Here is a 72,089-nt window from a genome sequence, read left to right as displayed (position 1 = left end):
CTCCAACAGGTTCATATGGAAATACACCACACTAAAGAGGCAGTCACCATTTAGAAGAGTAAGGGGGCATAAGTCAAGAAAATTAGATTGGCCACATAAATCCCTATTGATCATAATGTGGTCATAACAGCATCTAATGTGATCCCTATTAACACAAAAAGTAATAATGTAAGCATCATGTGAATTAAACTTTGACATGCCAAGTGTAAGGTTAGAAGACAATATTGGGTATTCCCTAGCTAATTTTATGCCTAGTGCAGTCTGGCAGTGCTCTCAAGGGATAGAAGTTCGAAAAAATTGGTCATTTGTGGGGTCCTAGAACAGTGAGGCAGAGGTGGATGTCATATCTTTCAGGATTTTTAATCAGTAAGGGAATGTGAAGTTCCATGCCTGACATGCGTTATATTACTGTGAACATGCCACATGACCATATTGTGTAGTTGAATACAAGGACTGATGGATGAGACATTGGTGGTAAAGCAGAGAATTTCCTCAGAGGACCAGGTGCCTTCTAATCACTATGTAGTAGTGACAAGTCCAAGAAAGGCAAACACATTGAAAAAGAATAAACAGGGTAAGTTAGGGAGTTAACAGCCATAGGAAAATAATGAGGTCTGGGAGAAGCACAGCCATCCAAAGCCCAGAGCTGATCAGCCTTCCCAGGCGAAAAAAAAAATAATAATAATACCAGCATTATGATATGTCTCCGCATTCAGTCTTCTTCTGGCTTCTTAAATGCCCCCTAGTCTGGGGCTGGACAAACTTATCTTGAGGGTATCATATTGTACACTTGCATTCTGGGGGAAACACAAACATAACTTTGCCCCCCCTGACATAAAAAGTGTGGGTCTTTGTCTAAAGACTATTGAGTCCCTTCATCTAACCAACGGGTGGGGAGTGCTCCATTGCAAAATCACCCAATGTTTGTAAGCAAGGCCCATTCTTTTCTCTTCAAAATGGAGAAAGTTCACATTGAACATGGCCTCCGCTAATGATAGATGCGGATTTTTTTTTTTTTTTTAGGCTTCTGTGGTAGTGACACAAGCAAGTGTTTCCTTCAATGATTCACTCTTTCTTTTTTTTTCCATTTTTATTAGGTATTTAGCTCATTTACATTTCCAATGCTAAACCAAAAGTCCCCCATACACCCCCCCTACTACCCTACCCACCCACTCCCCCTTTTTGGCCCTGGCATTCCCCTGTACTGGGGCATATAAAGTTTGCAAGTCCAATGGGCCTCTCTTTGCAGTGATGGCCGACTAGGCCATCTTTTGATACATATGCAGCTAGAGACAAGAGCTCCAGGGTACTGCTTAGTTCATATTGTTGTTCCACCTATAGGGCTGCAGTTCCCTTTAGTTCCTTGGGTGCTTTCTCTAGTTCCTCCATTGGGGGCCCTGTGGTCCATTCAATAGCTGACTGTGAGCATCCACTTCTGTGTTTGCTAGGCCTGGCATAGTCTCACAAGAGACAGCTATATCTGGGTCCTTTCAGCAAAATCTTGCTAGTGTATGCAATGGTGTCAGCGTTTGGAAGCTGATCATGGGATGGATCTCTGGATATGGCAATCACTAGATGGTCCATCCTTTGGTCACACTTCCAGATTTTTCTCTGTAACTCTTTCCATGGGTGTTTTGTTTCCGATTCTAAGAAGGGGCAAAGTGTCCACACTTTGGTCTTCGTTCTCTTGAGTTTAATGTTTTTAGCAAATTATATCTTATATCTTGGGTATCCTAAGTTTCTGGGCTAATATCCACTTATCAGTGAGTACATATTGTGAGAGGTCCTTTGTGATTGGGTTACCTCACTCAGGATGATGCCCTCCAGGTGCATCCATTTGGCTAGGAATTTCATAGATTCACTCTTTCTAAGATTGCTTTGACTTGATGATTATAGGCTATCCCAAAGAAGTGAATGAGCCTCTATAAGAATAAGAAGGTGATAAACAGCTGATATGAGTAAGCAGCCCCATTGTCAGTCTTGAGTGCCCAAGGCACTCCCATTACCAATATTAACTATTTCATGGCCTTAATAGCATGAGAAATCTTTTCACCTGCCATGGCCACAGTGTATATGAAGGCAGAGTAAGTAACTATCATCACATGTATTTACCTAAAATTACCAAAGGCTGGAAAATGGGTGATATCCATTTGCCAGATTACATTGGTGAGTAGACCTGTATGGTTATCTCCTGATCTGCCAGGGGGCCACAATCGTGCAAGAGGGGGGCACATTCCAGAGGAACTTGCAAGATATTTATACTGTTATGTGAGGAGCGGGTGTGGTGGCAGTCCCAAAGGCGCCAGGGACTGCAGCTAAGTCATATGACTTGCACCTGACTTCCTCATATAAGCAGCAAACATCTTGAGAGCTGCTCAGGTGTACCAGGATACCAGTGAATCCATTTTGATGGAGATATGCCCCTGCTGCCCTGATTAGCTGAAGCTGCGTGCCTGGTGAGGAGGCGTGGCCTGCTGTGCATGGATGGGAACAGAGAGTATATAAGAGTAAGAGGCCCGGGTCAGAGGGAGGATTATTATTCAAGGGAGATAGAAACAAGGGAGATATAAACAAAGGAGATATAAACAAGAAGAAACAGGACTGAATAAACGTGTGCAGAAGGATCCTGTTGCAGCATCATTCTTCCTGGCCAGTTGGGCACGCACAAGACTGTTACATAAGCAATTCTAACAAGAGGTTATGTAAATTCTGAGAGGAAAGTTTAAATTGCTGGTTTAAGTTAATATTATGGCTTGTTCTAGCAATTCCATGTATACAGCCCAATTTGCCATAACACTGCTAAGACCCCTCATGGGAATACAGATTCATGGCCTGAAGGGAGTTCCTTGGATCATGCCTTTCTAGTGTTGATAAAGAAAGAAGCATCATAACTTTCTATAGAAGGTTGCTAGATTCAGATGTTAGTTAATTACTGACATTGGGGCTAATAGGCTTCTCCAAGAGAGAAAACATGTGTCTCATGTCCTTGTCCAAAATAGATAGGAAAGGTTTTAGCCAGTTAATAGTTCCACACAATTGTTATAGTTCTACAAGGGAATGGGAATTTTTTACCATGGTGGATAAGACCAGGGACTTAATCTTGTCAGAAGTAGAAAAACTCAAGAAGGCATATGGAAGCACTCTCTGAATCTTTTCAGGAGCAATCTTTAAGTTGAATTTTCCCAAGTTAAGCAACAATTGAGAGAATATCTGTACTGACCAGTTTTGTGTCAACTCGACATAGCTGGAGTTATCACAGAGAAAGGAGCTACAGTTGAGGAAATGTCTTCATTAAGATACAACTGTAAGGCACTTTCTCAGTTAGTAATCAAGGGGGAAAGGCCCTTTGTGGGTGGGACCATCCCTGGGCTGAGTTCTATAAGAATTCTATAAGTCTTTAGTTCTATAAGAGAGCAGGCTGAGCAAGCCAGGGGAAGCAAGCCAGTAAAGAACATCCCTCCATGGCCTCTGCATCAGTTCCTGCTTCCTGAGCTGTTTGAGTTTCAGTCCTGACTTCGTTTGTGATAAACAACAGTTTGGAATTATAAGCTGAATAAACACTTTCCTCTCCAACTTGCTTCTTGGTCATGATGTTTGTGCAGGAATCAAAACCCTGACTAAGACAATACTTTTTCAAGATCTGATAGGCTAAGGTGTGCAAGCATAATATCATCCATATAATGGATACAGAGAAATCCCTGGGGACTCCTGTATGGCTTTAGCCTGACAAATTGCTGGGCTATTTTCACACCTGTGGCAGAACTGCTCACTGATATATTTTAGCTGGTTAGTTCATATTAGGTTCTCATCTATTCTGAAGAAAAATGACATCTATTCTGGGAAACCAGAGGGATTTGGATAAAAGCAATCCTTAATATCTAAGTACATGGTACTTGGGTGGAATAGCACTAGAGAGAAGCAGTCCCACTTAAGTGTTCATCACTTTTTCTATATGTTCATTAACATCTCTCAGATCCTGGAGAAGCCTATGTTTCCCTGATTTCTTCTGAATGACAAAAAAATATGTTGTTGATGATGATGATGATGATAAAAAGTATTATGTATGCTGCTCAAGGATTCCAAATTACTAAAAGATAATTGTTCCAAGACGAGTTCCTTGGAAACAAAAAGCCTAGGTTCCAAAATGGGCCACTGATCAACCCAGATGTCAGCTTCACACTACCGGACCAAATTTATAAGTTCAGGTACCTTGATGTCAATTGGGGTTGGGTGGAGAGTCGCCAGTATATTTGGGGGGGTAATCCCTGACTTTGTGACCTGTGCAGTCCAGTTTGTCATGTTGCATAACATCGTCAAAAAAAAAAAAAAAAAAAAAAAAAGCCTAGTAAGTATGGCATCCCTGTCTTCTAGAATATCTTTTTCCCAAAGTGTGTGGGGAACATCACAGGTCAGGTAGTCATTTTGGTGGCTTGGTAGCTTCCAAATTCTGTATTGAAGGGACCAGACCAGAATCTCCAATGGGGGAACCTTATTGCTTAATTTTATATATTTATAGTGACATCTGCACCTGTGTCAAGTAACCCTTTAATGGGTATACCATCTAAATGTAAAGTCATCCTCAGGGTGTATAGAAATAGCAAGTTTGAAAGGACTACTGACCAAGCAGGTCTCACTCTTACTGGCATGGCCTAGGGGTGAACTTTTTGAAGTTTAAATTGTCTTCCTGCTTTTGGGAGAGCTTTAGCCAGTGTAAATTTAAGCTTTGACAAGGGTCAGTTTGCTCTCATGTTCAATACCATACTAAGCATAGGAAGGGCAGTATTTTGTGATTGGGTTACCTCACTCAGGATGATATCCTCCAGATCCACCCATTTGCCTAAGTATCTCATAAATTTATTGTTTTTAATAGCTGAGTAGTACTCCATTGTGTAAATGTGCCACATTTTCTGTATCCCTTCCTCTGTTGAGGAAACATCTGGGTTCTTTCCAGCTTCTGGCTATTATAAATAAGGCTGTTGGAACATCTTCTGGGTATATGCCAAGGAGAGGTTTTGCTGGTCATCATTGGGAGGAGAGGCCCTTGGTCTTGCAACTATTATATGCCCCAGTACTGGGTAATACCAGGGCCAGGAAGCAGGAGTGGGTGGGTTGGGGAGCAGTGGGAGGAGTGTATAGGGCACTTTTGGGATAGCATCTGAAATGTAAATGAAAAAATATCTAATAATAATAAAAAGAACATCTTTTTAAGAAGATGGTATTAATAAGTTCTATGCCAAAAAAAAGAGAAATATTTTTTATCAAGCTTAATTGATTAATGCTTTGAAGCTCGCAATATTATCTGAAGAAACCAATCTGACCAAAAATTGTTATTCTTCAGGAATGGATGGTTGCAAATTAATGCATTTCTATTAAGTCCAAAACCAATGGAGTAGGCACAATCAATTCTAAATGACAAGGACTACTTTTAAGAGGTGGATGTTGGTCACTTTGCTGGATAAGGCAAATGGTAACTCCAGGTTTTAGAATATGATTTTTTCAAATACAATGGTCTATCATAGTGTAAGTGACTAATAACAAGGGGTCAAAAAGCCTCTTAATATTGTCCCACACTGTTCCCAAGATTACTACATCTAGAGATAGCATAGATACTCTGGTTATATTGAGGTTAGCTATGTTCTCCCTTAATAGCACAGATAGTTAAGGAATTTGTCTGACCAGGTGCCTTCAAGATATTGAGGCAACTGTTGTCAGGCTTCAGTGGTGTTATGTACCAGATTAAGGAATTAGGCAGATTGGTGAAACCTGGGGTATAAATAGAGTCCTATCCCAACCAAGGGCCAACCTTTCTGCTAGTATGTCAATCTGTTGTTGTAAAATGTGGGGGCCTTGTTAAAGATGTTAATTTAGTACCTCCTATCCCTGTAGTACCTCAGCTAACTTAGAGACAAAAGCATTAACAGTTTCAGCTCTAGTGGCTGTCCAGGTCAAGTCAAGAATAGCTATTGTTTCCCTGGCAATTCCTTCAGTGAATGCCACAGTGGTGGCAGCTGTAAAACCAAAATCCCCCTTTTTACTGAAATAGGGGTTGTACGTGAGTCTGCGCCATCTGCGCCAGTGAGTGTCAGCTTGTATGTTGGTGATATTTACCAAAGGCATCCAAATGCTATTCCCCATCAGAATAGCCATTTTTCAATACTGTTCAGGAGATAAACAGGAAACATTGTTCATTAAAACAGTTAAGGCTATCTCTGACAATGGAGGTAATGGTGGCTAGAAAGAAGAAGGGACATCAGACACAGACTGAAGTGGCTTTCCAGCCAACCTGGATGCCAATGGTCACATTCATGCAGTCACCCCAGTGCACACTTTCTCCAACAGGTTCATATGGAAATACACCACACTAAAGAGGCAGTCACCATTTAGAAGAGTAAGGGGGCATAAGTCAAGACAATTAGAAGGGCCACATAAATCCCTATTGATCATAATGTGGTCATAACAGCATATAATGTGATACCTATTAACACAGAAAATAATATTTGAAGCATCATGTGAGGTTAACTTTGACATGCCAAGTGTAAGGTTAGACAATTTTGGGTATTCCCTTGCTAATTTTATGCCTAGTGCAGTCTGGCAGTGCACTCAAGGGATAGTAAGCTCCAAAAAAGTGGTCATTTGAGGGGTTAGGACAGTGAGGCACAGGTGGATGTGATATCTTTCAGGATTTTTAATCAGTAAGGGAATGTGAAGTTCCATGCCTGACATGGGTTATATTACTGTGAACGTCCCACACATCCATATTGTGTAATTGGATACAAGGATCGATGGATGAGACATTGGTGGTAAATCAGAGAATTTCCTCAAAGGGCCAGGTGCCTTCTAATCACTGTGTAGTAGTGAAAAGTCCAAGAAAGGCAAACACATTGAAAGAGAATTAACAGGGTTAGTTAGAAAGTTAACAGACATAGGCAAATACTGGGTTATTGCGGGCGGGGGGTGCGGGGAGAGCAGGTCCACCAAAGCCCAGAGCTAGTTAGCCTTCCCAGGCTAAAGAAAAATTAATATCAGCATTATGATATGTCTCCTCATTCGGTCTTCTTCTGGCTTCTTAAATGCCTCCGGGTCTGTGGCTGGACAAACATATCTTGAGGGTACCATGTTGTCACACTTGCATTCTGGGGGAAACACAAACATAACTTTGCCCCCTTGACATAAAAAGAGTGGTTCATTGTCTTTGAAAGGCTATTGAGTCCCTTCACCTAACCAATGGGTGGGGAGTGCTCCATTGCAAAAACACCCAATGTTTGTAAGCAGGGCCCATTCCTTTCTCTTCAAAATGCAGAAAGTTCACATTGAACATGACCTCCACTAATGATAGATGTGGATTTTTTAGGGTAACGTGGAGGTGACGCAAGCAAGTGCTTCCTTCAAGGATTCACTCTTTCTAAGATTGCTTGTCCTTGAGGATTATAGGCTATCCCAAAGAAGTGAATGATCCTCCATAAAAATAAGAAGGTGATGAACAGCTGATATGAGTAAGCAGCCCAATTGTCAGTCTTGAGTGCCCAAGGCACTCCCATTACCAATATTTCCAATTTCGTGGCCTTAATAGCTTGAGAAGTCTTTTCGCCTGCCATGGCCACAGTGTATATGAAGGCAGAGTAAGTATCTATCATCACATGTATTTACCTAAAATTACCAAAGCCTGGATAATGGGTGATATCCATTTGCCAGATTGCATTGGTGAGTAGACCTGTATGGTTAACTCCATATCTGCCATGGGGCCACAATGGTGCAAGAGGGGGGACATATTCCAGAGGAACTTGCAAGATATTTATAGTGTTACATAAGCAATTCTGACAAGAGCTCACGTAAATTCTGAGAAGAAAATTTAAATTGCTGGTTTAAATTAATATTATGGCTTGTTCAAGCAATTCCATGTATACAGCCCATTTTGTCATAATACTGCTTAGACTCCTCATGGGAATACAGAATCATGGCCTGAAGGGAGTTCCCTGGATCCTGCCTTTCTAGTGCTGATAAAGAAAGAAGCATCATAACTTTCTATAGAAGGTTGCTAGCTTCAGATGTTAGTTAATCCCTGACATTGGGGCTAATAGGCTTCTCCAAGAGAGAAAAGACGTGCCTCATGTCCTTGTCCAAAATATATAGGAAAGGTCTTAGCCAGTTAATAGTTCCACACAATTGTTATAGTTCTACAAGGGAGTAGGATTTTTTACCATGGTGGATAAGGCCAGGAACTTAATCTTGTCAGAAGTAGAAAAGCTCAGGAAGGCATATGGAAGTACTCTCTGAATCATTTCAGGAGCAATCTTCAAGTTGAATTTTCCCAAGTTAAGCAACAATTGAAAGAATATCTGTACTGACCAGTTTTGTGTCAACCTGACATAGCTGGAGTTATCACAGAGAAAGGAGCTACAGTTGAGGAAATGTCTTCCTTAAGATACAACTTTAAGGCACTTTCTCAGTTAGTAATCAAGGGGGAAAGGCCCTTTGTAGGTGGGACCATCCCTGGGCTGAGTTCTATAAGAATTCTATAAGTCTTGAGTTCTATAAGAGAGCAGGCTGAGCAAGCCAGGGGAAGCAAGCCAGTAAAGAGCATCCCTCAATGGCCTCTACATCAGCTCCTGCTTCCTGAGCTGTTTGAGTTTCAGTCCTGACTTCGTTGGTGATAAACAGCAGTTTGGAATTGTAAGCTGAAAAAACACTTTCCTCTCCAACTTGCTTCTTGGTCATGATGTTTGTGCAGGAAACAAAACCCTGATTAAGACAATACTTTTTCAAGATCTGGTAGGCTAAGGTATGCAAGCATAATATCATCCATGAAATGGACTGCAAAGACATCCCTGGGGACTCCTGTATGGCTTTAGCCTGACAAATTGCTGGACTATTTTCACACCTGTGGCAGAACTGCTCACTGATATATTTTAGCTGGTTAGTTCATATTAGGCTCTCATCTATTCTGAAGAAAAATGGCATCTATTCTGGGAAACGAGAGGGATTTGGATAAAAGCAATCCTTAATATCTAAGTATGTGGTACTTGGGTGGAATAGCACTAGAGAGAGGCAGTCCCACTTGAGTGTTCATCACTTTTTCCATATGTTCATTAACAGCTCTCAGATCCTCGAGAAGCCTACATTTCCCTGATTTCTTCTGAATTACAAAAAATATTTATGATGATGATGATAATGATGATGATGATGATGATGATGATGATAAAAAGTATTATGTATGCTGCTCAAGGATTCCAAAAGGCTCTAAGATATTTGCTCCAAGACTAGTTCTCTGGAAACAAAAAGCCTAGGTTCCAAAATGGGCCACTGATCCACCCGGATGTCAGCTTCACACTGCCAGGCCAAAGGTATAAGGTCAGGTACCTTGATGTCAATTGAGGTTGGGTGGAGAGCCGCCATTATATTTGGGGGGTAATCCCTGACTTTGTGACCTGTACAGTCCAGTTTGTCTTGTTGCATAATCTCATCAAAAAAAAAAAAAAAAAAAGCCTAGTAAGTATGGCATCCCTGTCTTCTAGAATATCTTTTTCCCAAAGTGTGTGGGGAACATCAGCCACAACAGGTGTCAAAGATTCCTAATTGCTGTTCAAGTACTGCCGACAGACAGGTCAGGTAGTCATTTTGGTGGCTTGGTAGCTTCCAAATTCTGTATTGAAGGGACTAGACCAGAATCTCCAATGGGGGAACCTTATTGCTTAATTTTATATATTTATAGTGACATCTGCACCTGTGTCAAGTAACCCTTTAATCGGTATACCATCTAAATATACAGTCATCATCAGGGTGTGTAGAAATAGCAAGTTTCAAAGAACTATTGGCCAAGCAGGGCTCACTCTTACTGGCATGGCTGAAGGGTGAACTTTTTGAAGTTTAAATTGTCTTCCTGCTTTTGGGAGAGCTTTAGCCAGTGTAAATTTAAGCTTTGACAAGGGTCAGTTTGCTCTCATGTTCAATATCATACTAAGCATAAGGAGAGTATTTTGTGATTGTGTTACCTCACTCATGATGATATCCTGCAGATCCACCCATTTGCCTAAGTATCTCATAAATTTATTTTTTTAATAGATGAGTAGTACTCCATTGTGTAAATGTGCCACATTTTCTGTATCCTTTCCTCTGTTGAGGAAACATCTGAGTTCTTTCCAGCTTCTGGCTATTATAAATAAGGCTGATATGAACATAGTGGAGCATGTGTACTTATTACATGTTGGAACATCTTCTGGGTATATGCCCAGGAGTGGTTTTGCTGGTCATCATTGGGAGGAGAGACCCTTGGTCTTGCGACTATTATATGCCCCAGTACTGGGGAATACCAGGGCCAGGAAGCAGGGATTGGTGAGTTGGGGGAGCACAGGGAGGAGGGTATAGGGGACTTTTGGCATAGCATCTGAAATGTAAATGAGAAAATATTTAATAATAATAAAAAGAACATCTTATTTAAAATGATGGTATTAATAAGTTCTATGCCAAAAAAAAAAAAAAAAAAAAAACAAGAGAAGTATTTTTATCAAGTTTAAGTGATTAATGCTTTGAAGCTCAGAATATTACCTGTAGAAACCAATCTGGTCACAAAATTGTTATTCATCGGGAATGGATGGTTGCAAATTAAGGAATTTCTGTTAAGTCCAAAAACAATAGAGTAGGCACAATCAATTCTAAATGACAAGGACTACTTTTCAGAGGTGGAAGTTGGTCACTTTGCAGAATAAGGCAAATGGTAACTCCAGGTTTTAGAATATGATTTTTCAAATACAATGGTCTATTATATTGACAGGATTTAGAACAGTGTGACTGACCTCGGGATGAAAAAGATAAGCATGACAACCTTCTCTCCTCACATATTCAGCTGCAGAGATACAAATACAGGTTCACCAGAGTAGAATGCATGTTGATCAATATTTTCTGAGTCTATGCACTTATTTCATCTTTCCTCCTGCTTTGTCAATTTGAGTATATCTTCATCATCACGCAGACTACATACTTTATTCATCCCAGCAATAGTAGTATCAAACAGATCTTTCCATTTTCTTGAGCACTAAAGCTGCTATTGTGAGAAAGCACTTGTCCAACTTTCTCTTTGACCTGGTGGATCCTGCTGAGACTCAGAAATGTTGGGCATTTTCCCCACACACTACCAACACCCAAGCATGAAGTAGAGGAATTGTTTCTCATCCATCTCAATTTTACCCTATCACAAATGTTTTACTTTTTTTTTTCTGATGGGTTTATTATATGGACCTTGATATAGCCATTCTCATGTATACAACATGCATATCATATCACCTCTCTGTTCACACAAACACACTCAGTGATTATTTTACTCCCCACAACTATCCTTTCTGCTTTGACATTGACTGCTCCTGAATTCTTATTTGAACTGTTTAATCCTATGCTTTCCCCTTAAACATGAGGATTATCTGTGTCAATAAAGGGTAGCATGAAACAGGAGATGTAACAGCCCTTTTTCCATTTTTGAAAATCCATTCCATGAAAAAATTCTGTGTGATAAATTGGCCTCATCCAGTAACCTTAAGCTTATAAACGCTTACATCAATAGGGTGTGTTGACAATACCTTTGCTATTTCTAGGATCATAGACATTTATCACTATGAGCATCCACTGCTGCCATCTGACTTATACCTGTGCAAAATCTGTGTATTATGCCAGTCTGTGTGAATTCAAATGTGGATCAGTTTTTGTTGTATTTTGAAGTATTTGCTTCCCAGGTGTTTTCTATTTTCATTGGATATTATTACTTTTCTGTCTCCTTTTCTACAAAATTCGTTGATGACTCAAGGAAGATATTAAATGGAGATATTGTATTAAGGATTGAGTGGTCCAAGTTTTCTAACTCTGTACACTGTCCAGATGTGAGTCCATGTATTCATCCTCATCTACAACAGGAGTTAGCTTCTCTGAAAATAGCCAAGCAACTCTTTCATCAATGACTATAGAAGAATGTCACTAGGAGTCATTTTACAGTTTTTTCCTTGGTATAGTAATAACATTTGATTTTTCCATAGATTTATCATGTCTAAAATCCATATATCCACAGTTAACAATATTGTAAATTATTGATGACATGAGAGAAAACTTATTCACAGATTGTAGATGAGTAAAAATTCTCATTAGTAGCATATACACTAGCATTCAGTGCTTCACCTGGAGTGAAAAAATATTACCAGTCTTTTAGTATTGCTGTGAAGACTTACATCCTAATAGATCTTGTAAATCTCAAGCCATAATCAGCATACATCTTGTTTTATGAGTGTATTTTTCAGTTAATTATTTAACATTGAGAAACATTCTAAAGCCTAAACTTATCCTCCTATTTATGTAAAATGAGCTACTGTATAAATGTACAGATCTCACAATTAAATCGTGTTACTGATAAAGTTTTTTTCTTTTTGTGATCTTGAGGTGAGATCTCCCAGTTCTGCCCAAGAACTTAGGACGTGCTCCTCGCCTATTTAATAAGAAGATTACACAGACACACAGAAGCATGACTAGACAGTAATAATTTAGAAAAAGGTGCTTGCTTGATTTCTTGGTTGCTTGCTTGCTTTCAGCTTTCCTTATTAGTTTCTTTTGTGTTTGTTATATTCACTTTTTATTGTTTCATATCATTGCATATTCATTGGCCATATTTTTAAATCTAGATATTTTGTGAATATCTTTTCTTTCAGGAGAAATGCAATATTTCTTAAATTAGATGTTATTTATCTTTCTTGCCACAGATGAAAACTATGTATTTCATTTTCCTAATGTATTGTCCTGAGGACAATATCTAGTAAGTGTTCAAAGATCTGAAATCAGCTTGTGTCCCTTTAATTCTAACCTTAAAAAAAGTACCAAGCATGTCAGGTATTTTCTTCCATATATATTAATGAAATCCCTCTTACGTACATTACATAATTTGTTGTGTGTTTCCCCCATGGCTGCATGTTTTTAATAAAAATGATAGTTTCATGTATTTATATAGGTATCTGTAAAGTCACTTTCACCACATTCTACATCATTATTACTCTTTGTTCTACTTAAACCCTATATTCTAAATCCTCTTACTACTGTATTTTCTTTTTGAAAGAATTTTTGACAATTTTTTAAAAATTATTCTACAATAATACTAAATTTACCTAATTTCTATATTTCAATTCTGTATATTCTTCACTCCTCTTTAAAAGTCATTAATTCCTTTTTAAAAATTATTGTTACATGTGAACACACATAAAACATGTATACATTTGATTATGGACACAACTCTACAGTTGGTGGAACCTAGGATATAGAACTAATAAACTAGGCATGCGAATGTCCCAGACTGCAGCAGTTTATACTCTGAGGGTTAACAAGTGTTACTGGAGTAAAGGCCTCATGAATTCAAGCTGTATACAACACAAGAATAAGCTATCTGTGGCAAAACTTGTTTTTTAAAGGCATGTGGGTAGTTTAAACATTTAATTAAATACTGACAGCAAGGAAGAAAAAAGAGAAATCTCAGTAAATACACTACTATGCACTACACCTATGACAAGCATGAAAACATATTCTACAGTTCTGTCTTCTGAAAAAATCTAATTCTCAAAACTCATGGTTTGTTTTTTTATTGTAATGTTTTGTTCTGTTTTTCTTTATCCTGGCCTATTCTCATGAGCATTCAGAATATTGCTAAATGTCTCCATTTCTTGATCCTCTTCCCCCCTTTTTTGAACATTGAAAAAAATGATTAATTTTTAGGAAACATGCATGAATACAACATGAAATTAGATTCTTATTATTTATCCACAGTGATGCCGTACAAAATATTGTGTAAAAGCTAATTTTTATCCATATTTCATGAAGAAAACTATTCCAGGCAGTCCAGTGACTAAGTAAGGTAAGACAGTGACAAGGACATAGCTAGTTAGGTCTACCATTTAACTCAAGCACAATCTGGGAATCAGCACAAGTTCAGGGAGAGCCTTAAAAATATGATAAAAACTTTGATTGTTTTTTCTTGATTTCTTTCTTTTATATTTATTGTCTTTGCACTCCCATTACTGCTTCTCTTCCATAATCACTCCTCCATGCCCCCTCCCTTTCTCTTTTAAGAGGGTGGAGTCCTTCACTTGGTATCCATCCACCTCAGCACATCAAGTCTATGCCAGTCTAGGCACATCTACTCTGCCTTAGGCCAGACAAGATAACCCACATAGTAGAACATATCCCCCACAGGAAACAGCTTTTGGGATAACCACCAGTCCAGTTGTTCAGGACCCACATGACAACCTATCTACACATCTGCTACACATCATCAGAGGGGAGGGGAAAGGCTAGGTCCAGCCCATGTATGTTCTTTGGTTGTTGGTTCAGTCTCTGAGAGCTACAGTGTTCATGTTAGATGATGGCAATAGCTGGTTAATAAAAAAAAAAAAAAAAAAAAAACTTTCCATTGACTTTTACTTGTTTTTAAGTAGACTTCTCTTGTAGATACTTCAAAACACCTCCAAATCCTGTAATACTATATTGCACTAGCCTTATGCCTGGCAGGTTTTATATTTATATGATTTAACAAGGGCTTATACTTAGGTCTCCATATGAAAAATGTCCAATATATGAACTGAGCCATACCTATAGCTCATTTGATTTTTTTTTACATTTTATTAATATATGTATAAAGTCATATATTTCTGTCCTTATCAGCTGTTTGACTAGTTTCATTATCAAAACCATCATGCAAAATTGTGGGGAAAAATAATTTAAAATGCATGTTTACCATAGTTTGCATTAATTATTTAAATATTTCATTTATTAACCAGGGAATTAATCCTGAATGCTCATGAGTAGAACCTGAAGAGCAACCACATGAACTTGGAAGGGGACACTGTTCTGCTGACTCATGAGTTCTGATTTCACCCTCAGACCTGATCTACATCTACTTGTTTGACTAGAAGACTGTAAGTAAAGGCATAACACAGCAGGATGTGTTCATTGGTTTAATGTTGACAACAATCCATAAAAATAATAACACTAGAAAAATTTAAAAATAAATGGATAATTATTTCATTAGTATTTTGGGGAGAGTATTCACTGCAATTTCCACAACCAAATGCACTATATTACTCAGGGTTCTCTATAGGAACCTTGAGCTTTCAGATTGCAGCCTGAGAAATATTTTACATTGTGTCAATAGCAAAGGAAAATATAAATACTCCTATATAGTTCAAGTTTTTCTTTCTTTCATTTTATCATGTTTTGTATTATTCAAAGTTTATACCAAAGATAGATAGATATATATATATACAGAGTGTTCATGTTAGATGATGCCACTAGCTGGTTAATAAAAAACTTCCCATTGGCTTTTACTTGTTTTTAAGTAGACTTCTCTTGTAGATACCTCAAAACACCTCCAAATCCTGTAATACTATATTGCACACACACACACATATCTTGTATATCATGATGATAAAAACCTCAACACACCAACCTAGCATTTTTATTTTTAATGTTGAATTAATCATGTTGTCTCACATATGCTAAGCCACCACTCTTTAATGAGTGTATATGTACAACCCCTTCCTAATCTGTCCTAGAGTCACCATCCATATTACTTTTCCTCAAAAGTCAAGTTAACATTTATCTGTTTGTATGCTTTAAACTCCCTGATTTTAATTATTGCTTTCTATATGCATACTGGTTTTGGGTCATTTATTGTTACATTAGCATCCTACTGCAGTTGTATACATCCCCATGTACATCTGGCTTTCCCTCCCTTGTACCTAGCCAATGTAAATATTTTCACATGTAACAGGAACTCTATGTACCCTCCTCTTCATTGCTTGAATGTTTCCTTACTTGATTTTAATCACCTCCCGTTTGGTAACTAATTTTGCTCTGTTCTGTTTAATAGTCATGTCAAAAAAAAATCAATATTTTCTACATCTCTTTGACATTTTCCTGTTCATATATTCTTTACATGTTTATGTTCATATTTTTTCTCCCTCTCTTCTTCAAGTTGATATAAATATTCCAGAAATGGTAAAGTGAAGAAAATCTGTGTGTGTGTGTGTGTGTGTATATATATATATATATATATATATGTGTATATATATATATATATATATATATATATATATATATATATATGAATTCATCCCTATGGCATTTTGGCATGGGGGAATCTAAGTCCTTAAATTTGTAGGAAAAAATAAGACTCAGCACTGATATCTCAAGAAGAATAATACAGGACATTTGAGAACTGATTGTTTTTTCAAAATATCTAATCCAAAGGTCAATTATCAGAATGCTATCCTTTAGACTATTTCATCTCTAACTACTACTAAAAAATCTTGTTAATATGGCTTTATTCAAAACTCAAACTTTATTCTCTCTAAAAGAATAAACTAAACAATATTCCAGATAACAGCATCCTCTAAGATACTTTTCTTTCTTTTTTTGTAAACTGTCATCCAGGATTTTATGCCTGTTTGACAATTGTGGAGGAAGTTTTGATATAGTCATCATTATCATGTCATGCCTATACCCCTTTATGACTGAGAGGCGTAATATCACTATCTAGTAAACGTGAAACATCAATTCATTTTATAATTCTAGTAATAGCAAGGAGAGTAGCAGGTTTCTGCTCTAATAAAGCAGTAAGGTTTTACCTTGCTTTGTGGATTGTTTTTATATATAATCCACAGAAAAAGCATATTCCTAGTAATTGGAGCTCAATAATTCATTCATTTTCTGGTGTTGTTGGAAGATTTTCCAGTAATAGAAGAATTTAAAGAGGGATTACAAGATAGGATAAACAGAGAAAGAACTACTGAAGTATTGGAATTTAATTGTCAAAATATGTTAGTTTAGATTTAGTTCATTTAAAAAAAGAAATGATAGGATAGGAAAGCCAATTTCTGCACTAATGAAATTGTGGAAGTCTCTGAAGATTTTCAAGAAGTTCACAAAGGCACCCATGGAAAGTCAAGTAAATGAAACCAAGTCTACCTGATATGGGCAGTTATCCATTTTTCATGATACTTTTCTTTATAAACATAAACTGTCTAATAGGATATACGTTCCTAATTAAAGTTCAATATACCATCATGAGTTCACTACTTCAACTTTTGCACATGTAGTAATTGTACATATAATAGTCATATAAAGGAGTAATCTTCAGAAGGAGAGGTCTATAGATGTGCCTTATCTTGTTGGGCATCGAATTGGGGAAGAAAGTGATAATGGTATTCAAAATGTAAATTAGTATTAAGTGATCTCTTGAACTATGTGTAGACTTTGCACGGACTCTCTTCACAAGTACAATAATCACTCCACACCTCTGGAGTTATTGAACTGCATAAACATCCCTAGATATAAGCTGAGGGGTGATATTTAAATTACAAATATAGTGTAATGAACAGGATAGCAGCAGAGACCAGATACATCATTTCAGACATTAGTGGAATCAATTCAGATACTGAAGGAGAGGATAATTTAAGAAATCAAAATGACATAAGTGGAAAGATTCTGGGAGATTGAGTAAAGTTGATGAACACAAACAGTGTTAGTGTCTCACGTGCATTCTGATATATACAACACTAATATATGTGTTAAAGACCAACTATGACACTGCAGGGAAAACTGAGGAAGACTGCAAGTGGCGATGGTAGGGGTTGGTGGTAAGAGAAGCTGAAGGATGTTGGTCCGGATACCAACAGGAGCTGCTGCCTGTGGCAGGCAATGATAAGATAGGGAGAAGAACAAACATACACACACACAGAATGTTGAAACAAGAGCTGAGCTTCAACAATTTACTTTTTTCCCTCAACAGCTATTTAGATCGCTTAAGAAAAGGTTTTCTTTTCTTTGTTATTTTTATTAGGTATTTTCCTCATTTACATTTCTAATGCTATCCCAAAAGTCCCCCATACTCACTCCCACTTTTTGCCCTGGCATTCCCCTGTACTGGGACATATAAAGCTGGCATGTCCATTGGGCCTCTCTTTCCAGTGATGGCTGACTAGGCCATTTTTGATACATATGCAGCTGAGTCAAGAGATCTGGGGTACTGGTTAGTTCATAATGTTGTTCCACCTATAGGGTTGCAGATCCCTTTAGCTCCTTGGGTACTTTCTCTAGCTCCTCCATTGGGGGTCCTGTGATCCATCCAATAGCTGACTGTGAGCATCCACTTATGTGTTTGCTAGCCCCCGGCATGGTCTCACAAGAGATAGATATTTTCTTTTTTTTTTTTTTTTTTTTTTTTTTCCATTTTTTATTAGGTATTTAGCTCATTTACATTTCCAATGCTATACCAAAAGTCCCCCTTACCCACCCACCCCCACTCCCCTACCCACCCACTCCCCCCCTTTGGCCCTGGCGTTCCCCTGTACCGGGGCACACAAAGTCTGCGTGTCCAATGGGCCTCTCTTTCCAGTGATGGCCGACTAGGCCATCTTTTGATACATATGCAGCTAGAGTCAAGAGCTCAGGGGTACTGGTTAGTTCATAATGTTGTTCCACCTATAGGGTTGAAGATCCCTTTAGCTCCTTGGGTACTTTCTCTAGCTCCTCCATTGGGAGCCCTGTGATCCATCCATTAGCTGACTGTGAGCATCCACTTCTGTGTTTGCTAGGCCCCGGCATAGTCTCACAAGAGACAGCTACATCTGGGTCCTTTCGATAAAATCTTGCTAGTATATGCAATGGTGTCAGCGTTTGGATGCTGATTATGGGGTGGATCCCTGGATATGGCAGTCTCTACATGGTCCATCCTTTCATCTCAGCTCCAAACTTTGTTTCTGTAACTCCTTCCATGGGTGTTTTGTTCCCACTTCTAAGGAGGGGCATAGTGTCCACACTTCAGTCTTCATTTTTCTTGAGTTTCATGTGTTTAGGAAATTGTATCTTATATCGTGGGTATCCTAGGTTTTGGGCTAGTATCCACTTATCAGTGAGTACATATTGTGTGAGTTCCTTTGTGATTGTGTTACCTCACTCAGGATGATGCTCTCCAGGTCCATCCATTTGGCTAGGAATTTCATAAATTCATTCTTTTTAATAGCTGAGTAGTACTCCATTGTGTAGATGTACCACATTTTCTGTATCCATTCCTCTGTTGAGGGGCATCTGGGTTCTTTCCAGTTTCTGGCTATTATAAATAAGGCTGCTATGAACATAGTGGAGCATGTGTCCTTCTTACCAGTTGGGGCTTCTTCTGGATATATGCCCAGGAGAGGTATTGCTGGATCCTCCGGTAGTACTATGTCCAATTTTCTGAGGAACCGCCAGACTGATTTCCAGAGTGGTTGTACAAGCCTGCAATCCCACCAACAATGGAGGAGTGTTCCTCTTTCTCCACATCCTCGCCAGCATCTGCTGTCACCTGAATTTTTGATCTTAGCCATTCTCACTGGTGTGAGGTGGAATCTCAGGGTTGTTTTGATTTGCATTTCCCTGATGATTAAGGATGTTGAACATTTTTTCAGGTGCTTCTCTGCCATTCGGTATTCCTCAGGTGAGAATTCTTTGTTCAGTTCTGAGCCCCATTTTTTAAGGGGGTTATTTGATTTTCTGAGGTCCACCTTCTTGAGTTCTTTATATATGTTGGATATTAGTCCCCTATCTGATTTAGGATAGGTAAAGATCCTTTCCCAGTCTGTTGGTGGTCTTTTTGTCTTATAGACAGTGTCTTTTGCCTTGCAGAAACTTTGGAGTTTCATTAGGTCCCATTTGTCAATTCTCGATCTTACAGCACAAGCCATTGCTGTTCTGTTCAGGAATTTTTCCCCTGTGCCCATATCTTCAAGGCTTTTCCCCACTTTCTCCTCTATAAGTTTCAGTGTCTCTGGTTTTATGTGAAGTTCCTTGATCCACTTAGATTTGACCTTAGTACAAGGAGATAAGTATGGATCGATTCGCATTCTTCTACATGATAACAACCAGTTGTGCCAGCACCAATTGTTGAAAATGCTGTCTTTCTTCCACTGGATGGTTTTGGCTCCCTTGTCGAAGATCAAGTGACCATAGGTGTGTGGGTTCATTTCTGGGTCTTCAATTCTATTCCATTGGTCCACTTGTCTGTCTCTATACCAGTACCATGCAGTTTTTATCACAATTGCTCTGTAGTAAAGCTTTAGGTCAGGCATGGTGATTCCACCAGAGGTTCTTTTATCCTTGAGAAGAGTTTTTGCTATCCTCGGTTTTTTGTTATTCCAGATGAATTTGCAAATTGCTCCTTCTAATTCGTTGAAGAATTGAGTTGGAATTTTAATGGGGATTGCATTGAATCTGTAGATTGCTTTTGGCAAGATAGCCATTTTTACAATGTTGGTCCTGCCAATCCATGAGCATGGGAGATCTTTCCATCTTCTGAGATCTTCTTTAATTTCTTTCTTCAGGGACTTGAAGTTTTTATCATACAGATCTTTCACTTCCTTCGTTAGAGTCACGCCGAGATATTTTATATTATTTGTGGCTATTGAGAAGGGTGTTGTTTCCCTAATTTCTTTCTCAGCCTGTTTATTCTTTGTGTAGAGAAAGGCCATTGACTTGTTTGAGTTAATTTTATATCCAGCTACTTCACCGAAGCTGTTTATCAGGTTTAGGAGTTCTCTGTTGGAATTTTTAGGGTCACTTATATATACTATCATATCATCTGCAAAAAGTGATATTTTGACTTCCTCTTTTCCAATTTGTATCCCCTTGATCTCCTTTTGTTGTCGAATTGCTCTGGCTAATACTTCAAGTACTATGTTGAAAAGGTAGGGAGAAAGTGGGCAGCCTTGTCTAGTCCCTGATTTTAGTGGGATTGCTTCCAGCTTCTCTCCATTTACTTTGATGTTGGCTACTGGTTTGCTATAGATTGCTTTTATCATGTTTAGGTATTGGCCTTGAATTCCTGATCTTTCCAGAACTTTTATCATGAATGGGTGTTGGATCTTGTCAAATGCTTTTTCTGCATCTAACGAGATGATCATGTGGTTTTTGTCTTTGAGTTTGTTTATATAATGGATTACATTGATGGATTTTCGTATATTAAACCATCCCTGCATCCCTGGAATAAAACCTACTTGGTCAGGATGGATGATTGCTTTAATGTGTTCTTGGATTCGGTTAGCGAGAATTTTATTAAGGATTTTTGCATCGATGTTCATAAGAGAAATTGGTCTGAAGTTCTCTATCTTTGTTGGATCTTTCTGTGGTTTAGGTATCAGAGTAATAGTGGCTTCATAAAATGAGTTGGGTAGAATACCTTCTACTTCTATCTTGTGAAAAAGTTTGTGCAGAACTGGAGTTAGATCTTCTTTGAAGGTCTGATAGAACTCTGCACTAAACCCGTCTGGTCCTGGGCTTTTTTTGGCTGGGAGACTATTAATAACTGCTTCTATTTCTTTAGGGGATATGGGACTGTTTAGAAGGTCAACTTGATCCTGATTCAACTTTGGTACCTGGTATCTGTCCAGAAATTTGTCCATTTCGTCCAGGTTTTCCAGTTTTGTTGAGTATAGCCTTTTGTAGAAGGATCTGATGGTGTTTTGGATTTCTTCAGGATCTGTTGTTATGTCTCCCTTTTCAGTTCTGATTTTGTTAATTAGGATTTTGTCCCTGTGCCCTTTAGTGAGTCTAGCTAAGGGTTTATCTATCTTGTTGATTTTCTCAAAGAACCAACTCCTCGTTTGGTTAATTCTTTGAATAGTTCTTCTTGTTTCCACTTGGTTGATTTCACCCCTGAGTTTATTTCCTGCCGTCTACTCCTCTTGGGTGAATTTGCTTCCTTTTTTTCTAGAGCTTTTAGATGTGTTGTCAAGCTGCTAGTATGTGCTCTCTCCCGTTTTTTCTTGAAGGCACTCATAGCTATGAGTTTCCCTCTTAGAAATGCTTTCATTGTGTCCCAAAGGTTTGGGTACGTTGTGGCTTCATTTTCATTAAACTCTAAAAAGTCTTTAATTTCTTTCTTTATTCCTTCCTTGACCAAGGTATCATTGAGAAGAGTGTTGTTCAGTTTCCATGTGAATGTTGGCTTTCTGTTATTTATTTTGTTATTGAAGATCAGCCTTAGTGCATGGTGGTCTGATAGGATACATGGGACAATTTCAATATTTTTGAATCTGTTGAGGCCTGATTTGTGACCTATTATGTGGTCAATTTTGGAGAAGGTACCATGAGGTGCTGAGAAGAAGGTATATCCTTTTGTTTTAGGGTAAAATGTTCTGTAGATATCTGTCAGATCCATTTGTTTCATCACTTCTGTTAGTTTCAGTGTGTCCCTGTTTAGTTTCTGTTTCCATGATCTGTCCATTGGTGAAAGTGGTGTGTTGAAGTCTCCCACTATTATTGTGTGAGGTGCAATGTGTGCTTTGAGCTTTACTAAAGTTTCTTTAGTGAATGTGGCTGCTCTTGTATTTGGAGCATAGATATTCAGAATTGAGAGTTCCTCTTGGAGGATTTTACCTTTGATGAGAATGAAGTGTCCCTCCTTGTCTTTTTTGATGACTTTGGGTTGGAAGTCAATCTTATCAGATATTAGGATGGCTACTCCTGCTTGTTTCTTCATACCATTTGCTTGGAAAATTGTTTTCCAGCCTTTCATTCTGAGGTAGTGTCTATCTTTTTCTCTGAGATGAGTTTCCTGTAAGCAGCAAAATGTTGGGTCTTGTTTGTGTAGCCAGTTTGTTAGTCTATGTCTTTTTATTGGCGAGTTGAGACCATTGATGTTAAGAGATATTAAGGAAAAGTAATTGTTGCTTCCTGTTATTTTAGTTGTTAAAGGTGGCATTCTGTTCTTGTGGCTGTCTTCTTTTAGGTTTGTTGAGGGATTACCTTCTTGTTTTTTCTAGGGCGTTGTTCCCGTTCTTGTATTGGTTTTTTTCTGTTATTATCCTTTGAAGGGCTGGATTCGTGGAGAGATAATGCGTGAATTTGGTTTTGTCGTGGAATACTTTGGTTTCTCCCTCTATGATAATTGAGAGTTTGGCTGGGTATAGTAGCCTGGGCTGCAGTTTGTGTTCTCTTAGTGTCTGTATAACATCTGTCCAGGCTCTTTTGGCTTTCATAGTCTCTGGTGAAAAATCTGGTGTAATTCTGATAGGCTTGCCTTTATATGTTACTTGACCTTTTTCCCTTACTGCTTTTAGTATTCTATCTTTATTTAGTGCATTTGATGTTCTGATTATTATGTGTCGGGAGGAATTTCTTTTCTGGTCCAGTCTATTTGGAGTTCTGTAGGCTTCTTGTATGTTCATATGCATCTCATTCTTTAGATTTGGGAAGTTTTCTTCAATAATTTTGTTGAAGATGTTTGCTGGACCTTTGAGTTGAAAATCTTCATTCTCATCCACTCCTATTATCCGTACGTTTGGTCTTCTTATTGTGTCCTGGATTTCCTGGATATTTTGAGTTAGGATCTTTTTGCATTTTCCATTTTCTTTGATTGTTGTGCCGATGTTCTCTATGGAATCTTCTGCACCTGAGATTCTCTCTTCCATCTCTTGTATTCTGTTGCTGATGCTCAAATCTATGGTTCCAGATTTCTTTCCTAGGGTTTCTATCTCTAGTGTTGCCTCGCTTTGAGTTTTCTTTATTGTGTCTACTTCCCTTTTTAGGTCTAGTATGGTTTTGTTCATTTCCATCACCTGTTTGTATGTTTTTTCCTCTTTTTCTGTAAGGACTTCTACCTGTTTGATTGTGTTTTCCTGTTTTTCTTTAAGGACTTGTAACTCTTTAGCAGTGTTCTCCTGTATTTCTTTAAGTGATTTATTAAAGTCCTTCTTGATGTCCTCTACCATCATCATGAGATATGCTTTTAAATCTAGGTCTAGGTTCTCAGGTGTGTTGGGGTTCCCTGGACTGGGCGAAGTGGGTGTGCTGGGTTCTGGTGATGGTGAGTGGTCTTGGTTCCTGTTAGTAAGATTCCTCCGTTTACCTTTCGCCATCTGGTAATCTCTGGAGTTAGTAGTTATAGTTGACTCTGTTTAGAGATTGTTCTTCTGGTGATTCTGTTACCGTCTATCAGCAGACCTGGGAGACAGATTCTCTCCTCTGAGTTTCAGTGCTCAGAGCACTCTCTGCTGGCAAGCTCTCTTACAGGGAAGGTGCGCAGATATCTTGTATTTGGACCTCCTCCTGGCCGAAGAAGAAGGCCCAAAACAGGACCTTTCTCAGACACTGTGTTGCTTTGGCAGTTCCCAGGTGGTACAGACTCTCACCTAAGCAGACTAAATTCCTAAGTTCCTTGGAGTCCCGGGACCAAGATGGCGACCGCTGCTGCTGTGGCTTAGGTCGCCTCCCCAGCCGGGCGGGCACCTGTCCTCTGGTCCGGAAGGTGGCCGGCTGTCCCCGGCCCACACAGGGTGCTGCCTCAGCGCCTCTGTGCTTCTGCCTGTTCCAGAAGCTGTCAGGTTCTCTGGCGCACCCTCTCACCTGTTCAGACTAATTTCCTAAGTTCGGCGGGTCCCGGACCAAGATGGCGACCGCTGCTGCTGTGGCTTAGGCCGCCTCCCCAGCCGGGTGGGCACCTGTCCTCTGGTCCAGAAGGTGGCCGGCTGTCCCCGGCCCACACAGGGTGCTGCCTCAGCGCCTCTGTGCTTCCGCCTGTTCCAGAAGCTGTCAGGTTCTCTGGCGCACCCTCTCACCTGTTCAGACTAATTTCCTAAGTTCGGCGGGTCCCGGACCAAGATGGCGACCGCTGCTGCTGTGGCTTAGGTTGCCTCCCCAGCCGGGCGGGCACCTGTCCTCTGGTCCGGAAGGTGGCCGGCTGTCCCCGGCCCACACAGGGTGCTGCCTCAGCGCCTCTGTGCTTCTGCCTGTTCCAGAAGCTGTCAGGTTCTCTGGCGCACCCTCTCACCTGTTCAGACTAATTTCCTAAGTTCGGCGGGTCCCGGACCAAGATGGCGACCGCTGCTGCTGTGGCTTAGGCCGCCTCCCCAGCCGGGTGGGCACCTGTCCTCTGGTCCGGAAGGTGGCCGGCTGTCCCCGGCCCACACAGGGTGCTGCCTCAGCGCCTCTGTGCTTCCGCCTGTTCCAGAAGCTGTCAGGTTCTCTGGCGCCGATATTTTCTATTGGAAAGAAAATAACCTCCCAGCCATGAGTTGCACATGTTATAGAGACAGTCACTAGCAAAATATACTTTCCAAATATACATTAAAATGTTTACACAAATGTAAATTATGTTATATTTTTCAATGTTTTTATATGAAAAGTATAACTAATGAAACGATTGGATTCTATCTTCAATTGCAAAATCCCATTTTGATCTTAAACCAGTAATTATTTAGTCATTGATTAACAAAGTTTGAGCAGTCAAAGGTATCAAGTTACTGTATGTGCTTGGATAACAACTATCTGTACTTATTCAGGAGCATTTCATGTCTTACATCTTATTTTTGAAGTTTAGATCAGCTAAGCTGGCTAATCATCTGTTCTCTCTTCTTATACTCATAATAAAAATGTTTGTTCTTTATTATGAGCTTACTCTTTTCGTGGTACACTTAGAAAATCTGCTACTTTATCCCTAGATCACAAGATCAGCGAACTCAGGCACAACTTATTTCACATGTTTTCTTTGAACAAATTACAGGCTTGTAATGTATGTTGAATTCTCACTGTGTGCCTTTTTTGTAACTCATTTTTTCCCATTCTAACAGGAATGGTCACATTTAAAAAAAAATTCTAACTTAAAACTTTCTCTCAACAGTCCTAACTTCCTACCTTTATATTTTTTACCCTAACTACACTTTTATAGAATTACCCTAATCCCCCTAAATATTTTAAATCAAGCTAATTTCCTAAAATAAGAAGAAGAAGAAAATTCCATAAAATCACTAGTTCTTCTCACTACCTTTATGCCAAGTACTTTCATCTTCATGCTGAACTGCAAGAAACTTGTGCAACAAGGTAGGTTATCACCCAGGAAGTAATAACAAAAGTTTTAAATATTATGCTTCTCCCAGGGTCCAGTTACACCAAGGCAAATAAATGACTATGGCAAAGAGAATGAGAAATATGGGAAAGCACCACTGTATCCACAAGCAATCAGGGGACAAATCTCCAGAACTCACCCAGTGCAGCTGAATAGAAAGTTGGATATCATGAGGAAGCTCATTTTCACACTGTAACTCTGCCTGCTTAATGCCTGCCATATGCACATGAAACAATTGATGATAATATATCAGATATACCCGTGCTCAAAATCACCTGGCTTACTGAAATTTGTTTCTCATTAGATGTGAAAACACACTGAATTGTGCTTTGAACAAGTGACAATGCAATTTCAAAAGGTATCATGTTTATAGTCTCAGCAGCCCTCCAATTAACTGCAGAATAATTGATGGGTAATTTTTATTAGTTATTTTATTCATTGCCATTTTATATGGTAACCTCCTTCTGGGGGAGAGCTCCACAAATATCCATCAAAACTCCCCTTTCCCCTCTTTTCTTTGCCATCTCAAAAAGCCCACTTTCTGCTCTAACATATCCCTACACTGGGTATCAATCCTCCACAGAAGATGGGCCTACTCTTCTGTTGATGTCAAATAAGGTCATCTCTGTGTTGGAATGGTGTCCTGCTTCTGTCACAGGAGCCCTCATGTGGGTCCCTGCGTTACACAGAGGCCAGTGATAGCAAGTTCACAATCTCTAGGACCCCAGACCCAGAAGAGCTGAGAACACTCTAGGGGCCCATGTGGCTGGCTGTAGCCTAGTGCTGAAGGGAAAACCATGGAAAGGGAAGAAGGACCTCTGGTTAGTTCTCCATAATATCATAGGTTTAGTCACAAGGGTGGCTTGGCTTGGAGGTGACCTGGCCGAGAGAGCAGGGAGCCCTCATGTGGGAGATTAGTCAGGGCTCTTTAGAGGAAGATCTACTCAATTTTCACCACCACACGTCCCGATAAGAAAAGGCAGTCCATATTTAAAATATATTTAGGTATACTTAATTAGTAGCAGTATACTCATAGGTTCTTTTTTTTTAATCTATTCTTTCATTAGCCTGGATGATGTGATAATTTCTGAGTAAGGAATGCTTTCCTTCTTGTTAATTAACTCTAATTGTAGAACTATTGGTTAAGAAGAGCATTAATACAACTACTGTACCCTCAGGTTTATTGCTGGGCATTATGTTTCATAGGAATCACAAATGCAAAGGGTTGTTCCTTGCTTCCCTTTTTTCAAATCTCATATGGTGTTATCTGGTAACATAGATTTATTTCTCAGGGAGGTAGTTTTCATGTGAGTAAGTAGAGTATATCTTAGGACAAGGTTTCTCCCCAACCGACTCATTCCCCTATGCTGAGGTAGCAAGTTTTCACAGGACCATGTGCTTCTAATCCCTTTGTTGCCAGAAAAGGCCATCCTCTGCTACATAAGGAGCGCTGGAGCCATGGATTGTTTCATGTGTATTCTCAGGTTGGTGGTTTAGTCCCTGGGAGCTCTGAGTGATCTGGATAGTTGATATTGTTATTCTTCCAATGAGGTTGCAAACTCCTTCAGCTTTTTTAATCTCTTCTCTACCTCTTCCATCTGAGTCCCAGTACTCAGATATATGATTGTCACTGGGCATCTGCATCTGTATTTGTCAGGCTCTGGGAGAGCCTCTTCAGAGACAGCGATATCAGGAAGAAGTTAGAAAGCACTTCTTGGCATCAGCAATAATGTTTGGTTTTACTGTCTGTATATGGGATGGATCTCCAGGCCAGTGTTCTCTGGATAGCCTTTCCTTCAATCCCTGCTAAATACTTTAGAGAGGAGCAATTCTGGGTTAAACATTGGAGATGAATAGGTGGCCCCATCCCTCAACCAGAAGACTTGCCCAACCTCTGGATCCAGTCTCTACAGGTTCTCTATCCCTGTTTTGGGTGTTGTGTCAGCTGACCTTGTTGTCATATATCTAACAGTATTTAATTCTAAATAACCACTTATTTACATTTTTATCTATGCATGCCCTGTTCCTATATAAACTAAAAATGATGCTAGCAAGTGTTCCCTAAGGACATGAACATCTTCGGTACCAAAATGAATGAGCTAACACTTAATTTTCCATAAACATGAACAATTACTTAAGAAATATGACCATGTTCATAACACTACACTACACATTTAAACACATGCTATACTGAATTTTCACAAATTTTGAAAACAAAATATGTGTGAAGTTTTCCATATTCACATTTGTTTTTCTGTTTTCAAGAAAGTACATTCAGGCCTTGAATGAGAAAACCAGGTGCAATGTCCTCTAATAGGTACAATGAACATATGACCTAGAGTAACTTCCTTATTTCTCCTAGCAGTAAAAGATATTATATGCTTCTATGTGGAAATTTTAAGTATTAGAAATTCTGTCATTCCTCTAGTCTCATAGAAACAATTACCCCCTACCTCCAAAATAATAAAAAAGTAGTGTTTTCTCTATACTTTCATGTTATCTGGAGTTCTACAGTAATTGTATTCTGAATTTAACTACATGAAAAATTCCCTATGATCAAGTTATATATTATATGCTGTAAAGAGTAGAATTTTGGCTTCATAAAGTATTACACACAAACACACATGTATTTACCTGTATAGATTTAGAGAATGGCGTAATTGTGGGCAAATAGAAAATTAAGAATAGACATAAAGGACAGGATATATAATACTCTAGGTTAAGGAATTGGAGGAGGCAGAATTGTAAGTTTACTGTAATTATTTTATGATAAAAATATTAAACTGTATCTTGCTGTAATATTAAATTGTAATAATTAATTATAGCACAAATTCAAATTACAATTCCAGTAAAAAACTCAATTCGTGTACCCAATGGCAATAGCAATATTTTAAATTACTGCAACACATTGGGACATGTTAAATCTATATAAAATACAATGTAATATCTGAGGGTCCTTGCATCTATCTGTGAAATACCAACTTACAAATAAACATGCACATATATATTCATAATAAAAAAGAAAAGTAGATATATCAATGGTACAGTTTTGGCAGAATAGTCCATTTTACATAGGAAGGTGCCTTTTGTCTGATGTACAATTAATAATTTGAAGTGCTACAAATATAGGACATATAAAATATGTCAATAGACTGGGATTGTTGTTAATAATACCTCATCCCAATGATAAGTTTGAGCTAAAATACTAATGTAGAGGCATAGAACAAAATTGATTTGATTAAGACGCTGTAGCCTTAAATATAGCTATTTTAGGATATTTTTTCCTTCTCTGTTTCATCTTGAATGAAACAACAAAGTTTGAGTAGGAAAAATGTCAGAGCAATCAATAAATTTGCAAATTTGTACAATTTTAAGCATATTTTCTGTGGTTAAAAACAATAAACAATTCATTGCGGAGAGGAAGCCTTTATTGTCTTATTACTATAGCACTGTTCTCCTGATTTGCACATACTGAGAATCATAATTTATGCTGAGAGCTTTTGGGTATTAAAATTGGACTTCCATATAACCCATGCTGTCATATAAAACACATTAAAATTAGTTTATGAATTTTATATTAGTTGAACACTGTTTTCTTTATGTTATTTATTAAAGACCTTCTAAGGTTAATTGTAATTCCTACATAACATTCATGAAATATAGTTCAGCAGTAATATCAGTATGAACCTTAATGCTTTTTTTACTCTGTGTAAGTACATATACCTTAATTTATTTTTAATTACTGTATTATATGACAACTATATTTCAAAGCAAAAAAAAAAAAAAGGGAGAAACCTCAGGAAGTACTGTAGTATACATTACACCTATGAGGATTTTGAAAACATATTCTAAAAACAGTTCTGTGTTCTGAAGAAATTTAATTTACAACACTCATGATTTGTTTTGTGTTGGTTTGTTTTATCTTTATCCTAAAATATTCTCATGAGCACTCATAGTCCTACTAAATGTCTCCATTTCTTGATCATCTTCCTCACCCTTTCTGAACATTGCAGGAAATGAATAATTTTTAGGAAATATGTATAAATATACCATGAAATTGGATTTTTGTTATTTACTCACAATGCTGCAGTATAAATTATTGTGTAAAAGCTAGTTTTTATTCTTATTTCATGAAAAAGACTATTCCAAGCAGTCCAGACTAGGGTAAGACAGGGATAATGACATAAAATGTTTGGTCTATTGTTTGATTCAAATGGAACCTGGGAATCAGCACAAATTCGGGGCCAGGCTTCAAAACTTGAGGAGAACTTTGATTTTTTCTTGATTTATTTCCTTTTTATATTATTATCTTTGCATTCTCATCAATGTTCCTCTTCCAGAATACCTCCTCCATGTCCCTTTGCTTTCTCCTCTAAGAAGTTGGAGTCCTCCCCTTGGTTTCCTCTCTCCTCAGCACAACAAGTCAATGCCAGGATAGGCATATACACTCTCACTAAAGTCAGACAAGATAACCCAGCTAGTAAAACATATCCCACACAGGAAACAGCTTTTGGGATAGTCTCCACTCTAGTTGTTCAGTACCTACATGACAACCTATCTGCATGTTGGGAGCCGCGCCCACATTCGCCGTTACAAGATGGCGCTGACAGCTGTGTTCTAAGTGGTAAACAAATAATCTGCGCATGTGCCAAGGGTATCTTATGACTACTTGTGCTCTGCCTTCCCCGTGACGTCAACTCGGCCGATGGGCTGCAGCCAATCAGGGAGTGACACGTCCGAGGCGAAGGAGAATGCTCCTTAAGAGGGACGGGGTTTCGTTTTCTCTCTCTTTTGCTTTTCTCTCTCTCTTGCTTCTTGCTCTCTTGCTTCTTGCACTCTGCTCCTGAAGATGTAAGAATAAAGCTTTGCCGCAGAAGATTCTGGTCTGTGGTGTTCTTCCTGGCCGGTCGTGAGAACGCGTCTAATAACAATTGGTGCCGAAAGACCGGGAAGAAAAACCCGGGAGGGAGTTAACCATCACCGGCGCAGGAGGGATACTTCATTTCAGAACCAGAACTGCGGATCACGTTTATAAAGGTTCCCGTAACACAGACTGTTGAGAAGGATTCAACTGCCGAATTCAGAACTCATCAGCTGGGGAACGACGGTGATAAAGGTTCCCGTAAAGCAGACTGTTAAGAAGGATTCAACTGTATGAATTCAGAACTTTTCAGCTGGGGAACGAGAGTACCAGTGAGTACAGCTTTACGAGGTAAGCCTGATCTTGAACTTTCTAACGAAATTCAAGACAGTCTATCAGAAGTAAAGTGGAATATGTTTGGCCTTGAATTTTTTCTGGTGTTAGGAGCCCTTTTGTTCCTTTTCACATGTTATCAAGTGGTTAAGATAGGGAGGATTCTAGATGAAATTCAGGACAAGCTATCAGAAGTAAAGCGGGGAGAGAGAGTAGGAACAAAGAGAAAATATGGTACACAAAATAAGTATACAGGCCTTTCCAAGGGTCTTGAACCCGAGGAAAAGTTTAGGTCAGGTAAGAATACCTGGGGAGAGATTAGAAGGAAGGAAAAGAAAAAAGAAAAGAAAAAAGATCGATTAGCGGAGGTCTCTAGGAGATACTCTTCACTAGATGAGCTCAGGAAGCCAGCTCTTAGTAGTTCTGAAGCAGATGAAGAATTCTCCTCTGAGGAAACAGACTGGGAGGAAGAAGCAGCCCATTACCAGCCAGCTAATTGGTCAAGAAAAAAGCCAAAAGCGGCTGGCGAAGGCCAGTTTGCTGATTGGCCTCAGGGCAGTCGGCTTCAAGGTCCGCCCTATGCGGAGTCCCCGCCCTGCGTAGTGCGTCAGCAATGCGCAGAGAGGCAGTGCGCAGAGAGGCAGTGCGCAGACTCATTCATTCCCAGAGAGGAACAAAGGAAAATACAACAGGCATTTCCGGTCTTTGAAGGAGCCGAGGGTGGGCGTGTCCACGCTCCGGTAGAATACTTACAAATTAAAGAAATTGCCGAGTCGGTTCGTAAATACGGAACCAATGCTAATTTTACCTTGGTGCAGTTAGACAGGCTCGCTGGCATGGCACTAACTCCTGCTGACTGGCAAACGGTTGTAAAAGCCGCTCTCCCTAGTATGGGCAAATACATGGAATGGAGAGCGCTTTGGCACGAAGCTGCACAAGCGCAGGCCCGAGCAAACGCAGCTGCTTTGACTCCAGAGCAGAGAGATTGGACTTTTGACTTGTTAACGGGTCAGGGAGCTTATTCTGCTGATCAGACAAACTACCATTGGGGAGCTTATGCCCAGATTTCTTCCACGGCTATTAGGGCCTGGAAGGCGCTCTCTCGAGCAGGTGAAACCACTGGTCAGTTAACAAAGATAATCCAGGGACCTCAGGAATCCTTCTCAGATTTTGTGGCCAGAATGACAGAGGCAGCAGAGCGTATTTTTGGAGAGTCAGAGCAAGCTGCGCCTCTAATAGAACAGCTAATCTATGAGCAAGCCACAAAGGAGTGCCGAGCGGCCATAGCCCCAAGAAAGAACAAAGGCTTACAAGACTGGCTCAGGGTCTGTCGAGAGCTTGGGGGACCTCTCAGCAATGCAGGTTTAGCGGCCGCCATCCTCCAATCTCAGAACCGCTCCATGAGCAGAAATGATCAGAGGACATGTTTTAATTGCGGAAAGCCTGGGCATTTTAAGAAAGATTGCAGAGCTCCAGATAAACAGGGAGGGACTCTCACTCTTTGCTCTAAGTGTGGCAAGGGTTATCATAGAGCTGACCAGTGTCGCTCTGTGAGGGATATAAAGGGCAGAATTCTTCCCCCACCTGATAGTCAATCAACTGATGTGCCAAAAAACGGGTCATCGGGCCCTCGGTCCCAGGGCCCTCAAAGATATGGGAACCGGTTTGTCAGGACCCAGGAAGCAGTCAGAGAGGCGACCCAGGAAGACCCACAAGGGTGGACCTGCGTGCCGCCTCCGACTTCCTACTAATGCCTCAAATGAGTATTCAGCCGGTGCCGGTGGAACCTATACCATCCTTGCCCCCGGGAACCATGGGCCTTATTCTCGGCCGGGGTTCACTCACCTTGCAGGGCTTAGTAGTCCACCCTGGAGTTATGGATTGTCAACATTCCCCTGAAATACAGGTCCTGTGATCAAGCCCTAAAGGCGTTTTTTCTATTAGTAAAGGAGATAGGATAGCTCAGCTGCTGCTCCTCCCTGATAATACCAGGGAGAAATCTGCAGGACCTGAGATGAAGAAAATGGGCTCCTCAGGAAATGATTCTGCCTATTTGGTTGTATCTTTGAATAATAGACCTAAGCTCTGCCTTAAGATTAATGGAAAAGAGTTTGAAGGCATCCTTGATACCGGAGCAGATAAAAGTATAATTTCTACACATTGGTGGCCCAAAGCATGGCCCACCACAGAGTCATCTCATTCATTACAGGGCCTAGGATATCAATCATGTCCCACTATAAGCTCCGTTGCCTTGACGTGGGAATCCTCTGAAGGACAGCAAGGGAAATTCATACCTTATGTGCTCCCACTCCCGGTTAACCTCTGGGGAAGGGATATTATGCAGCATTTGGGCCTTATTTTGTCCAATGAAAACGCCCCATCAGGAGGGTATTCAGCTAAAGCAAAAAATATCATGGCAAAGATGGGTTATAAAGAAGGAAAAGGGTTAGGACATCAAGAACAGGGAAGGATAGAGCCCATCTCACCTAATGGAAACCAAGACAGACAGGGTCTGGGTTTTCCTTAGCGGCCATTGGGGCAGCACGACCCATACCATGGAAAACAGGGGACCCAGTGTGGGTTCCTCAATGGCACCTATCCTCTGAAAAACTGGAAGCTGTGATTCAACTGGTAGAGGAACAATTAAAATTAGGCCATATTGAACCCTCTACCTCACCTTGGAATACTCCAATTTTTGTAATTAAGAAAAAGTCAGGAAAGTGGAGACTGCTCCATGACCTCAGAGCCATTAATGAGCAAATGAACTTATTTGGCCCAGTACAGAGGGGTCTCCCTGTACTTTCCGCCTTACCACGTGGCTGGAATTTAATTATTATAGATATTAAAGATTGTTTCTTTTCTATACCTTTGTGTCCAAGAGATAGGCCCAGATTTGCCTTTACCATCCCCTCTATTAATCACATGGAACCTGATAAGAGGTATCAATGGAAGGTCTTACCACAGGGAATGTCCAATAGTCCTACTATGTGTCAACTTTATGTGCAAGAAGCTCTTTTGCCAGTGAGGGAACAATTCCCCTCTTTAATTTTGCTCCTTTACATGGATGACATCCTCCTGTGCCATAAAGACCTTACCATGCTACAAAAGGCATATCCTTTTCTACTTAAAACTTTAAGTCAGTGGGGTTTACAGATAGCCACAGAAAAGGTCCAAATTTCTGATACAGGACAATTCTTGGGCTCTGTGGTGTCCCCAGATAAGATTGTGCCCCAAAAGGTAGAGATAAGAAGAGATCACCTCCATACCTTAAATGATTTTCAAAAGCTGTTGGGAGATATTAATTGGCTCAGACCTTTTTTAAAGATTCCTTCCGCTGAGTTAAGGCCTTTGTTTAGTATTTTAGAAGGAGATCCTCATATCTCCTCCCCTAGGACTCTTACTCTAGCTGCTAACCAGGCCTTACAAAAAGTGGAAAAGGCCTTACAGAATGCACAATTACAACGTATTGAGGATTCGCAACCTTTCAGTTTGTGTGTCTTTAAGACAGCACAATTGCCAACTGCAGTTTTGTGGCAGAATGGGCCATTGTTGTGGATCCATCCAAACGTATCCCCAGCTAAAATAATAGATTGGTATCCTGATGCAATTGCACAGCTTGCCCTTAAAGGTCTAAAAGCAGCAATCACCCACTTTGGGCAAAGTCCATATCTTTTAATTGTACCTTATACCGCTGCACAGGTTCAAACCTTGGCAGCCGCATCTAATGATTGGGCAGTTTTAGTTACCTCCTTTTCAGGAAAAATAGATAACCATTATCCAAAACATCCAATCTTACAGTTTGCCCAAAATCAATCTGTTGTGTTTCCACAAATAACAGTAAGAAACCCACTTAAAAATGGGATTGTGGTATATACTGATGGATCAAAAACTGGCATAGGTGCCTATGTGGCTAATGGTAAAGTGGTATCCAAACAGTATAATGAAAATTCACCTCAAGTGGTAGAATGTTTAGTGGTCTTAGAAGTTTTAAAAACCTTTTTAAAACCCCTTAATATTGTGTCAGATTCCTGTTATGTGGTTAATGCAGTAAATCTTTTAGAAGTGGCTGGAGTGATTAAGCCTTCCAGTAGAGTTGCCAATATTTTTCAGCAGATACAATTAGTTTTGTTATCTAGAAGATCTCCTGTTTATATTACTCATGTTAGAGCCCACTCAGGCCTACCTGGCCCCATGGCTCTGGGAAATGATTTGGCAGATAAGGCCACTAAAGTGGTGGCTGCTGCCCTATCATCCCCGGTAGAGGCTGCAAGAAATTTTCATAACAATTTTCATGTGACGGCTGAAACATTACGCAGTCGTTTCTCCTTGACAAGAAAAGAAGCCCGTGACATTGTTACTCAATGTCAAAGCTGCTGTGAGTTCTTGCCAGTTCCTCATGTGGGAATTAACCCACGCGGTATTCGACCTCTACAGGTCTGGCAAATGGATGTTACACATGTTTCTTCCTTTGGAAAACTTCAATATCTCCATGTGTCCATTGACACATGTTCTGGCATCATGTTTGCTTCTCCGTTAACCGGAGAAAAAGCCTCACATGTGATTCAACATTGCCTTGAGGCATGGAGTGCTTGGGGGAAACCCAGACTCCTTAAGACTGATAATGGACCAGCTTATACGTCTCAAAAATTCCAACAGTTCTGCCGTCAGATGGACGTGACCCACCTGACTGGACTTCCATACAACCCTCAAGGACAGGGTATTGTTGAGCGTGCGCATCGCACCCTCAAAACCTATCTTATAAAACAGAAGAGGGGAACTTTTGAGGAGACTGTACCCCGAGCACCAAGAGTGTCGGTGTCTATGGCACTCTTTACACTCAATTTTTTAAATATTGATGTTCATGGCCATACTGCGGCTGAACGTCATTGTACAGAGCCAGATAGGCCCAATGAGATGGTTAAATGGAAAAATGTCCTTGATAATAAATGGTATGGCCCGGATCCTATTTTGATAAGATCCAGGGGAGCTATCTGTGTTTTCCCACAGAATGAAGACAACCCATTTTGGTTACCAGAAAGACTCACCCGAAAAATCCAGACTGACCAAGGGAATACTAATGTCCCTCGTCTTGGTGATGTCCAGGGCGTCAATAATAAAAAGAGAGCAGCGTTGGGGGATAATGTCGACATTTCCACTCCCAATGACGGTGATGTATAATGCTCAAGTATTCTCCTGCTTTTTTACCACTAACTAGGAACTGGGTTTGGCCTTAATTCAGACAGCCTTGGCTCTGTCTGGACAGGTCCAGATGACTGACACCATTAACACTTTGTCAGCCTCAGTGACTACAGTCATAGATGAACAGGCCTCAGCTAATGTCAAGATACAGAGAGGTCTCATGCTGGTTAATCAACTCATAGATCTTGTCCAGATACAACTAGATGTATTATGACAAATAACTCAGCTGGGATGTGAACAAAAGTTTCCGGGATTGTGTGTTATTTCCATTCAGTATGTTAAATTTACTAGGGCAGCTAAATTGTCAAAAAGTCTTTTTCAGTATATGTTACAGAATTGGATGGCTGAATTTGAACAGATCCTTCGGGAATTGAGACTTCAGGTCAACTCCACGCGCTTGGACCTGTCGCTGACCAAAGGATTACCCAATTGGATCTCCTCAGCATTTTCTTTCTTTAAAAAATGGGTGGGATTAATATTATTTGGAGATACACTTTGCTGTGGATTAGTGTTGCTTCTTTGATTGGTCTGTAAGCTTAAGGCCCAAACTAGGAGAGACAAGGTGGTTATTGCCCAGGCGCTTGCAGGACTAGAACATGGAGCTCCCCCTGATATATGGTTATCTATGCTTAGGCAATAGGTCGCTGGCCACTCAGCTCTTATATCCCACGAGGCTAGTCTCATTGCACGGGATAGAGTGAGTGTGCTTCAGCAGCCCGAGAGAGTTGCAAGGCTAAGCACTGCAATGGAAAGGCTCTGCGGCATATATGAGCCTATTCTAGGGAGACATGTCATCTTTCATGAAGGTTCAGTGTCCTAGTTCCCTTCCCCCAGGCAAAACGACACGGGAGCAGGTCAGGGTTGCTCTGGGTAAAAGCCTGTGAGCCTAAGAGCTAATCCTGTACATGGCTCCTTTACCTACACACTGGGGATTTGACCTCTATCTCCACTCTCATTAATATGGGTGGCCTATTTGCTCTTATTAAAAGGATAGGGGGAGATGTTGGGAGCCGCGCCCACATTCGCCGTTACAAGATGGCGCTGACAGCTGTGTTCTAAGTGGTAAACAAATAATCTGCGCATGTGCCAAGGGTATCTTATGACTACTTGTGCTCTGCCTTCCCCGTGACGTCAACTCGGCCGATGGGCTGCAGCCAATCAGGGAGTGACACGTCCGAGGCGAAGGAGAATGCTCCTTAAGAGGGACGGGGTTTCGTTTTCTCTCTCTTTTGCTTTTCTCTCTCTCTTGCTTCTTGCTCTCTTGCTTCTTGCACTCTGCTCCTGAAGATGTAAGAATAAAGCTTTGCCGCAGAAGATTCTGGTCTGTGGTGTTCTTCCTGGCCGGTCGTGAGAACGCGTCTAATAACATCTGCAGATCTGCTACATATAATCAGATGGGAGGAGGAAAGCTGAGTTGAAAACATGTATGTTCTTTGGCAGTTGGATCAGTCTCTGAGAGCCCCAGGGTTCATGTTAAATGATGCTGTAGGTCATTCTGTGGAGTTCCTATCCCCTCTATGCATCACAATCCTTCTTCCAACTCTTCCATAATTGTTCCCTACGGTTTGCTGTAGGAAGTTGGTTGTGCCCTGAAGGCTTTATATTACCTTTGTCTTGTTCTCTGTGTTCTGAGGGTGTTTAGCCATCTGAATGGCTTTCATCACTGGTTAGTCCTATTGTATTAGGTATGGGAATTGAGCTTAACCTCTCTAGTCCTGGTGTGGCAGTCCTCTGATGTGTATCCATGGGATGTATGTTTGCTGATCACCTGGTTTGAATGGTTCATGATCTCTTGGTCTGATGAAGGTGGATGGAGAAGTGGTAGGGGTGTGAAGTTCCAGCAGGGATACCAGACTGCGCAGGGAAGCTTGGGGTTCCCAGTGAATTCTGTGGGCAAGTAAGATGAGTGGGTGGAGATAATATAACCTTTACACTTCAGGATCTGCAAGACTGATGAAAGTGGTTGAAAAGGGCATTAGGGTAACAACAGGATATCAACACTCTTTTTGATTTGAGTGGAATGAATCTATTTGCCATCTGATTTCTGAGTATCATGTAAACTAGCAAATTATGAACATAATAAATAAGAGTAAAATACCAAAATATCTCTGTATAATACTCAGCCAACAAGAATATGTTTTCAGAGTACGTACAATACATTATTTACTAAGTTGATTTTAAAAAAAAAGACAGCAGCTTGAAAAGAGTATTTCAACTATGTCAAAGAATATAAGCCTGTTTTCTGCTGTAGTATAGGGGAATGCCAGGGCAAAGAAGTGGGAGTGAGTGGGTAGGGGAACATGGCAGGGAAAGGGTTTAGGGAACTTTTGGGATAGCATTTGAAATGTAAATGAAGAAAATATCTAATTAAAAATTAAAAAAAATAATATAAGCCTGTATTTGCTATTAATAGAACTGCAAATATTATCACTTCCTACACAATTAGGATGTGATCAAATTCCAAATGAAACTGACATACAGTATCTGGTATAAATGAAGGAAAGAATACATTCTAGGAGCAAGGGCCAATCATAAAAAGAGTCATTAATAGATTTAAAAGATTCTGGACCCATCCAATCTACCAATTGAACAAATGAAGATTCAGGATCATAAGACTAGTAAACATGTATAGAAGCACTGAGAAGAGGTACACAGGTCTAAGCAGATAGCATCATCACAAAGTAAAAATCAGGAAAAATAGGGTTTTCTTTATTTAATAGAATAGCACCTTCCTTTCACTGTATGGCCTTAACTTAAGCAACTAGGTGGACATTTGCTTAAGTACTATGTCATTGCATCCATCTGCAATGACAGACACAGAAACCTACCAATATTTTTTTCAGCCAACTCCATTTCCAATTTTCAAATTATTTAAATTACAGAAAGCTATCTAAAGGCAGTACATGGTATTCTGCAAGAAAATGGTTTTGATCTCATGAACATATATCAAATTTAGTAAAATTTTAAGAATTGTAAAAAATAAATAAATAAATAAAAAGAAATGGTAGGATATGCTATGGTGTGCTCTATTTATAAATTTTAGGAATAGCTGATTTAATCTTAATATTATTTTTCAAATGTTCTATTATCTTTATCAAAAGGAGTGCCTTTAATAAGATCAATACATCATTCTTTACAGAAAATATCAATTTGTTTACTTCTATAGACTGGTCAGTTGTTATTTTTCTTATAGAAGTTGGTATTCCCATAATAGGAAATTTTCATAGAAGAGGATAATGAAGAAGCATTCTCTGAGGATTGAGGTGTAACCCAAAGAAATTTAGAATTTGTCCAATGCAACTGTATAGGTAAAGTTTCTGAGGCAAGATTGAACTGCAGGTGACTTCTGTACTGTTTTATAAAAAGGAATAGAAGCCAAGAATATATTTGTTGTAGGTACAGTATGGTGTTGGGGAAGGATTTACATCCATGGGTCCATACAGAGGCATCACTAGACACTGAGGTACCAGCACAATGATGGTATACTATAGAATAGAGTTTATTCAGAGCATGGGAACTGGAGGTGAGGGAGTAGAGGCAAGGAACGGAAGAGAGAGAGAGAGAGAGAGAGAGAGAGAGAGAGAGAGAGAGAGGGAGAGAGAGAGAGAGAGAGAGAGAGAGAGAGAGAGAGAGAGAGAGAGTGAGAATGAGAATTAAAGGCAGAAAGACTGGCCATGAGAACATGAAAAGTGAGGATGGAGGGATAAGGAAGGAGCAGGAGCAAGAGGGGAGGGGAGTGAGCAAGAGAGAAAGAGAGAAAGAGAGCAAGAAATGAGGACTGGCAAGTAAACCATTTTATAGTGAGTCGGGCATACCTTGCCTTTGCCAGATAACTGTGGTGCAGAGCATAAACAAAATGCCAAAGTTTCCCTATTTTGGTTTAATTAAAAAAGAGAAACTAGGAAAGGGTGATGGTCTTTGTGTTCTTTACCAACTTCCTGTTGACTCTGATGCAAGATATCCCTGGGAAACCTAACAAAGTGAGTATGGGAATGTTGGTCCAGTCTTAGGAGACTTGTCTGATTCCTTGATGTCCAGGGTGTATAGAACCATCTGTGGGTATATAGGAAGGAACAGGTTCAGTAGTAGAAGCATCTGTGTCTGTGAGAGAAGATAGGAACATCTGTGGCTTGCTTCTCTGGAGCTGCCCTGAATATAATGAACACCTGGACTTGACAAGATGCTGACTCATGTGCATATATATAATAGGTTAAGAATGAATTTAAGTACTTTGGCAATATTTTTCCTAAGGTATGTATATATTTGAAATCCTTAGGTCTTGGTGGTTGTGAGTGAGGTGAGTCCCAATTACAGGACCAGGAGCAGGATCCAACCCTCTAGAATAGGAACTCAGGCTACTTATTGCCAGATGTTCTAATCTGGATCAAATCTTTATGGTCTGTGAGAAAGAACTGTGAGTGGGTTTCCCATAGCTTATAAATTTAGAAAGTGAAAAATTTGTTAACAACATAGTCTTTAAGATAATCTTAGGGAAGATAAAAACCTTCATGCAGCAGAAGAAGCATGAAGCATTTTTTTTTTCTATCTGTATAGGAGCCTGAATATTCATAAATTTAGTATATGGAGGAAAAAATTAAGGTTACATTTGAAATACAAAGTGTAGGACTCTGAAAGGCAGACTGTTTTTGGTTGAGCTAGATTTAAAACCAAGAGACTCAGCAGATAACTGCACAGGACCGAAGCCATTTGCGTGATGCACTACTAGACACCAGGCTCCTGATACAAGGTCTCAGCTCTCCATAATTCTGTTACCATCAGTCACATAAGGTAATGCCCCAAGCCCCTCCATAGGTAGAAGATGCGACTACAGGTCACATAGCCTAAAGAAAGATCTCCATTTTAATGAAGAATCTAAAATCCTGAAAGGCTTAGCAAATTAAGCTATCCTTCTCAGACACTGAAGAAGGTATTTAACCTCAAGCCTGCCCTGAGAAATTGGGTTAAGGTTTCACTCATCACAACTCTCCCCCATGACAATAAATGCCTGAAAACTCTGGACAGTATCTTCTCATTGGGATCCAACATGTTGGAGCAATGGAGCAGATCTTTCTCTAAAGAGCCACATCTAACCTCCAACAGGAAGCTTCACTGTACTCTCTGCCAGGTCAGCTGCCTTACCAAGCTTGGAAACTCTCATCCCTGGAGAACCTGCTCTCCTCCTCTCCTTTTCCGTTTGGCCTCAAGCTACAGCCCGCCCATGGGCCCCTGCAACATTTCAAGTTCTTTGGAGACATTGAGCTGGCTCCTGACAGTTCCCCTGTGGACCTCAGAATGTGCCTCCTCAAGTCCTGAGCATGGTCATGCAGCTTCTCACAGCCCCATGCCCGCCCAGCATTCCTGTGAGGTGTCCACAATCAAACTTCCTGTGTCTAGCATCACCCAGAAGCCTGAGCACTGGGCTGGATGTGGGCCACAATGTTAACCCACAACAAAGGAAATTCAAATCCTTGACCTTGTGAATATGATAGTTGATCATACACCTTAGCAACAGAAAAACCTTATGACAATCATGGGAAATGTATATTTGAACTTGTGATTATACAGTTGGATTGTTTACTGGAATGTTTACTGGGGTTAGCATAGTTTATAAGAAGACTATTGGTTAATGTTAGGAGAGTGGCATAGCAAGGAGAAGAAATAGGAAGCATTTAGTCACTGGAAACTGAGTTTAGTTAAGGAAGTAACAGAAAATTACACTTGTGAAAGCTTACCTCTGAACTTGTGTATCATTTATTGTGAAGTCTGTATAAAATCTGGCAGTCTTAACAAGTTAATGAATTTACTAATGAGCAAATAAGGTTGCTTACCATTGGGTAAGGAGCAAGGTCTGTTTTTTTACAGCTATCAAGCTAGTTATCTTAGCAGTACATCTACTCAGAAATCTGTGAAGATTAAATTATAATTTTTAGGTCATATATTAATTAAAATGACATGTTCATCTATAGTCCAATAACTAAGCAATTCCCAGGTCCCTGTTCTCTCCATGGCAACAAGGGAAGGATCAGACTGACTATCAAGCCCTGAAAACAAAAATATATTTTCCACACTCTGCCCCCTGCCACCCATTGAATAGATACATGTGAAAGCAGAAACAGCGCACATTGACTTATGCAATATAAGACATTTGATTCTCAGGTTATCTTTTTTGTCCACAGTGTAGTCCAAGCCCTGGCAATGAGAAAGACAATGGAGTCGTGTTTCTTAATGGTTCTCATACCACAATCCAGGTAGAAACTTCCCTGTGACTATATCTTCTAAGAGACCTTGGTAGAGGGGTAACTGTTAGGCTGTAGTACCCTCTGTCTGTCATAATCTTAATGGTTATTACAAAACAGATTGTTTTCCAGTATCCAGCAACAATTTGTTATGTGAATCAGTATAGGAAAGCTTAGGTTTTGGCTATAATCTTCTCCAGCATAGTCTTTTTTTTTTCTCATGCCGCTTACACATAGCTGAAGAGGTGGATTACAGAATGCATGCCAAGTTAAGTCACAGTTTCTGTGCACTCCTTGAATATCTTAAGATAACAAACGGTGTAATTTGGACCCAAATCTTATAAAGAAAAGCCCTATGATGAAACGACACTGTGAAATCCATTTAACAGATATCACCAGCTTTACCCAGCTGAGAGGGGAGCATCGTCTGATAGCCAGAACTTAGTGGAATGGGATAATTTTCTGTGAGTGACTCTGGGAGAGGATTCTAATCCTGAGTGGGAAAGACAAGTCAGTCGTCCTGTTTCTCTCTTTTATTCGCAAGGCAAGCTGGAAGGACAAGATCTTTGGGGGGAAAAAATCTCTTGGTTGCCTAGCAACCTGTACTGCTCCCAATCATGAATGAACTGTGTTGGGAAGGTAGGCTTCTGCTTTGCAAATGTAATGACAGAATAATTAGGAGATGAGGCAGAGGTGGTCTTTGGGCAGAGTTGATTGCCCTTATGCTTTCCACATCTGGGGAATGTAAGCTAGTGTATTTCATCTGGGATTTGTCTTATTCTTCCAGATCAGTTCCTTGCCTGGATCCAGTAGATAAGTTCCTTTTCTTATTCCCCTCAAATAAATGATAGTTAGCTTGAGAAACACAGTGCTCTGAAGAGCTGATGAAAAGTTCAGCCCTAGAGCCACTTTCATGTTAATGAAGCTGTTTCTTAATAAGTCAACCCCACTCTCAGACAACTACAAAGCAACATAGACAAAGGCATGCTTCCTCTCCTCACCCAAAGAAGGTACTAGACAATGTGCATTCCCATGACATATCTTCCAGACTCTCTGTGCTAGTCTTTCCTCAGTATAAGCATCTCATTCTGGCTACAAGGTCCCCCAAGGTGTCCCTACTTCTTCCCAACTCTTCTAAGGCTCTTGGCTTATGAGTTTATTATTTTTAACATTGAAAAGAAAGTGATGCATTAATGGCTTCCCCTTCTAGCCATTTAAAACTTAGATGCTGGGAGAGTGGGCTGAGGGCATGGATCAATTCACATTTAGGTGTTCTGGCCATTGGGGACACACTTGATCATAACGTTCAGCCCCACTCCATTTTTGGCTGTTTCAAAGGATTCAACTCCCTTATACAGAGGGAATTTGTGGGTAACTAAGAGCCTTACATTCACAGTCTTCAACACAAGCATGGAAATTGCCATCGACCACATGTTGCAGTGTCAAAACACTCCTTTGATAAACACCTCCCTCAGGGATACTTTTACTAGGGGTGAATGGATCATATTGGAGACCATTCCTATAATCACCAGATTAGGTGGCATAGAAACCCATCTGGATGGAGGACTCTGCTCCTGTGCATTCAATGGTGACCTCCACCTTGCTCCCCAGCAGAATTCCCACATTACTGGCAAATTCCTGAGGGGTCACTTTGGGAACCTATATGGTAAACTCTGGTCCCAACTTCCTTGCCTTTGGTCAACAGAAAAGCACATAAGTTCGTCATCACCACTTGATCAGCTCCCATTGCTTTGCCAACAAGCAAAATGACCATCCCAAGTGGCTCAGGTCTACACATTGAACCTTGTTTGCCAAGAAAACTGAACCTCAAAAGTGCCACAGACCCTCTGGGTCTCTGGTCTGTGTGGAAGGAGATCACTTAGGCAGATGGGCAAAGAGTAGGATGTAGTGACAGACAGCCAAACATGCAAGAGTGGTGTTGGATCTGAATATAATGTTCTGGTTGAGCTTCAGACTTATATTACAATGAATTATAAGAAGATACAAATCACAAAAAGACAAGATACACTAAGATTCACAAGTTACAGCAGAAAGGAATTTGCAGGGACTAATTAAATGTTTACATTAGGGATAACAAGCCCTTCCTTGGATCAGCCTAATGCCAGGCAAGAATTTCACACTTTAGGGTTAATAGCATCAGGGGTTGTTAACTCTTGAAAGGCCTTAAGAGTAATGTGTTATCACTGAGCTCTAAATTCTTAGGTCTAGTAAAACTTATCCTGTCTGGAGAGTTCCCCCTTATCAGGGTAGTAAATCAATTTTCTCTTGACATGGAATGTAGCCTGTAGTAAAAGATTTCTATCTCAGTGAGACTTTTAGTCTCTTTCTACAGACAGCTGAGTTAATGGCTAGTACTTTATTGTTTTATGGTAGTGCTTAATTAGTTACTGAATAGGTTAAGCTCCTTGCTGCTCTCTGGATTCTAAGAACACTGGGAAAAGGCTTTAGCTATGTTAGAATATAATCTTAAAAGGCATTTACTATAAGGTAATACTATATAGAGTGCACGTGGATCCATACACTAGACTAATGTCTATTGGGAAAATTAATTTTATGGGTTAGGGGAATAGCCAAAGATCCAGGAGTAATTTTCCTTGAAACTCTTTTCTCATGAGAAAGCTTTCAGACATTCATCTGTCAAGCTGACTCCACCGGAGTACCATGACATAAAAGCAGGCATAGATCCCCAAAGAGAGGTTCAATAAGGCCCTCTTCTTCACAGGTGACACTCTTAGGAAGCTTGTTGCAGAAGTCAACATAGTGCTTGTATAATCTGGGAAGTGTGGCACAAAAGAAGATAGATAGTGTCAGTTTGTATTCCCTAATCTGAGAATACTCATCTAATTCTCATGGAATGCCAGGCTGGATGGTTACCAGATCTCCTGTTTTTAGATGTTTCACTGAAGCTCTTTCTTTGTGACTATTCTAGCAGCCTCATGCCCAAGCACCATTGGCTTTTTCATAACAAAATACCCAATTCGGCCATGCTCCAGAGGTAAGCATCTGAGCTCCCGATCCCCACTGGATGCATCTTTAGAAACCCCTCATTTGAGCCCAGGTCAGGCATTTAGTAGTTCTCCAGGCGAATGTCTCCAAGACTGTGTACGACCTGGGACAGGTTCTTGCCTTTAGAAGTCACTGTCATGAGGCTCTCTTGCTTCAAGTGTCGGCTAGACTTGGCAGGGAGCTGGTACTTCTGCATAAATCAGATTTCTCAAAATATTGATAGCAAGTCTATGGAGCTTATGTAACTTAGAAAACTTGCATTTATTTAATTACTTATTTGAGAATATATTTAGCAAATAAAGAGTGCATAGTAACTTAATAGTAGGAGCAAGAATAAGGATATATATATATTACACACACACACACACACACACACACACACACACACACCCACACATACACACACACATATATCAGTGATCTTTAACCTTAATACTGTTTAGTTGATGTGGACCAGAATGAGAAGAATCCAGAATGCTGACAACAGTGGTAGGAGCTGTACAAATCCTTAGCTGAACCGAGTACCAGGGAGGAACAGTGTCACCCAGGAAGGTTCAAATCTGTAACAAGGGCTCAATGTGTGATCATACAGTCAAACATCTTACTCTTTGCAATGTAGTGTCTCAGACAGTGTGACAGCTGGTAGCAAATGGCTGTGGGAGTATAAGCAAGGGGCTTGGGACAGATGTTGTCAGGGAAAGCAGTAACTCAGCAGAAGAGTGTCCCAGGCAGAATTCAGAAGGGCAAGGTGACTGGCGAAGAGCAGCTTTTCCATGGCAGCAGAATGAAGAGGTAGGGCAAGGCCTGCCAGCCCATGTTTCCTTCTCCAAGCTGGAAGCCCAGGACCAGACTGACTGAATCTGTGTTGTGTGGGTTAGGGAAGCACCTGAAGTAGCTTTCTGTCTCTTCACAAATCAGAGGCAGTAGCAGCTGGAAGATGTGCAGAGTGCAAGCGGTAGGAGGGTCAAGTAGGCACAGGAAAGTAGTCTCTCAGCAGAACAGTGTTCCAGGCACAATGGAGAAATACTCAGACAAAAGGTATAAATAAAAAAGATAAAAGGAAGAACCACCAGGGCAAGGACAAACCTGTCACGGTGTCACTCAAAGACTTCCAGTGTGAAGATCATATTAGTAAAAAGGCAGAGGAATCGAATTCTGCTCAGACTTTATCACACGATGGGGGATTCTTCAATAGACTGGAAGATGATGTTCATAAGATTCTGATTAGAGAAAAAAGGAGAGAACAACTCACAGAGCACAACGGAACAGATAACTCTCCCGCTCCAGAGCACAACCAGGAAGTAGGTCTAAAAGATGGAAGAATTGAAAGACTAAAGTTAGAACTTGAAAGGAAAGACGCAGAAATTCAGAAGCTCAAAGCTGTGATCACTCAGTGGGAGGCAAAGTATAAAGAAGTAAAAGCAAGAAATGGACAATTACTGAAAATGCTTCAGGAGGGAGAGATGAAAGATAAGGCCGAGATACTTCTGCAAGTGGATGAGTCTCAGAGCATCAAGAACGAGCTGACGGTCCAGGTGTCTTCACTTCATGCCGCACTGGAACAAGAAAGATCTAAAGTGAAAGTATTACAGGCAGAATTAGCCAAATACCAGGGAGGCAGGAAGGGGAAAAGGAACTTCGAACCTGACCATTGCAGGTGATCGTGGCCTAGGAGGCCAGCACAGAATTCTTTCACACTTTTGCAGAAATGTGTATATTTAATGCTGTGCGACTGCTAAACTGCAGGTTTTTGTGGAAGGAACTAAAAGCAACTAGTTCACTCATAGTCTACAGTTTTATGTTCTTTTGGCTTAAAGATATAAAAATAAATGGGGAGCTGCTTTTCTGCTGCAGCATCAGATAGGTGTGGTAAACCAATACAGGGAGCAGAGCAAACAGCTGATAATAAGGGAAAGAGGGGGAAATCATATGGAGCAACAGAAGGAGAGTTATTTTGAGACTTCCAGTTAAATGGCCACATAGAGATACTGCATGCTGGGTACTATGACTCAGACCTAGAAATACACCAATATGTAAGGACAAGCCTGCAAAGACTAATACTTCAGATGAGAATAGAGTTATTAATTACCCCTACAAGTCCTGAGGATAAAATTAGAAACTAGAGATTGACAGTTGGGCCAGATCACCAGGTGGTCAAGCTATTAACTTGGGGACTAGGCTATAGGCCAATGCACTGAATCATGGTGCCTAGGATTTTGCAGAATAAGGAAAGGGACTGCCTCAGACAAGAGAGAAAAAATCCAACCTAAGAGAAAATGTCCTCGAATGAAGGGTTAGTGAGAAGAACAGTCTTAAATATTGCATGGCTCTGTCTTCAAGGTCAGCAAAGTGGTGACCCCAAGATCTATAAACCTCCCTTGAGACCAAAAGATATTTACACTGACCAGCTTAGTTGTTCTCCAAAGTTTATGTGGATAGGTCTAACAAGTGATGGCTCTCCATGTAGCATTGGGGAATGTGAACCTTCAAGTGTCTAAATCCAAGTCCTTTGGCACCAGTGTTGTGTTTTATAAAAAATTAAGAAGCTGTGCAGTGGTGGCACACACCTTTAATCCCAGCACTTCGGAGGCAGAGGCAGGCAGATTTCTGAGTTCAAGGCTAGCCTGGTCTACAGAGTGAGTTCTAGGACAACCAGAGAAACTATACAGAAAACTCTGTCTTGAAAAATAAAAGATAACAAGAAAAGAAAAAAAAAGAAGAAGAATGGAAGAAATATGTTTGGTGTAGACATGGTAAGGTGTTGGGTAAGTGGTACATCTGCAGGCCCATGCTGAGGCATTTTTTCGTCTGGGTTACCAGTTAGTATATCACAAGATAATATAGTATAGTATAGTATAGTATAGTATAGTATAGTATAGTATAGTATGGTATACAACAGAGCTCATTCAGGGAATTCGGTGGGGAGTTCAGGGGGATGTAAATACAGAGAAAAGCAGAGAGAGGGGGAGGGAGAGAATATAATAGTATAAGAGTAGAGGCCTGCCACAAGCACGGGGATAGAGAAGTAGAGGGCAATGGGGAAAGAGAAGGTAATGATTAGGCACAAGTGGAGAAGTGTAAGACCAAGAGAGCAGAAGACTGAGGAGGGGAAAGCAGCCCCTCTTCTAGTGAGTCAGTCATATCTGCCTCTTGCCAGGTAACTGAAGGACAAAGCCTAGATAAAATGCCAGCAACTCCCATTTAATGTACTTCCTTTGTAGTTCTACTTTGGGGATTAACTCTAGTTATATTATTTTGATAGCATAAAAGAGCACAAATAAAATATTCCTGTACACCTCTCTCACTTTTCTAAGGGAGATTTGGTATTGTAGATGAGGTCTTTTGTATTAGTCTGTAGATGCTCCTGTAATAGAGAAGTAAAAATAGGGCAGATTAATACATCAGCTTGCTTATTTCATAGAGCAATATAACAAAGGAGGTTAAAGTGTGGATAATTATGAATAATAAAAATAATGTGTGTTTTCTCACAAAAAAATATTGTAGTTCCTATAAAGTGGAATCAGAACAGAATGTGCATATGGCTTTTAGACTATTACAGACACAACTGTTTCAGAAGATCAGGATGCCTCACGTTCTATTTTGACTGATCATTGTGTAATTTCTGTGATCCTACTTCTGTGCTTATAAAGATGAACTGGTTAAAACACACACACACACACACACACACACACACACACACACACACACACACACACACATAGAGAGAGAGTTAGAGAGTCCCTAAGTTTTGTGGGTTAAGCTTGCACTGGTTCATTGTATGTTAAGGACAGAATCTGGTTTTATTTTTCAAGGTATTAAAATAGAATTTATATCAATATGTACATTTTGGTATCATCTTTCCCCTTAGGAAGAAGTGAGGTCAGCAGGTAGTGAGAGAGATAGATGACAATTGGGATGATACATGAAACAATCTTTACAATTCAAATGTGTTAATGCAAAAATAATTACCTCCCTGTCATTTGATGGCTCTTCTTAAATACTTAGACATTTAGACATTTTCATGCCATGCTTAATAACAATCGCTCTGAGATGCAGGCAGGTAGACCTGCTGTACAGTGTCATATATGCATGCAAATCAAAAGTCATGAATTGACCTATACCCTAGGTTATATATTGCCTCACATCTTAAAAAATTTCTATCAATACTGTACTAGAACCTATATTTTAATGTTTTCTCCATTGTTCCCAATGAAAACTACTAATAGCTGCCTTTTTCACTTTCAGGGAGTTATATTGAAAGTACGTAAAACATCTTTTTCTACAAATACCCTGTATTTTGGTATGACCAACACAAATGATAGCAACAAAGAGTACAATATATTTCAAAAGATTAAGCCTGCTGAAAACAAAAAGATACAAAAAATTGTATAGAAGACCATAAAAAGGTTGAAATTTTTTGACCCATATTTTTGAGAATAGTTTATTGAAAATCATTTAACATTTCATAATTTAGTTTGTCTGAATGGTTTATTAGGAGTTAAAAAGTAATTCAATATTTCTTTTCTCCCAGTTTTATCGAATTTCCTTTGAAATAATTAAGTTTAGAAAGTGAAGAAAACCACTTAGGTGATATAAGTTTTATAAAGTATTTGAAAAGAAAAAAAAATCACATGATCCATGAAGAAGCCTAATACTGTCATATTTACCATTAGTTGGACTGTCACAAGCAAAGGAGCAGGCAGCACCCTTCACCTCTGCCTATTGGTATTTTTAAGGAAAACAACAACAACAAACAAAAACAAAAATATTTCGACACTTGTGATGTATAAAGAAAGGGATTTAGGGTCATGTACACCAAACCAGAATTCATTACTGAAGCTGAGTGATAGCGTTCAAATGATCAGGCACTTAAATTTTACTTCTGAGTTGAAATTTACAGCAATTGATGACTGGTTCATGGAGTATAGTGGCTCTATTACATAAAGAATATTTAGGAATACATAAGTCTTCTTCAGTAGCTTACTACATTCCCCACATTCTGATGACAATATTCTGAACCCTTAGCTCAGAGTATGGTGAAAGTACTCTTAGTGCCTCTAGAATTTATACTGTCATTTATTTATTTTATTTATTTTATTTTATTTTATTTAATCATCTAGGTAGCAGGGATACAAAGGAAGTAAACATCAGCATCTACAAATTTATATTTGGATTCATAAAACAGTAGGACTGAGAAAAATATCCTTTACAATGAAAAAATTTGGTTACCATGAAGTTAGCCACCCAATCAGATCATATTATATGCACTGATATGTAAATAGTCACCACAGGTAGTCATTTTCCCTTTTTTGCAATGAGAAGGGTAGTAGTTCTTCTGAAAGTGGGGAGCAGAGTTTCATTTGGACTACTGATATAGTATTTTTATCAAGGGCCATGCACTTTCTTCTGTAACTCTTTCTCATTTAAACTTAGGGTGTCATTATCAGGACACAGGAGGTAGGAATTCTGGTCAAAGGCCACGAGAAGGTTAAGACAATGTGTCCAGGATCATAGCAAGCATCTTATTCACTGACACATTCTAAATAGATACCTCACAACCACATTAACTGGTATAGGTTACATCAAATTTCAGCCACTCCAGAGATTTCTGGTTTTGTAGGACTGTCTAGGTTGGATGTAGTATAGACCATTTTAGAGCAGGTTTAGTCCATAGCTGATTTCTCCATGGTGCCTGAGAGTCAAGCAGAATTTTTCTTTTTTTTTTTTTTTTTTTTTTTTTTTGCTGTTTAAAGTAGCAAAGTACAATTATACAAATGTTTAATACTGTAATAACAAAATACATTATTTTGAACATCAACTTAAAATCTAAAATTATTTCTGAAGATAACATGCCATCCTGGACAAATTCTGATTTCAAATTAAGTAGCAGGTGTTCACTTATGCATTCTTTTTTAAAAATATTTTATTAGGTATTTTCCTTATTTACATTTCCAATGCTATCCCAAAAGTCCCCCCATACCCCCCCACCCGCTACCCACCCATTTCCACTTTTTGGTCTTGGCATTCCCCTGTACTGGGGCATATAAAGTTTGCAAGTCCAATGGGCCTCTCTTTCCATTGATGGCTGACTAGGCCATCTTTTGATACATATGCAGCTAGAGTCAAGAGCTCTGGGGTACTGGTTAGTTCATAATGTTGTTCCACCTATAGGGTTGCAGATCCCTTTAGCTCCTTGGGTACTTTCTCTAGCTCCTCCATTGGGGGCCGTTTGACCCATCCAATAGCTGACTGTGAGCATTCACTTCTGTGTTTGCTAGGCCCTGGCATAGTCTCACAAGAGACAGCTATATCAGGGTCCTTTCAGCAAAACCTTGTTAGAGTATGAAGGCAAAGATGCAGTAATTAGTGGAAAATCTGTAACTTCTGGGTATATTTGAACTTTTCACTCCTTGATCTTAGTATTTCAGAAAATAGAAATAGTACTGAGACTAGTAGAAGATGATGTGCACTCACACACACAAACATACACACACACACACACACACACACACACACAGAGAGAGAGAGAGTGAGAGAGAGAGAGAGAGAGAGAGAGAGAGAGAGAGAGAATGAAAGAAAGAAAGAAAGAAAGAAAGAAAGAAAGAAAGAAAGAAAGAAAGAAAGAAAGAAAGAAAGAAAGAAAAGAAAGAAAGAAAGAAAGAGAGAGAAAGAGAGAAACCCTTAGGAATAGGCAGTAATTGTATAAGCGTAGACTAATGATTGACAGTAGTACTTATCTGCAGTCCACTTCCATATGTCCTGTAACAGGTCGAACAACTCACAATTCACGGAATTTTTTTCCTTGTGTTGTTTTATTTATTACACAACAGTAATGCATTCTATTAATTAATTATATAGCCTAATCACCATTCACCTCCCGGTCTGCCCTTCAACCCCTCCCCATCTTCTTTTACTCCCCTGTCTCAAATAGGATATCACCATCCCCAAACCCCATCCCATTGGACCAAACCTCAGCATAAAACTATTTTTTTTATAATTTAGCATTACTACAATTCATAACATGTACTTAAATTCTCATTGTAAAAGTTTAGTTGGGTGCAGGAAGGGGGGATGGAAACAGGGAATGGAGGGGAGTTATAGGATACTGAGGAGTCGGGGGGTGGACTAGAGGGGAATAAAATCTGGAGTGTAAAAAATAGATAAATAAAAGAAAAAAATGTAAGCGAACAATTGTCTATAAATTGCTGGAATTGGCTAATGACTTTGAGTAATAGCAAAGATTTTTGAACCATTCTTTCTTCTATCCAAAAAGCTGGAATAGGTTTAAGTTTCTAGACCCAGAAGATCTGAGAGAGCGTCCTGTCTTAAAAAACAAAAACAAAAACCAAAAACCAAAACAAAACAAAACAAACCAAAGCAAAACAAACCAAAACAAAACAAAACAAAAAAAAAAAAACAAAACAAAAAAAAAAACAAAACAAAACACTGAGAGACTGGACCACCATTGTGAGGCAAACAGGATCTAGAGGAAAAGGACGATTTTGTCTAATAGTTACCAGTACCACAATACTGGTGGCATCCTCTTCTTTGGAAATGTTCATAGAACTGCTGCAAGGAACTGGAATTGTTAAAAATTAAAGAGTCTTATTTTTGGATTTTTTTTATTCTGGCTTTTTTTTTTTCATTAGACACTTTACTGCAATACTTAGCAGATCTCTGGTATTTCCAAAGAGTTTTGAGGGCCACCAATTAAGTATACCTCATTTCAAACAAACTTTGCTTGTTTTAGTTTTTTGGTTGAGATTAAATCTTGAAAGCATCTACAGAAGTTGAAATAAAGCTTTTCCCAATTAGTAAATTACTTATGTAACTGATATAACTGAAAGCATAGTTCTAAGAACACTAACAAATTTGGTCTTTTATAAGGTACCTGACCAATAAGTGTCTTGACTTAATTCTATTTACAAGTTTATTCTTTGGACTTTATAAAATTAGAATTTTACAGCTTTCACATTACTAAGTTTTAAACTTAAATTATGATTTGGAGATTGAAAATCAAAAATAAAATATTAAACCATAAGTAGGGTCCACACAGTATGTAGAATATTTATTTTATTGATTTTTTATAGTACACATTTACAGGTTATCACAGATTATTATGTATAAATCAGTTTCTCCAAATAGCTGTAACTTAAACAAAGTTAGCAAAGGCAACATGTTACTCATACATCTTGAAGTCAGTTTGCACTAGCCTGACTAGAACTTAGGAATTCATAACAATTTATCAAAAATGTCCATTTATCCAACTTATGATATTCCTTCTCTAAAATTTTGCAAGTTTCTCTTCGACCAAGTCATTTCCTTTCATCTGCACCTAACAATGTTTTATTCTCCTTTTATAAATGATATTCAAAGATATTCTCTTGTTCTTACCCTCTCCTTCAGCTCTTTTTGTGTTTGTGGAATATGGAATGGGTATCCTATAATTTCTGGCTAAGATCCACTTCTCAGTGAGTATACACTATGCATATTCTTTTGCATCCATGTGACCTCTGTTAGTATGAAATTTTCTAGTTCCATCTATCTGCCTCAAAAATTCATGATGTCTTTTTTTTTAAATAGAGTATTCTATTATGTAAATTAACCTTATTTTGCGTAACTATTCTTCAGGTGAGGGGACTCTGGTTTTTTTCTAGTTTGTGGAAATTATGAATGAAAGAACTATTAGTATATTGGAGCAAGTATTACTGTGCTACAGTGCAGCATCTTTTGTGTATATGCTCAGGGGGATTATAGTTAGATCTTCTGGTAGAACTATATCCATTTCTTTTAAAGAAACCACCAGATTGTTATCCATAGGGGTCGTAGATATGAGTAATCAACCAAGGACATCAAGCTCTCTCCTTCAAGGAAATATGAAGGAAATTTTAAAAAGGAGTTAGATAAACATAAAATCCTGTAGCATTACAGACAGGACACCATCAGTACTTAGCCTATTTAAATTAAATAATAATTTCTACTGGACAATACACAGGCTGTATTCAGGAACCATGTTAAAAAATACTTGAAAGCTGTGGAATTGTGCCTCTTGTATATAAATACTATCCAGATATTCACCAATTTTTGATTGTGTTACACCAATAGCAAATTTCAATATTTATTGACTGAATAGATGGACATGTTGTTTTTAGCTAAGTCATGCCGCTGTAAATGTAATACTGCTATTTTACATATTCTTGATGATAGTCACTTCTGGCATGATTTGAAAATACATCACTCCATTTTCTGAGATGTCTTTCTATGGGCTATGATTTCTCTGTTTCTTTCTTAATGGCTGTTCTTTTTTCTTTTTTCTTTTTGTCATTGTGTTACTATGTTTATTAGTGATTAGAAATGGCATAACATGCGGAAAATTGTGACTCAAAGAATATTATGAATATACCAGTTGCAATGTCTTGTCTTTCTAGGGTCATTTCAGCATAGTAGATGCAGAAAACTATCACCTACATGATAGTTTTCATCTACCAATCTGCTAGCCACCGGAAAATATTTCTCTAACAAGCTGTTTCCTTTTATTTATGAATAACTTTACCTGTTGGAATATATATCATTTTTTCTTTGTGTTCTTCTAAGCATAAGGGCTTGATCAAATTTGAATGACAAGCAAATTAAAGGATAGTCTCATGTATGTAAAGTGAGTTTGAGTGGACTTTGTCAGCTCAGATGGAAAGTACTATGTCTTTTGGGAACTTTTGTAAATTTCTTTAACTCAACTGGACCAAGGAACCAGATTATTGTATAAAGCTATTTATTGTATATAACAAGGCAGGATTATGGTATATGAAAGGGTATGCATGCTCATATACTCTAAGAATATATCTGTATTGCGGCATATCCCAACTGCATACATCTAGTAAGATGAAACCTGTGGTCAAATGTTTCTATGCACACTGTCAACATCCCCATGGATGTTGCAATACCACCTAGCCTTACATGGGAAAAGATTTATAAATACAGTGGATCAGCTTAATGGATTATTTTACATTGCCATGGCCAGAAACAACAAGAATCATACTTATATAATTTAATAATCTCACACAGAATTTCTATTTACTTCTTGTTGTTTTTGTGGTAAGATAAACATGAGTGCTCATACATACATATAGTAACATGGCTTTTAAGGGTATAAGACCTTAACAGCTGTCATCCTATACTCAATTTATAAATTCTATAATTTTTAAATTTCTGATTTAAATGCAGTATATTATTTTGGGTACAACAACTGTGAATTAAATCATAAACAAACTCTTAATTCTACCTCTTTGAGAGGCTAACAGTCTTCAGTGAGCCACCAGCCCTCAACAGAACTGAATTACTGATGGGAATATCATTCAGGTCATAAAACTCAACAAGTATACAGCACCACCTGTTAAAAAAAAAGAACATGTAATCTTTCAAAGTGTTTCAAAGCTCTGGAAAAGGCTCTAAATATATTAACTGTGGTTTGTTTGTTTGGTTTGGTTTGTACTGTTTTGTTTTGTTTTGTTTTTGTTTTTCTGCATATTTAGTTCTGGCTGCTCCTGATAAATATATCAACCAAGCTACAGGTGATGTGTTGAAAAATCTCATCCTGGGAAAAGATACAGAGCACAGAATGTAGTTACTGGCTCATTAATAAAAATGTTTCCATTGCCTTAATCTTGTGTTTCAGTAGACTTCTCTTGTAGACACCTCACTACACCTCTGAATCCTATATGACTATATTTCGCTAGCCCTATGCTTGACAGATTTTTATATTTATATGATTTAACCAGGGCTTGTACCTAGGTCTTCGTGTGCAGAGTGGCTAATATATGAACTGAGCCCTCCCTATAGCCTCATTTTATTTTTCTTACATTTTTTAATATATGTATTAAGTCATAAATTTCTGTTCTTATCAGTTGTTTGACTAGTTTTGTTATCAAAGCCATCTAAAATTGTCTGGAAAAAATAATTTAACATGCATGGTTATTATAATAGTTTGCATTAATTATTAAAATATTTTCCAGTTTTGTTGAGTATAACCTTTTGTAGAAGGATTTGATTGTGTTTTGGGTTTTCTCAGGATCTGTTGTCATGTCTCCCATTTCCTTTCTGATTTTGTTAATTAGGATGTTATCCCTGTGCCCTCTAGTGACTTTGGCTAGGGATTTATCTATCTTGATGATTTTCTCAAAGAACCAGCTCCTGGTTTGGTTGATTCTTTGAGAAAATTCAAATAAACAAAGGTATAATGATATTAAAGGAATGGAGTAACAATAAGGGAGGCTGGTGGCTAGTCTAGCAGTTCAGACAGGACTGTGTGCACCAGGGACATTGGGACACAGGTGAAGCTTTAGTGATTTGGGGATTTCTGATTTCTGATATAAACTGTGAATTAGGTGAAGTTTGGGGATAGGTTAGTGATCTTGATAAGCATATGAAATTATTTCTTAAGTTATTAAATCTTTTTTTAGTTCTGAGCTGCCTGAACTACCTGTATTTCATGGAGAGAGCATCAGTGCCGTGGCTGTTATGAGTAGTTACCTGTTGTACATGTTTTAAAAAAAAAATTAACTTTAATCTGTTTTTTGATTGTTTGTTCAGGTTTTGTTGTTGTTGTTGTTGTTGCTTTGTTTTGTTTTTGTTTTTGTTTTTTTTTACAGTTCAGTCATTTTCCCCTTTTTGGTTCATCCTCTGACAGTTCCGGATCCCATTCCTACTCCTGTTTCTCCAAGAAGATACCCCTCCATATCCTGCCAGGACTTGCCACCTCCTGGAGCCTCAATGTTTGATGCCTCTTCACTCACTGAGGCCCGACCAGACAGGTCCCTGTCTGAAAAGGAGACACCTTAGATAAAATGTCAAACACTGGGGACGGGGAACTTGTAGACTCCACTTCCAGTAGAAAGATAATGCCTCAAGTGGAGGGATGGGGTTGCCATTCCACAGTCAAAAACTCTGACCCAGAATTGTTCCTATCTAAAAGAACTGCAGGGGCAAACATGGATAAAAGACTGAGAGAAATGAGGTACAGTGACCAGCACAATTTGGAATACATCTCAAGGAGCTCCAAGACCTGACACGATTACTAATGCTGTTGTTTGCTTACAGACAGGAGCAGTCCTCTGAGAGGCACAACAAGCAGCTGACCAAGACAGAAGCAGAAACTTTCACTCATCCAATGGAGAGAAGCTGGTTAACCCTGTGGTTGAATTAGTGAAAGGCTGGAGAATTTGTGGAGGAAGGTGATTTCACGGAAAAAAACCTACAATCTCAACTAACCTGGACCCCTGCAATCTCTCAGATTCTGAACCACCATCCAAGCAGCATGCACTAGCAGGTATGAGGCCCCTGACACATAAACAGCAGGGACCATGCCCTTATATCTGGTGTTCCATATCATAGAGAAAAAAATTCATGTGCTCATATCTAAAGGTAAGAATATTACTTAATGAGCAATATATCCAGCCTACATATTTTGATATTATACCAAAAAGTACCAAGTGTATATAATTCAACATCCATACTTAGAAACACTTTGTAGAGCCCTACAATTTCTCACAACTCCAGCTATAAAGCTGTCCTAAGAGTTCCTTCTCAAATTTAAATATTATTTTTCTCACTACTGGATTTAAATTTTGAAAAATGGGAAAAAATCTGTGTTGTCCTTCTGTAAGTTCTACACATATAGTGGAACAAGATAAACACAGGGAGCACATATTGAAGGTCACACACATAAAGCAAGCTTCTGCCAAAGACTTCACATAGACATACAGTAATTCTACTTTCCAGAGCGTGACAATGTCTGTTAAGGAGAAGTGATTTGTATGAACAGGTTCCTTTATACGCAAATTTATCTGAATCATTACATTGTGTTTTTCATACGTATTAGTCAAGAATTAAAATATTTTGAAAGTAGGTATTTCATATCATAGATATTATACAGCATACTACCTACAAATAAAGCCTATTAAGAGTAGTGATTATATCACTTACCCTCTCCATTATCTTCCATTACTTTCTAATTCATGTAACTGTAAAACAGCCACACTCTCATGTCTCTTACTTCCTTTCCTTCATCTTTGTATTTTTCTTCACCAATATAGATTAATATAGTAAATATATAGTGAGTATATTAATATAGTAATATATAGTAATATATAATATAGTATACATAAATAATACTATGTAGTACTATAAAGTAACAAATACTAATTATAGAAATACAGTAAAATAATACCTCCATTTCACTCTAATTTTTACCTAAACTATCCAGCGAATAAGAGGTTAATGTAGAGAACATTGGCTGCACATTATTACTGCCCTATTTCTTGAAACAAATAAGTAATACTGAACAGCCATCTTGGCCATGTGTGTATTGCCTACTATATCAGAGTGGGCACATACTCTGCATGAACTTGCCAATCTCTAACCTGCTACTGTTACTTCTGGATATTGAAATTTTCTCTAAACCACCAACAGTTTTTAGGGGAGTTCTTAATTCAAAAGGCAGGCTGCAATTTTTCAACCAGGAATACCAGGCCAAACTCTGTAAAAGAAAACAGCCTGCAGGATAAATTCCCTCATAATCTCTTAGGACTGGCATATCCTCAAGATAGATGACTCAGCCCAGCCTTAGTTGCATTGTTCACTACCTACTGTATAGAATATGCCACTAGTGATATAACAAGAAAGCTCAATAAACAATGCCACATGGAGAATAGATTCACATTGTGCTTTTTCTCATTCAAAATGTCTGCCATAGAATACATGAAATTTACTGAGAGTGTGGGATTATCATAAAAACTCTGCATCACAGTGAAAAGGTCAGCATAGGAACTTTGGAAATGTCATGAAACACTCACCCCTCTGGAAGGGAGAGGCTAATTAGCATTTCTGAGACCACAGGGTGGGAACAGACCTGCCAGTGGGGACACAATCCACAGGGCTGACCCTTGCTCACTTTCAGACAAGGGAAGTCCTTGTCACCTCATTCCTTAAGACCAACCAGTTTAAAAAGTGCACTATTCTGCACAGTGTGCCTAGTTGCTGATGCTCTGTTCTGCCCCTGGAAACCATATAAAAAAAGTTGCGGAACGGGTGCTGGGGGTTGATGCCTCTCCTTCAGGTCTGGGATGACCCCAGTGCACTGGAACAATAAATTCCTCTTGCTTTTTGCATTAATCCTGGCTCCAAGTGGTTCACTAGGGAGTTCCCAGTGAGCTAAGGCTCCCTGGAGTCTTACAACAGTCAGCACATATTGGGTACTTTCCCTTACCTGAAACATCTCCTGATATGGGATAGTGTTTGTTCATATTTCAGTAGGATTCAGTAATGTTCAAGGCCAAGGAAGCTTGGAAAAATATTGGGGCTCCATGAACCCTGTTTTATATTACATAAACCATGTATAATTACTGGTTTGGGGAAACCACTTTCAGGGAAACTGCCTGCAATTTGAGCAGATACCTCTAACTCTCCTTTATGGCAGATTTCATAAGTTGTAACTCATTTTACAATGGGTTGTTTGATGTTGACATCTATTAAATCGTGCATTCATGAGTAATAGCAACAAAGGCATTGGTGCAAAAAGACAGACACTGAGTAATTCAGATTCTTTCAGAATAAGTCTCTCTCTTTGTCAGATAGTCACTTAATCCTGTAAAGTGCAAACCTAATGGGAATGTAAAAAATATATTTCACCCATGTTACTATCAGAATAAATTTCTTCTATAACACTGTCTATTGACCTTTTGACTTAGGATTCTTATTGGCTCAATTAAACACCATGACCAAAAACATCTTGGAAAGAAAATCATGTATTCCATTATTCAGTTCATATTTAATCCTACTGAAAAGTGAAGGGAGGAACTTGAAAGCAGAAACTGATGCAGAGAACAGTGGTGGATGTTTCCTACTTACTCATTCCTCATAGCCTGACCATCGTGATTTCTGGTACCATCCAGTGTCACTTGTTCTGGAGTGGTGATGATCACAGTAAGTAGGACACTTCCACATTAACCATAATCAAAATACTCTACAGATTTGTTTACAGGCCAATGCTATGGATACACTAACGCTCTTTTCCAGACATACCATTAAGTTGACAAAAAGCAAAAAAGCACACCTCTCATTTCTATTCCTAGTAAATTTCATTCTTGAAGGAATATATATATATTCCAATCAAAGTATCTTTATTTAATATGTAATACCTAGAGTCTAGGAACTTCATCACAGTGCAATTTTAAAATAAAGTTGATGCAGAGAAAATACTGTGAGTTGTATCCACTTTAGTATTTTAAGATTTATCCTGAGGCAGTTGATGATCTACATCTTTATTTAAGACATTGCTGTTGATGCTTAAGTTATGGCAAGTGTTGTATTTCTTATATATTAACCTAACATATGTCCTGTTTTTTTTAAAGATTTTTCTTATTATGTTATCGTATATGACATACCTCATCTTTACCTTACATATTTCTTTCATCTTTGGGAGTTAAGTATTTCTCTAGAAATACCTGATAGTATAGAAATCTGTGAGTCTAAGAAAGTGGCACCAATAAACACAAATGACCTATTTGTAATGCCTCTCTGGGTCTGCATGGCAAATGCTGTTTGCTGTGCCTTACAGTCCCTCTGGGGGGGGGGAAACATAGAAATTAGTTGTGTTTATTTGAAAATTGACTGACTAAATAAGCACACTTTTTGTATGTCAAAAGTATATGTGAAAAATAATGTTTTGAGAGGGTAACTTTGGTGAGTCCAGGAATGTGCACCCCTGAGAAATTAAGCCATGCAGCAGATCTGGTATGAAAGGGATTTATTGGGGAGGATTGAGGAGTAAGAATATGAGCAAGGGATAGATGCAGAGAAGTGCACATGTAGATAAGCAGATAAAAAGGAGCAGTTCAGGGAGGGCAGATAAAAAGGGGAGTAGAGAAAGATCATATGCCAGGAACAGAGAGAGAAACAGGAGAACAGAGAGAGATCTAGGATGGTGGGGGGCCCTTTTGCTACACATACCTAGCACTCCTGGCACACCTGGTAGGTGCTCAGGCAGCTAATGATGTAGGCCTCTGCTATGTCTCTGAGAACAAGGCAGGGAAATCAGCTCCATGCTAACTATATGAGCATACCAAGCCTGTGCTTCCATTAGTTGAGTCTTTTCATATGAATTTCAATAAATGTGATCTTTTTATTTTAAGTGAATTTATTTTAGTATTCTCTTTCAAATGAATAATTCATGATTTTACCAAGTATTTTAAACTTAAGGTTTTATATATATATATATATATATATATATATATATATATATATATATATATATATATATATATATGTCAATTGATTTGGACATTATAGGTTATTTAAAATGTTATTTGCTACACCTTTTTAAAAACATTTCTGCAACTCCACTTATAATATCTCTGCCTAAATATGAGGAGAAAGGAGGTTTTAGTGAACATAAGGAAACATTTTGCTTAATATGCTAGTAATGTTTATGGATTCTTTCATTTCATAGTTTTCTATTGTGAAACATTTTGAAAAATATGTTCAAAGCTGAAATGCAAATTACCTGAAGTCTGTTTCTGTACTCATACACTTGTCACATTTACATCTCTCTTTTTCCTAAATGCTACAGGCATTGTCTGGAGAATTTTGATGCTTTTCCTAGCACTAGTTCCATTTATATATTTTCTTGTGTATGTGTCCTTACTTTAAAATTTTAGTCTCTTACATAATTGTATATTTTACAAAGTTGTTTTAAATAACAGCCACATTACTTACATCCATCTTGGCTGATGCCACATTAGGATAAAAAAGATCCTATGCTTTGCATCCCACTTTACTAAGGTTAAAGCATTCATGCCATATCTTTCACCACCGCTATGAAGATGATCATATGGTATAAGCCAACTTAGGCAACACTGTAAATCTAGAGTCTGCAGAAGTGGCAAGAGATTGCCAGAAGACCACCAGAACTTTTTTGGTGCATTTCTCTTTACTAAGTGACAACAAATTATGATCAATAAAGTATGTAGGAGAACCAATGCCAAAGTGTTGTCAATGAGAACCAACATCTGAAAAGCTCAATAAAGATGAGCAAAGAGTGGCAAGGTGAACCACTGATACACCATAATTCACTATTATTTTATACTTATAAGCTTTCCAAATCTCACATGTACTCTCAAGTGTCTAGCAAAACATCAAATGCTCTTTATTCAGGCAGTATCCAGAAAAGCTACTAAATACGTTTTATAATTATATCTTCTTTTTTATTATATATTTTCTTTATTTACATTTCAAGTGTTATCCCCTTTCCTAGTTTCCCCTCTAAAACTCCCCATCCACTGCCCTCCTTCCACTGCTCACCAACCTACCCATTCCTATTTCCTGGTGCTGGCATTCCCCTATACTGGGGCAGATAACCTTCACAGGACCAAGAGCCTCTTTTTCTGTTGATAACCTATTAGGCTATCCTCTGCTATATATGCAACTAGAGCCATGAGTCCCACCACATGTTTCCCTTGATTGGTGGTTTAGTCCCAGGGAGCTCTGGAGGTACTTGTTAGTTCATAATGTTGTTCCTCCTAGGGGGGCTGCAAACCCCTTCAGCGATTTGGGTACTTTCTCTAGCTCCTTCATTGAGGACCCTGTGCTCCATCCAATGGTTGTCTATGAGCATCCACTTCTGAATTTGTCAGGCACTGGCAGAGCCTATCAGGAGACAGCCATTTCTGGCTCCTGTCAGCAAGCACTTGTTGGCATCCACAATAGTGCCTGGATTTGGTGGTTATTTATGGGATAGATCCCCAGGTGGGGCAGTTTCTGGATGTTCATTCCTTCAGTCTCTGCTTTGAACTTTGCCTTTGTAACTCCTTCCATGGGTATTTTGTTCCCCCTTCTAAGAAGGATCGAAATATCCACAGTTTGGTATTCCTTCTTCTTGAGTTACATTTGTTTTTCAAATTGTATCTTCTTTTTTGTATAATATATATATATATACATACATATATATATATATATATATATATATATATATATATGTATATATATATATATATATCGAACCCTATTGTATTTATTACTAAATTTATGATTAAAAGTTTCTTTTGATGTAAAGGTATCAATGTTTTATATTTTTTTAATTTAATTTTGCTTTTTGTCTGCCTCCAAGTCGCGCATTCCCACATTGCTTCTTCCCCTCCTCCTCCTTCTCCTCTGAGCAGGTAAGGTCTTCAACTGGGGTATCTCCTGCAACCATGGCACTTCACATTTCTGCAAGGATAGGTTCTTCTTCTCCCATAGAGGCCAGGCAAGAAAGCCCAGCTAGTAATACATAACTCACATACAAACAACTGCTTCTGGGATAAACCCTGTTCCAGTTGTCCAGGACCCACATGAATGCTAAGCTACCAATCTGCTACATAGAAGCAGGGAGGCCTAGATGCAGCCCATGTGTGTACTTTGGTTAGTGGTTCAGCCTCTGAGAGCCCCAGTTGATTTGACTTAGTCTACTGTGGAGACTCTATTCAATTCAGGGGCCACAATCATTACTTCTATTCTTCCAAAAGAGCCCCCAAGCTCCATTCATTCTTTTGCTGTGGGTTTCTCTATCTGTCTGATTCAGCTGCTTGGTGGAGCCTCTCAGAAAACAACATGATCCCGACTGCAAGCCTAACAGAGTATCATTAGTAGTGTTAGGGATTGGTGTTTACCCATGGCTTTGGTCTCAAGTTGGGCTAGTTGTTGTTTGGCAATCCCCTTATTTTCTTCTCCATCCCCTGTCTTTATATTTCTTGTAAACAGGATAAATTTTGGGTTGAAAGTTCTGTGGGTCCTTTGGTGTATCTATTACTTCAATGAGGTTCCTGCCTGCCTACAGGAGGTAGCAACTTCAGGTTCCATATCCTCAAAGTAATTAGTCACATGTAAGGTGACCCACAATGATTCCTGGGCACCTCTATTATCCCAGGTCTCTAGCTTGTCCTCTAGACGCCACGCCCCTCCCCCCCCCCACATCTCCTTACTACCATCAGTTGCAGATTTCCTTTCATTGTCATGGCCACCTCGTCATCTTTACTGTTATTCTGCTTCTCCTATATATACATTTACTTAATTTTGACTCTGTAGAAGACTGAAAGATATACCAAAATATGAGCTTTACACTATTATAAATTGATCAAATACTATGAACAGAGCAATAATCATAGTTACTTTCCAAGGGTATTGTGTTTGTCTACCCACAGATTTCTGGTTGTAATAGCAATAAGAGTTAAGTGTTAGGTGTAGAAAACTATTGAGTACATCCATGAAATTCATGTAACAATTGTATCAGTTGGCATTTTTAGCAGTACAGTCTCTTTAATCACGGGGATTCAAAGCCTAGTGTGATTGATTTCTTTCCTCCTCTGGTGGCATAGAACTGCTTCCAGTGCCATGAAAGATATCCATTAGGGATCAAGCTTACAGGTCAATTCTATATTGATTACCCACTCTTCTATAACTTAAGAATGTAGTGTGTTCAGCTAAAGGGCAGTTTAACCAAGAACGTTAACAATACCATTACAATGAATAGGATCTCCCTAGAAAACAAGCCAATACAAAGAGGTAACACATTTCTGGTATTAGATTTTATATTTGTTAGCCTGTAGTGTTTAGTAAAGAAAGGGTTATTCTGTTATCAGTTAACCCTATTGGTTAAATATTGTTATGTGTATATACATATTAAGGAAACTTTTAGAGTAGTCACTTTCCATATGACTTATTCAAAATTCCTTCAGTACTATTTATCCTTTTCTATGTTCCTTCCTTTATTCTGCTCTTCTATTGCCCTCACTGATTAATCCTCGATGTATCATAATTTTCCTTTAGCCCTTTATACCACTCACTGGTTTATAAAGCATTCTCTTTCTTTAAATGCATTTCCATACTGCTTTACTAGTTTCCTAATGTATATAGTTATTCCAAATACAACACACATATCTGAAAAAATATCAGCTTTACCAGTGAATTATGTTCTTCTGTGATAAAATTTCAATAACTTTAAGGGAATAAACTTTGAGGTGTTTTGAGGTGCACACAAATCTGTAATCTATGTCCTCATCCTCCCAAGGACCAGAGATTATAGTCCTCCTGCATTACCAGGGACACTGATATTCTACCTTTCAAAATTGGATGAAATCATCACGGAATAATGAATAGTGGGGTTTTCATAAACTTTACAGTTAAGGAATAACAGGAAAAATCATAGAACCCCTTTTCTTGCTAAGGCATGTAGCCAAGAGATAAACAAACTTTCCAAGTGTATATGATGTCATAGTTAATTACCTGGAAGCAAGAACTAAAAATTAAAAACTCCTACAAGTGTTGTGAATGTTCTAATTTTTGTTTTACACACATTCATTCACAAACAGGTAAATGCAATGTGTTTATTTAATGACGATCATGGAATACATAGCCTAGCTTTACCTTAAAAATAATAAACAAATTTGTAACAAAACTATCCAATGCTTCCCAATTCTTTTAGTTATTACTTAGCAAAATAGAAAATTCGATCTGGGCATCCAAATCTAAACTCGAAAACCTTCACATGTGTGAAAATATAGTTCAGTGGTAGACCATTTGCTTATTTTAAAGAGAGCCATCTTTCTATCTGTAACAGACTACAGTTCATGTTTCTTTTTCTTTATATGCTTCAATTTGTATTTTAGACTATTATGCAAAATGTACAACTATTATAGTACCTAACCATGAAACAGTATTTGTTAAAAGGTGAGGTATGTGCTAACTTCGTTGTATATTTTAAGAAATTTTAAAGTCCTAAATAGACATTAAAATACCAAAGTAAGCTATATTAGAAAATGCAGTATTATACTTTGTGCATAATAATTTTTACCGTCGATGATTTCATTGCTTCTGCATAAATTACTTCGGAAAGGGGTGATAAGTGGGGTAATCACAAAGAAAATTTCGGTCCCTGTATTTTTGGCATTTTTTCCTCTGCAGCTTCTCGCTGTCTGATGGAGACATTCCTTATGGCGATGTCCCCTTCGTTTTTACAAATCTTTTAAATTATATGCTTTCTAGAGAATACCGACTGTTGAAAACCCACTTTCAAACTGTTTCATTCCCACCCCAACCCCCCTCCCACCTCCCGCGCCATGGTGGCGGTCTCTGCTTTACTCTCCCCTTGGCAAGACCGGCCACAGCAGGAAATGCGTCACAAACCTGCACAGTGGATGCGACTAGCCTGTGGAGGAAAGACAGGCTTGATAACGCAGCTTAGTGAAAGACTGGGGTGAAGCAGGAAAGTGGGTTGGTCCGTGGGAGAGCAACTTCATAGATGCAGAGGGGACTGAGATGCAGGGGGAAAGGGAGGTTTGTGGAGAGGAAACCTGGAAGGGGGATAACATTTGAAATGTAAATAAACCAATAAAAACTTAAAAAAGAAAAAAAAAAAGAAGCCCTCGGGACCAAAGATTCTCTTCTTTGAGGATTTCTCCGAGCCACAAACAGAGATGCACTGTCAGGCTGAGTTAACTTCCTGTTGTCGCAGGAGCACTGTGTGATTCCGGATTCATCTTCAGTTTTCAAGTTTTGATAAAATCCGAAATCGATTAGCTAATGAATTCGCAATCATACGGATTTTAGGCGTCTCGGCTTTTTCTACTGAGCTGCTTTTCTGTAGCTGTACCTTTATAAATGAGCCCTAAGTATTTGCTTTTATAAAGGATAGGAAAATGCTCCAGGGTTAGCATTAAATCAGATCGGCGGGGGCGGGAGATGGCTCAATCTGGTGTTTATTTTTAAAGTTAAAATATTTACATTGAATTTTCTGGAGGTTTGAAGGCTTAAAAAATAAAACGTTCAGTGTGATTTTCTTAAATACAGTGTGTATGTCTTACAGGCTTTTAGTTCTAACATCCAGTAATTTTCTACCAATATAATATCTAAACAGGAATGATGCATACATCCATATATGTATGTATATATATGTGTGTTTGTGTGTATGCTTGTATATGATATTTTCTTCTGTCACAAAATACATTTTCAAGTGTCATGCCACATAATGCATATTCAAGTGTTTTTGCCACAAAAGGGTGTGTGTGTGTGTGTGTGTTAATTATTCAGTACTCTTTTTAAAACTGGCCACAGTGAAGCTGATGATTATGACGGGAAAAGAAACTTCAACATAGTCTTATGGTTGGGATATTAGGGTTATATCAGATTACATCAGATATTCTTGATTTATTTATAGCTAAGGAGTGCATGAAGGATCATTGGATAGAAAATTGTTAAGCACTAAGAGAGACTCTGGCTGAAGTAGGATCAAAGTAATAAGACTTCATCTGGAAAATGGTGCAGGAGAAGAAACACACTCAGTTGTGCATGGTCGTAATTTCTCCCTCCCTTAAAAATGATTCTAGTTTAAATACACTTTTATGTAAAAGAGTACAGATATTCAGAAATAAGGTTCTAGATCATAAATGAAATTTTATTAAAGAAAGATAATTCTCAGATGATGAAGTTTTGTTTTTTATTGAAAATAGATTTATCATTCAATATATTCTAATTACAGTTTCCCCTCCCTCACCCCTCACAGTTTCTCCCCATCTCTCCTCCCTCTACATACACCCCTTTCAGTCAGTCTCTTGTTAGAAATTGAAAGGCTTCTCAGAGATAATAACAAAACGTGACAAATTTTGGAAACAATGTCTCCATAGCAAAATGGAACTTAGAGGTCAAAATTCTTTGGAGAGTCTTTCCTAGAAACTGCAAAATGTGTTTGGCTTAGTTGGAGGGTAATGAGGGTGTTCAGAAAAGGAAAGTATCACACTGAGCTTAAATAAGTGGCTAGATTTGAGAATCATTGGTACTGGGGACCAGGGAAGGCAACTATGTCCCAGTCCTCATAACTTATGTCCTCATGTTAACTATGTTAAGCCTCTTAACATAGGCTGACAGTAATGTCACCCTATTTATATGCCATAAATTATCTTCATATTGTGTATGAATTATAACACTGCTTCTGAACAAGATTTAGAATTTCCTACCATGGGTGTGTGAAAGCTTTTCAGTAAGTTGATTTTTATATTGCTGTCTATCTTGTATGTTATTTCTTTACGATATCAAGATTAGAGTCCTAATCCGGGCTGTAGTAACATGCCTTTACTCCCAGCACTTGGGAGGCAGAGGCAGTTGGATTTCTGGGTTCAAGGCCAGTCTGGTCTACAAAATGAGTTCCAGGACATCCAGGGCTATACAGACAAACCCTGTCTGGAAATAAACAAAACAAACAAACAAAAAAGAATAGCATCCTAGAGCCAAGACTTTTATGATATGGTTCATATGACACGTTTCCATGGTTTTCTGTCACTGTCATATGATAATAAAATTTCTTAACATATGTAAGTCGAAATATTACATTTCTCTAGCATTTTTTATTCTTTTCTTATATGGATATCCTTCTCTAGTCTCCAGAAACATCTGTTTGTATTAGGGCATTCAATCCTTTTCTCCTGAGCCTGAATGTTAAAATTAGTAACTAGAATGGGTGTTTAAAAATTGACTTGTCACTAGACCAATGACTCAGCAGTTAAGAAATCTAACTGCTTTTCCAGAGGATCCAGGTTCAATGTTCTGTACCCACATTTCAACTCACAAGCATCTGTCTTTAGTCCCAGGAAATGTGAGACACTCTTTTCTGGCCTCCATAGGCACTGGAGACATGCCACAAAGACAGAATAAAGGGTAATGCCAATACACAAGTACATAATATTTTTAAAATCTAAAAAAATAAAGTCTTTCATTGCAATTGGTCTATTATTAAGGGAAATTTAGTCTACTTGGAAAAACGTTGCCACAAAATAATGATTTAAGAACTTTTATCATTCTACAAATTCTGATCATTCTCTGTACAATAGAACAAAATCAAGGATGGAATCTTCTGTCTTAGCATTCTGTGCACCTGGAAAGGTGGTGAGGTTGAAATTTCAGAACTAAAACACAACAACAACAACAACAACAACAAATAGCTTTAGCTTTTTATTGAACATGTTAATGTTTAAAATGATAAGATTAAAAAGGCCAAATCCCAGGTCATCATCACACTCCTGAGATTCTTTTTACATTCTTTCCTCTTTCTTCTAGTCAGCTGGGTTACCACCACTGGAGGGGGTTGGACCACCTGCTAGTGCATTTCCTTCTGCTGTGGAAAGATCTACATCACACTTCTAGATGGGGCTCCAAATGTTTACAATGAGCAGAGATACTACAAACAAGCCAGGCCAGTAAGGCTTAATATTGAAATCAGATAATTTAATGAGACTATTAATCAATTCTCCAATTGATCATCACATCATAGTGCAGTACACAAGCAAAATAGTTGAAGGCTATATACTTCAGGCTACTGATGCAATGCTAATCGCTGGATAAAATGATTGTCTCATGACAAAACAACTTTATTTCTACTGTAATCACTGAGCACCTGTGTGGCTTCATAAGAAGGGTGTTAGGACCTTCTCCAGCTTCCTCTTCATAGCTCTTCTCTAGTGTGTCCCTATATCATTCCGCCCTGGGTAAGGGCTACATAAATAATAGCCCCCTTCTTAGTTGTATGCCGCAAATGGCCCATCTCCTTTCTCTGCTGTATACTAATCTCACTTCGTTCAATCTCTCCTTCCTTTGAGCTGGTCACATTATGGGCTGATACTCTATATTCTGAAGATAAACTGGCCTAAAATATGGGACAGCTGCCCAGCCATGGCCCTTGCTCACTCACTAGTATTGCCTTCCCTGTAGTATTCAAACTAATACTTTCTGCTTGGGTTGATTATCCTGAATGTCACATGTATTGATTGTAATTTCTTCCAGTTTCTGGATTGTAAATAATTGTTGCTGTTTTATTGTTAACAGTGTAATGCCCCCCATCGGCTTAGAAAATTATGGATAGCTGAACTATATAACTCTCTCTCTCTCTCTTTGAACCCAAAAGTCTTTTACAATCCCATTGGATTTGTCACTATCCCTTGTGATGCTCCCTATTTTCTGAGAGTATAATTCTGCTATGTAGGGGTAGAACAACTGTGCAAGGGCATATGTGTGGTAGGGGTGGACCTGGGTTGATATTTTGTTCCCCCGTGCATCACACTCAATCCTTTGTGAATACTGTCTGCATAACTGATATTTTGCTCCTGTGTCAGGAGTCTGGGGAGTCCACTGAATCCTTAAATTTCTCTCATTCTTTATCTCTTTCCCAGATTTTTTATTATTATTCTACTAAATATCATGGCAAAGATCAACAGGAACACATTGTGTTTTCCCTTCATCTTTGTAGTCAATATTCTATAGCAGGTCCTTTCCTAATGTGCAAAACTATACTTTAAGAATGCACTAGAGAATATGTCAGTCCTCTGTAGCTTTGGAGTTGGCAGGAGCCTGATATAGCTATGTCCTGGGAGTCTTTGCCAGAGACTGACAAATACAAAAGAAGATACTCACAGCCAACTATTGGATTGGGTACAAGGTCCTCAATGGGGTCCCCACTAGAGGAGTAAGAGAAATGACTTAAAAACCTAAAGGGGTTGGCAACCCCATAGGAAGAGCAATAGTATCAACCAATGAGATACCCCTCCCCCAAAGCTCCCAGGGACTAAAGCACCAAACAAGGAGTACACATTGAAGGACACATGGCTTTATCTGCATATGTAGCTTGGTCATATGAAGGCTGGAGAGTGGGTGTGGGTGGGTGAGTAGGGGAACACTCTCATAGAAGCGGGGAAGGGGTAATGCGATAGGGGGTTCTGGGAAGACTAAAAAAGAGGATTACATTTGAAATGTAAATAAAGAAAATATCCAATAAAAAATTTTAATGTCATTAAATATCCTCAGAGAAAGGGAATGTGATTAAAACGAATGAGTAGCTAAAATCATGCAAATTAAAGTTATGAAAGACAAAGAAAGGATTACTGATGGTATTATTGTAATTAATTGTAAATAAATTGACAAGTCACAAGGAGAATATGTGGAGTTTTTTTATTACAACAGGTGTGAATGCCATATTTTTTGGTGTGGTTCCTTTTGTCATCACCTAGGTGAGTGCCTACATTAAACAAAAACAAACAAACAAAAAAAACCTACTAAATTATTGACAAATTTGGATTTCAGAGACTTAGAATGTTGGATGGGGGAAGGGAAAGAGAAGCTAGAAGAAGATCCTGTATAAGGAAAGAATGTTTATAAAATAGGAAATAGAACACCTTCCTAAGTCTAAGGGAAATTGATCACAAAAGAGAATATACATTCAGAAATCAGCCTTTTTTTTCCCCCTGTTTTCTTTTCTTTTGCCTGCAAGTGTCTGTAAAAAAGATCCTAAGAAAAAAGATCCATTCTCTCTAGTTCTGAAAGAAAACAGTTCTGGTTAAAGTTCAGGTTTCCTTCTAATCTTAAAGGCAGTTTTCAGAATTCCATGGCTCATTGTGGTTTGGGAAATCAGTGACTCCCTTGTGCACACCGCCATCTACCGGCCAAAAATTGAACATGCCTGAGAAAAGCTCATTTA

General features: G+C 38.8%; 2 pseudogenes; one reads left to right on the top strand and one right to left on the bottom strand.

Moving 5' to 3' along the window:
* Window positions 1–43,785: 43,785 nt before the first annotated feature.
* Gm7394 lies at window positions 43,786–45,701 on the bottom strand (annotated as a pseudogene).
* Gm10297 (predicted pseudogene 10297) lies at window positions 46,573–47,375 on the top strand (annotated as a pseudogene).

Source organism: Mus musculus, chromosome 7 (assembly GCF_000001635.26).
Source record: "Mus musculus strain C57BL/6J chromosome 7, GRCm38.p6 C57BL/6J".
Taxonomy (NCBI): Eukaryota; Metazoa; Chordata; class Mammalia; order Rodentia; family Muridae; genus Mus; species Mus musculus.
Note: the sequence above shows the minus strand (reverse complement) of the source record. Positions and strands in the feature narration are given on the sequence as shown.